This window comes from Ascaphus truei, chromosome 1 (assembly GCF_040206685.1).
Source record: "Ascaphus truei isolate aAscTru1 chromosome 1, aAscTru1.hap1, whole genome shotgun sequence".
In the NCBI taxonomy this organism is placed as follows: Eukaryota; Metazoa; Chordata; class Amphibia; order Anura; family Ascaphidae; genus Ascaphus; species Ascaphus truei.
Window position 1 is genome coordinate 506,725,147 of NC_134483.1, and position 72,089 is coordinate 506,797,235.

Below are 72,089 nucleotides of genomic sequence, written 5' to 3' on the forward strand. Positions count from 1 at the left end.
TACGAAAGCAGACCTCTTGTTATTCGCAACTAAAGACGACATAAAAGGTATGCTGATGGACATAAAACAGATCCTAAAAGCAGAAATAGCAGAGCTCAAAAGAGACGTTACCACTTTAGGAAGCAGAGTAAATGAGCATGAAACAGGTGCGGGAGACAGCAACAGACTCCCAAGAAAAGTGAGCAAGAAGAGACAATGCAAGAAATGTTATCCCAGATTGAAGACTTTGACAATAGAGGAAGATCCTCAAATATTCACCTTAGAGTCCCAGAGGCGATCAAGCAACAAAGTATAGAGGGATACTTGAAACTAGTGTTGGACCAGGTCCTCAATTATAAAAAAATGGGTAACCGGTACCCAGCCAAAATTAAAGGTTCTACCCGGCCGGGTACCCGGCTACCCGGTTTGGCACTTACCTGCAGGGTGGCGGCAACATCTAGGATCAGCAGCAGCAGTCCTGTGACGGTGGCAGCATCAGAGCTTTCTTCAGCCGGCGGGGGAGCTGCAGGAATCACTTCCACAGCACCGGAGCAGGTAAACAGTGTCTGTGTGAGCCGCCGAGGAACCACGTGACCAAAGCAGAAGATGGAGCGTTCCTATTGGATAGCCCCTATTGGTTCCCCGGCGGCTCACACAGACACTGTTTACCTGCTCCGGTGCTGTGGAAGTGATTCCTGCAGCTCCCCCGCCGGCTGTAGACACCTCTGATGCTGCCACCGTCACAGGACTGCTGCTGCTGATCCTAGATGTCTTCGGAAAGGTAAGTAATTAGATTATTTCCAGTTGCCCTGACATTACCCGACGACGGGTATTACCCGGCGCTGAGCCCACTTCTCAGTTGCCGGGTCCGGGTAATGTCCGGGTAGCTGGAAATGTGCCGGGTAACGCCGGGTACCGGGTAATTCCGGGTACTCAGTACACCACTACTTGAAACTATTGTTCTCACAAATCACAGTGATGCCTCTCAACCATGCATGGAACATGGAGAGGGCCCATAGAGCACTGAGACTAAAATCAGGAGTGAAAGATCCACCCAGAAACATGGTGACACGGCTGCTCAGCATCAAAGAAAAATAATCAATTGTGGACAAGGCAAGAACTATGAAAATAATTGATTTTGAAGGAACGGAGATCAGTTTTACAATGATCTTTTCTCTTGTACATTGCAGAAGCACAGGGAAATGTGAGGAGTCACAGGGACCTTACAAAAAGCTGGAATCAAATATACAGTAAGTGGGGCTTCCCAACAAGACACCTTGTTCTGCGACAAGGAAAAGAAGTTATTCTAAAACCGGGAGAAGATTTTACCAACCTCTTCAAGACAGTAAATATTCCAGCTCCAAGATAATGGAATGAGAACTCACAGTGAAGTGACCAACCAGACATGCACTCACAACATCTACTGCGCCGACAACACTGGGAAATGGTCGCATGCAAAAAGAGGCTTATAGCCAATAGAGCACAAGCTACGGAGAAGAAAAAGTCAAGAGATCAAGCTAACACTTCATCTAAAGCATAAATATAAATAACAAAATGACAAAACTCAGGACATTCTCCCTAAGGGCAATTACATCCTTGAGACTATTGGAAGGAAGGTATTTTCACTAACTTAAAATACTATGTTTATTTTGTTATTTAGCCTTATACTGTACTAGAACATAGAACAGTTATGTAGCCTAGAATGTTATATGTCATGAACCTGTATAAACATACCAGGGGCACGGGGCACTGAAAGAGACAATGTTTTTTTTTTTTGGCCACCAAGCCACGAGGTAGCACTATTAAAAGTGACCTTTGGGTACATGGGAAATCACTCTGAGGAAGAATTACCTTGCTAAGTCTTATGTACTATTGAAACCACATAAGCCCACCCCTGTCGAAAATCAGCTGCTAGGTTGACGTTTTAGTAGAAAGAAAAAATTGCTCTGAAAAGGCGTTTAAAATCTTGACTCAATATACTGTATTAATGTACTCGTAGCTTTATTTCCATAATAAGTAGACACACACCATCGGTGCGGTTGTGTCCATGCTCCACACACATGCTTGCACCTAAAATCTGACAGCCTAACGTCTATTTTCACAGGATAAAGTCGCAGTTATCTGTCCTTGGCACTTCTTACCCATGCAGTGTGTGGTATGATTTGATTAGTATAATCACAATGGTGGTAGATATTCATTTGTTACTTTTATGAATTTGTCAGACCCACAATTTGTTATATTTAATACAGTGCTCCAACTAAGTTGTGACTTGTGTGTCACCCCTCTCTGTGATGCACAAGTGATCATTCAAGACTGTCACAGTTTCCTTTGAAAGTGACTTGTTTAAACACGTCAAGAGAGCCATAATTTAGTCCCATCCCGTGACGTAACATGCCGCCGTGACGTCATGACGTTGCGCCGCTGCAGGAAGAGGGCCGCTCTTCAAAGTAAGTTCCTTTAATATTTTTCATAGGGGGGCCCTGCTGCCAGAGTGTAGCCTTGGACTCCACAAAGCCTAAAGCCGGACTTGCGATAAAACCAGGATAGGTACTTGCATGGGAGAAGGAACTAAAAATGGAAATTCCAGAAAAGGAATGGGACAAGATATGGGCCACAACAGCAACCTCCTTTATATAAACAAATATTGTGGGAAAACACATATAAAATATTTTACAGGTGGCACAATACACCCACTAGACTAAACAGCTGTTACCCGACAGCTCTGTATTATGCTAGAGGGATTGAGGGGAAAGGGATACAATGCTCCTTATACAGTATGGTGGACCTGCCCAGCGATTAGAGAGTTCTGGACTAAAAGTACTATGTATATTTAGCAAGCTCATTGGAATCAAAATTTCCCACAACCCCAATATTGCATTACTTAACAGAGAAGGAATCCAGGGATTCAGACTGCGGAAATCCTTCGCACTACATCTGCTGAACGCGGCAAGATGTTCCATAGCAGCCAAATGGAAACAGGCTAATGTCCTGACCATAGAATGCTAGAAAAATAGAGTTTGCGAAGGAGAGGGAATGGAGAGAATCACGCATATAATTAGAGAACCCACAGACAAATACCAAGACGTTTGAAACCCTTGGTTCGATATGATGGAATTGCATCATTAACATAAGTTGTCGGGCAAAAACAGTGCATTGGGTTTTACAAGCACCCAACAGATGTCAATGATAATGATTTATATAAGGAGGAGAGAATATGAGATGATAGATATAACCACACAGGTTTCATTTGATCGCTTTAGCACTGTATGTGTATTATTCTTAACTCCTAGTTTGATTTCGGTATGTGAATATATTGTTTGAAAAATAGATAACATTTCTGAAAATACATTGAGTGAAAAAATGATTTTGAAATAAGAAAAAGAACTGAAGAAAGAAATATAATTGACAACAATGTAAACAAAAAGTATCCTGTAATAAATATAAGACAAGCATTGTGGTTGTATACATGCTTCAACGAAACATGTTTTTCCACTTGTAAAAATAAAGAATTTAAAAAACATTTGTAACGGTGTTTCACCGACCCGATGGGAGATTCCCCTATTCTCAGGTGTATGGTGCATGTTACCTGCTGGCTCACAGAATGCCCTGTGGTCCGCCGATGGTTGTGGGGACTGCAGGACAGGCTTCTGGGGTATACACCCGACATTTACTCCATGGTACACAGCGCCTCCATCTGCCACAGGCTCCAGATTTATGGAGGCGATCTCCTACGATAGAAACAGTTCCTTCTCCCCCCAGTAAGATCACACAGCAGGCAAGAGTTATATTCAATTGGAACTGATTTATTCCTGTACATTTACAGTAAGACAGCAGTCCCCTGCCCAATTCAGTCTCTGCTCTGGTCTCCAAACTTATGATGGTCCCTGGACCTTCACTACGGGTCAAGGGCCCCTCCAGCAGTCCCTGCTCTTCCCTGGCCCTCTACCAGGACCAGGGGAAAAGGTAATCACTCAACTCTTCCCCTAAGGCTGGGGCCATGTTACTGCAGACCGTATAGAGGTGTTCGCATGCTGAGCGAACACTCTGCCTTAAGGCAATGTTCGCATCCATGTTGCGTTGCGTTAGAAATCAGTTAAACTGATTTCTCAGCGCGACAGACATGCCACGTGAGCGGTTCGCCCAATGAGGGCGAACCAGCTTCGTGACATCACTGGCATGCCCCCAGACATGCCCACGGATGGTGCGCGTACCATGGCCAAAAAACGCACCCGCTTTAAGTGGGTGATGTCATGGCCGCACACACCTCCACACGGGCAAAGGCACTATGGCCTGGCCTTAGGGAAGAGGACCAGGGTCTGCCAGTGCTCAGCAGCCTTGGGTGATACCTTGTCTCTCTCAATGGTAGAGACACTATTACATTTGGGGTTGCAGCTCCATTAAGTACAGTAGGGGGAAGGTACTAGGTCTGAACCCAGGATTGGGCAGAACACAGAATTAGTCCCACCTCTTCCCCTGTCACTCAAAAGATTACCTGTGTGGGGAAAACCCATAATTGGTACTGGCAGTGCCTGCTCTTACCAGTGTGATCCAATACCAGAGTTTTAGAGCTTGTTTAACATAATGGCATGGTCAGCAGAATCAAAAGACTTTGCAAAATCTAGGAATATTGTCCATGTTCCATACCACATTGGATATTATTGCACATTTTTAAGAGGGTTGTTGTTACGGTGGTGTGATCTGGTCGGAAGCCAAATTGGAATTGACTAAAAAAAATATAGAACATTTTATATAAGGTACTTAGTTGGGAATGAATTCATTGTTCCCTGGCTTAATAACAATAGAGGTAGAATATAGATACAGTAGGTCTGTACTTTGATACAATGTATTTGTCACCACTTTTGAAGACAGGGATAACTCTAGAGGTTTTCCAGGCCTTAGTGATTTGGCCGGAAGATAAAACAGAGTTGAGCTTATTTTGGAGGCAATTTGTTTAGCAATGACAGGGGCACCAAGATGTAGAAACTTAGATTGCAATTGGTCAGGCCCACATTGATTGTTTTGCTTTAGTGTTAGGAGCATCTTTACAATCTCATCTTCCGACACTGAGCTAAATTGATCAGTATGGTGAGGAGGGGGTACTGATGTAGGAGTGCGCTCAGTCTGGGCCTCTAGATTAGGGTCACGTTTGCATCTTGATTATAAAGAAGTAGCCCACCCCACAAAGTATTTATTGAATGTGTTGGCAATGGATGAATGATCAGACAAAATTACATCCTCATTTTTGATAATGGAAAGTTCTTGATGGCTATAGGGCTCAAAAATATTATTGATGATCTTCCACAATTTTTCAGGATTTTATGTGATTTGATAAAAAATTTCAGACTAGTATTATGATTTTGCAAGTCTAGTTTTCCTTGTGCAAGTATTCTGCATGAATCTATCACTCTTGAGATCTTGTGTAGAGCCAGTCAATTGTATCTATTCCACAAGGCATCTCTACATCCAATAAGATTGGAGACAATCCAGGGGCTATAGGCTATTCAGGGTCTGGTATCAAATTGATTCTGAACTAAGGGCAGATGGCGAGGTCAACAAGAAATAGTTGAAGGTTAACATTTCAAAATGTTCTAGTGAACAGAACTTTAGGGCTAGATTTTAATAGTTTGATTTTACGTGCACAATACACAATTACATGATCGCTAAAAGTATCAAGCAATATACTGTACCAGAGGTTTGGATTCTGTTGGGACAGGAGGGTAATAGCCAATCAGTAAGTGGTTAAAGGATTTAATATTTGGTCGAGTTCAGGTAGGTTGACAAATTAGTTGAGTTAAATTTAGTGATTTGCGTTGTGCACAGATTTAGTTGTTTTCAGGGTCAAGGCAATTGAGGTAAAAGTCACCAAGAACCAATAGCTCACTACTCTTATTATAGAAGAAATATTGCCAAGAAAATTAGACACATCCTATAGGGATTGTAGTCGGGCCCTGGGGGAAGGGGTAGCAGGAGCTGCTAAATGTGAAAAATAATGATAGGCATACAGAAAGGGAGGCACATTTTGCTACTAAACTGCTTAGCAAAGTTCATCTTGCCTGTCTTGCCTCCAAATACTTTATGGGACCTATTTGAACAAGCTCCTCACCCCTACCACATGCAACACATAATCTGAGATCTGACTCCAAAAGACTGTTCATGGTCCCAAGGTTCAGCAAAGTACCCGGCCGCTCCTCCTTTGACCGTGCACCCCAAAACTGGAACAAGCAACCAGAAACTCTCATAGCTGTGACCAGTCTAAGTTCTTTCAAAACTAAAGCTGTCTCACATTTTTATCTGGCCTTAACTGTTACATATGCCTACAATATACTGTATATTATATTTAACTGTTCATGCGATGTCCTGTATATAATGTATACTCTGTTCACTTATGTAACTATGTATTTGTAACCATGTATTGTTTGTCATCATAACTCTATGCCCAGGACATACTTGAAAACGAGAAGTAACTCTCAATGAATTACTTCCTGGTAAAATATTTGTGAAAAAAATAAATACATAGTGCTGCTTAGTACTTCAGTATATATGGCCTCATGTTGACCATGTGGACAATATTAATTTGAAAGCAATTCCCTTGCAAATTTCCATTGCATTTCACGAGTGAACCCAGCCTTGCATATCAATACCATATTCTATGTGGAAAATTAAGTGCAAAAAACATGTCAACTTTCCCAGTATTGAAATAAAATAGACTGTATGTATAGAATAGTTGTGGAAAATGGGTGTGTGGTCATGGCTCAACAAGGTGGCAGCTTGAAGACCAAGCTCCTCCGAGACAAACATTATATTACATTGCTTATACTCACCCAATCTGATTGAAAGTGGTCTCCGCAGGCTGCATAAGCTGCCAATATGCCACCTTAGAGGAAAAACAAAGAGCTTTCCAAGATTTTCTAAAGTACTAACCTGAGAGAAAAGACGGGTCTGCAGTAGGAGGCTGTCACGCCATCTTCATCATGTGCGTTGTCAGACCAGGAGGAGCTCTGCCTGCGAATATGCAACATACAGTAAAGGACATTACAAGTCTGTATACTAAAAAAAGATATAAACTATCGGCTTACCCAAATCAAGCTAACTATAAAGGAAGACATTTCGGAATTTAAAAGTGACCCCTGCCGACTAGGTGGCAGGTTCTCTGATTTGGAGGAGGGAAGAGAAGCACTGCAAAGTGATCAGGACCATCTTCACCATTTAATCTGTGTACAAAGGGACCAGATCCTGGATCTCCAATACCAAACTGAGTAGTTAGATAATCGTGGTCATAGTAATTTGCAGTTCAGAGGAGTCCCGAACTCAATCTGTTTACAGAAGCTCTTTGCCTACATTAGCAAGAGTGACTTGAAATCATTCATGATGGATAGGGCGCACAGAGTGCTCAGGTCCAAACTGAGTGTGTCGGAGTCACCACGTGATGTTGTGGTAAGAATACCCTATTTCTTAGATAAGGTAAAAATAATGGCCAAGGCCTGAGAGCTGGGTAGTATAGACCTCGATGGAGATGAAATTAAGATCTTTCAGGACCTGTGTTACATAACGCTGTAGCGTAGATGGGAACTAAAGGCAATTACAGATCATTTACAGAACTACAGGGTCAAATATAAGTGGGACTTTCCATTTAGATTGATTGCCACACACTGTACCAAAAAAATACTATCTACAGAGGAAGTGGACCCACTGTGGAAGAGGCTGGAATTACCCTTGCTAGTGAGGGAACGTTGGAACCGGGTAGAGAGAAGGAGAGGGAGAAAGGTAACCTAGAAGCACTAGAGAGAGACCCAGATGAATTGCCATGGGTGAGCCCTGCCAAAATCCCAGCTTCACTTTATACGAGGTCCCTGTCTGACTTGCAGCATCCCCTTGAAGAGGGTGTTGGTTATAGAACTGACAAAGAACAACAGAACGTCACTAATGAGGAGACCTACTCTTCACATCATCAGTGGCTGCTCTGAGTATATGTTTGAGCTAAATGTGCCTAATAGCTGGGTTTTTTCCCATTCACTTTTAAGAGTTTATGTTTAACATGGTTAGGGATTGATTGGGGATTATGTTTGAATATTGTTAAATCTACATTACAGTATATACATAGATAGTGTTTTCACAATGCTAACCATTTAAGTATTTAAGTTATGTCTAGAGTTAATTAAATAATAAGTGTAATAAAAAGGGAGTAAAGATGGGGGAGGAAAAAAAATCTTTCTGACCCCTATCCCAAGGAGGTATAGAGGAAAGTGGTCTAATAAGTATAGCCGGGGTCCCCTTCTCAGCCTTGTTGTTGGGGGAGGGTACGCTGCAGTAGAGAGTACTCCGATACGGAGGCTCCGCGTCATGCAAGATGCCATGTTTTGGTTGGCACCCGTATAGACCTAACCTAGACAGAGGTTGCGCATGCGCAGGAGTGCGTGCCATAAGCCCACGAAGGAGGAGAGTGCTAATTGGAGGAAGATAGCGAGACACCGGCCCCAGCAGCCCCGCGGGTCCCCGTGATAGAGCAGAGCCAATGGGAGTTGGAAAGGAAAAGGAGGGGGGTTGCGCGCACGTTGTGTCAGATCTGGCTGGAGAGGAGACGGAGCTTCGGTATAGGGGAGGCCAACCGCCCCGGCGTAGGCTGTCTGCCCCAGGCCCAGTTAGGCCCTGAGTCCCAGTAGAGACAAGCGGAGCTAGGGACTTGCCATAGTGAGGTTCCGGATTCCCGTAGTGCCGCATTGTTCTATTTGGTGGTAGGTCTGGGCTCAGACCCCGCTAGTAAGCAACCACGTGTCCGGGTGGGATCGCCCCGGACCGCCACGTGGGTGGGAGGACGACTTCTACACTTCGCGGATCCTTTGCGAAGATTGTAGCAGTACCGGGTACCGGAGTACCCGGCAGGTAATTCTACAAGTGCACCAACGGTACCCTCATTTCATTCGGGACACAGTGGCTGCGCAGTCACACTCACACTTATAGATTTCTGACTCACTTGAGGGTGGGAGGACTTATCCCAAGGGGATTGGACACGGGGTGGGATCACCCGGTGGAGGGACACGGGAGGGTTGGCGTTCGCCGTGACACTGCTTAGAGTATCTCCTCTAGGGAGGACCGCTGATATATGTGTATGTGTACGATATTGCATGCAAGTAAAGTCAATTGGTTAAGGTATCCTGCTGTGTGGTTGTGTTTGAAGTATATACGTCCTGAGAAGACCCACTTCCCCTGTGGCGGAAGCTGTCGCAGGTGGAGGCGCTGCACCCAGTACAATTGTTGTGCGAGTACCCCAGGCTCTCCGTGGCAGAGACTTAGGCCCTGTGAGCCTACAGGTGATACAGCATATGTTAGTGCCCTGCGTTCTATAGGAAGCAGGGCTACATAAGGGATAGGGATAGATGTAGCCTCGAGAGACCTCTCAGGGGAGTTTATAGAGAGATACGCTTGCAGTGTGTTATCATGTTTAATAAAAAAAAACGATCCTGTATTGAAAAAAATGACATACAGTATACATTGAAACAAAGCATCATACAAAGATAACATATGTTTACATTATATACATGGAAAGCCGTACAATATTTTGACTCCATTTCTTTAGATTATCTATCAGATCTGTGCGGCTTGGCTTCTTGCATATTTTCTCATATTGTCTCTTTATATAAAGATTGTAAAATAAAAGGTAAATAAAAACATTTAAGCAAAATTTTAAACAAAATAATGATGGTCTCTAAGGGGTTCTACAGTCTAGGATAGGAACAAGAATGTATAGTAACCCAAGCAGACAAACATGGATAAAACACCAGTACCAGCTTTGACCCAAATCCTGAGCAGCCATAGTTTAAATTAAATTTGCACAAATATTTTTTAGCCAAGACTCTATACAGCCTCCTTCTAGATAATTCTTTAGTGCCCTTGACCCAGAACCTTGCATTTGTCCATCACTTGCTGTAAATTCAATCCATCTGTGGATTAATTCTTGTATGTTAGGCACATTTTCATAGTATACTTCCCATCTAAACATAGCGATTGATCTATTTGTTTGGGTTGCCATTTGGGAGATGGAGGGGAGCTGGGTCTAATCCAGCAGTCTATAATACACTTTTTTTGCCGAAAGAAGAATGAGATCTATCAAGGTTTGGTCTGGGGTTGGACGAGTAAATAAGGGGGTCATGACCTCAACCAAAAAAGACCTATAATCTGTACTTATCTTCCTGTTTAACAGCCTGCTCAGGAGTTGGGTGATTTTATTCCAGAAATTTCTGATCCTATATACAATGCAAAAATTGGCATTAACGCATCCACATTTAGGACAATTACTGGAGATATCTTGTCTAAAAAAAAAATGTGCTGGGCTAATATACTGTAGGCTCTGTTGAGAATCTTAAGTTGCATTTCATGCAAATGCTCTGCTGGAATTGCTCTCCTCAGTCTATTAAAAGACTGCAAAATCAGAGTCTAGTCTGGGAGGTCTGGAAATCTCCCTTCCAATTGGATATGAGGCCTTCCCAGATTCTCATGTCACCCAAATTTGTGAGAGGTTTATATAATATATATATATATATATATATATATATATATATATATATATATATATATATATATGTGTGTCGTATTTTAAATAAGGGATCTGGTTTTAAATAAGAGTCTATACATCCACATTCAAATGCCTTAGGACAGGGGAGCGCAAACGTTTGATACTGCACCCCCCTGCCTGGCCTTCCCCTGTCTCACGCCCCGTCCCCTACCTGGCAGCAGCGTCAAATGACACTCTGGGGTCACGTGACATCAGGTTACGTGACCCGCAGCGTCATTTGATGCTGCGTTGCCATGGAGACGCGTCTGAATCCCGGTAAGTTTGCGTTGCAGAGGCCTCACGCGATCCCCCGGCATTAATTTAAATGCCTTGGGAAGGAGCGTGGGACCTCTGCAACCGCCCACGCCCCCCCCCCCCCAGACAAATCTCCCGCCCCTCTGGGGGGTGTGACCACCAGTTTGCATTCCGCTGCCTTAGGCTGTTCTCTGGTGATAGAAATTATATAGTGTTTAAGTTGCATGTATGCCAAAAAGTTGCCTGCAGGAATATTTAACTCTATCAGTTTTGAACCTGAAAGAGTGATACATATTCCTTCATTTCTGCCTGTTCCTTCGGCACAAAAAATTAGACAACTACTACATGAGGCATATGCTTTTACGTAACATTTATATTTATAAGAGCATGTATGTTACAGTTTTTGACTTACAATAACAAATTGTACTTATACCTACGTAGTTGTTAAAGCTTTGTCACCATCAAAATAAGTTTGAACGCACAACATTTCAATGTAACAAAGTTGCAAAAAGAACCATGATGGACTTCTTCTCAGCAATAACTGTTGGCCATTGGCAAAAGGATCAGAATTGCATCCAAGTTCATCTTATGACATGGTGACTAGAATTTGAACAGATCTAATAGCTGTAAGACCACATTACAGCCATGATAAAACTATTACAGCATGTTATCCTTTTGTTGTTTTAATTTTTTTTAATGTTTTTATATTTTAGAGTTTAAGTGAACATTTTTTATGTTAAACCTCAGAAATGGGGTATTTGCAATATATACACGTTCATTGGTATATGAATGGTTAGCCAATCCCTCTGCCTCTCTGATTTTAGAGGAGCAGCAGTGCTGTAGTTTGCAATTCAATTATTCATCCATGCTCAATGATTGTGTACACCAATGCATTTTATTTGGTAGGTGCGGTCTAATGTCACTTTTAATTGGTGTATTTGATCCAATGACCATCATCCTGTAATAAGGGCATGAAAGAGTTAATTGACTTTTTTGGCTATAAATAGCCAGCCCTACTGCAAGAGCTCCAAATCCCCTGAGGAAGTGACACTCTAAGTAAGTGGTGCGCAAACTGGGGGCACGAGTTTTTTTTTGGGGGGGGCGGGTGGTTGCAGATGTCCTGCGCTCTTCCCCGAAGCATTTAAATTAAATGCCAGGGGACCGCACGATGCCTCTGCAACCTCTACTTACTGAGGTTCAGCTGGGTTCGGGTTGTGTGATCATGGCAACGCGGCATCAAATGACGCCGCAGAGTCATGTGACATCACGGTTGCCTTGATAACGTGTCGTCAAATGACACCGCGGGTCACATGACATCACACGACCCCATGGCATCATTTGACGCTGCACGACGTAAGTGGGGGACGCAGGAACGGAGGGAGCAAAGCAGGGGGGGCACAGCAAAATAAGTTTGCGCGCCCCTCTCTAAATCGCGAAACGCATAGGATGGAGCGTAATTCTGTCTGCAGGCATTGAGGAGGAGTCTTTCACGAGGTGGTGACATCATCGAGGGAGGTGTGTGAAGGAGTCGCAGCCGCAAGGAGAGAGACGCCAACCCCTGCTGCCAAAGTCAAGCTCCAGTAACTCAAGCTGCGGATGGCAATTGTTATTATACGACAAGATTAGGCACATTGTAAGTGTTAAATTGGTCTTGCGTTTATTATTAAAGTTGTCCCCACTGTACTACACTATGTTTATTTCATTATTCATTATTATCATTCATTATCATTATTTAGGGGTAATACTCGCTGGTGACTGGTGTGAGGGACTACATTGAGGATCGTTGCTCTACTACGCGGGATTCGTGGATTCAGTCAGACGACTGGAGGTTAAAGCACAGATTATATCCACTGCACTTGACTACTGTGCATGCTGTAAGTAGCATTTCAAACCCGTATGGGAGTTTTTTTTCTGCTGACAGTGATTACTGCACAATGGTTTGTTTTCTCTGTTTTAAATCATAGGAGAATCACCTCTGAAAGGACTTACCAGAATCCGTTTTTCCTTGTTTGGCTATGGGCTATTTCATGGACTCTTGGGAATGGTAATACAGTATCTTTTGTTAACCCTGACAGTCTATGGGGCATCGGTTCCAAAAGTCCCAGCTCATATACAGTGAACAACATTATATAACAGCAGTATTACAGTATTAATAAAAATATGCTTTAATACCTTCCTAAGTCTCTGGGTACGGGGAATAGAAAGATGTACTTTTTATTTCTATCGGCCCTTATTCCCCACACACTAACTATTGGACTTAGCTGGACTCTGAGAGTCCCTTCACAACCTTATATATGGTTGGAGCACCCATGGACCCTAATATAGGTTCTGGGCTATCTGGGCATTAACTAGGCATCCTCCTTAACCAAGCGACCCCTCTTAGGTACATGGACACCTTTCATCCCTTTGCCCCGTTTACCTTTCTGGGCTATGCTAAAGCAGAGAACCCTAGCGGTTAGTCGCGCAAGCGTTTCCAAGAGGAGATATTTCCGGGACAAAGTTCCTATATGTATCCGAGAAACAGGCATGATTCCTGGGTACATTTTTAGGGGAACTGACAACTCCGGACCCCAAATACCCTGGCACCTTCTGACAACAATTCCTCCACAACCCCCCTCCCCCCTCCTTGAAACTCATGCCCCAGCAATCCCTGCTTGCTGGCATGCCTGGAAAGGTAGAAACCCAAACATTATTTATTAACGCAAATTACAGGTTATACATTTAACGTTACTGGTTTCAAGAGCTGACTCTTCTTGAACCAAAGAAGTGCATTGTATGCACATTCATTGCAATTTCTAGTGCATTATGCACACTTAGCTCACAGATTTTTTCAGGTTGAAGTGCTTTTTTGTATGCAATTTAGGTATGTGTTGTTCATGATTAAACCATGATGCAATTACCACGATTGGGAGTTAAATCTCACACAGATGTCACTTTCCAAAGCACATGTGCGTGGATTTTAACTCCCAGCCACTATTCTGCGCTAGACCTGAATTAAAATTCTTAATCAGACATATGTTTTCCACATTATGGCATCAATAAGGAGGCTCTTAGGCCTCTCGTCCATGAAGAGACTCACAGTGCTAGTAAGCACTTTTATTTTGCATGGAACAAATGACTCAATGTTTTCTGACCCTCTCGTGTTTCCATGGTTGAGAGGATGGGCTTTAGTTCATGTGTTCATCTGTTATGAAAGCTATGCAAAACAGATGGAGTTTTTCACAGTTCCCGCACTATAAAGATAAGTACTGTTTGTGTAAATGTTAGAGGCTGTTTAAACTTTGCTTCTTTCATCTGTCATGCTTATACTTTTAAATATTTACTAGAACTTTGAATACAGATTTTCACTATGCATGTTGTCATTCGTAGAGACGTAAAAATGCAGAAATAAAGGTAATTGTGGTGCCACGCTGTGGTTTGGGAAGATAAACTCTACCACTAACCATCATCATTTCCCATGAACTCATTCAGTTTGATAGATTAACTCTTGTGTTGTCTGGTGTTTTAAATCTTTTTAGTAATTGGAATTAAGTGGCTACAGTGCCATGTTTTCATTACTCATTAGAGTACAGTATATCTATAAGTAGTCAGATAATACAGACAATTAAGAAGGTGGCAGTACCAATAATATCTTGGAAAAAACTATTGCATCCGATGTTGAATAGTACTTTATTCTTGGATACGCATAGTGAAGATGTTTTGCCCCAGAATTGCACCACTTTGCCTTTGATGGAGTCTCAGTTGGACGCACAGCTGTAGCAATGACTGTGCAGGAAAACAACACCAGATTTATCACTGAAAACAATTATCCAGGTATTAATTTAAAAAAAATACATTAGCTACCTATACCAGAGGAAAAAGGTAACGAGTGGTAAGATGCAACTACTATTTACTGCCCCAAAAAGCACATAAGGTGCCACCATTAGAAGGGTTGAAATGTAAATCCGCATAATGGACAGAAGTAACTGAAACCACCTGAGTTAGTGTTTCACTTCACAATAGGTGTCTTCCTTATTTAACTATTTGTAAGTGCTTATTATTAGTTATTAGGAAGCTGAATTAATTCTTTTTTTTTTTAATTAATATATGTCCTTTGGAGCTTATATCCACAGTATTGAATATGCAAGTACATTACCATTATCTTGGCTAGCATGATATTGAATAATGTTCATTCTCTTTTAGGCCTATCTTCAATGTTGAATAGGGACAATAATCCTGGAACCTGTCCAATGTTGTAATGAAATTATTGTCCTCCTTTTATTCTCTTGTTACCTTTTTCAGCCCACTTTATGTTATATTTATTTATGGATCACTACAAAAAAATAAACACTTTACATACTGTATAGTATTTTTGTTTTCTTAATAGGTTGCACAAATATCAGGGGAATTAAAATCATGTTTGTTATAACACAGCACACAAACAGTAATAATGTTACAGTCATGATGTTTTGGTCCCCAGGAGGAACTTCTTCAGAGTTATCTAGCTACGTTTGGTGAACACCGGGCAAAACCAGAGAGGTGGGTATGTTTGGGTTCCAGTGAGGTTGAAGGAGTGGCTTTGGGAATTTATTTATTTATTTAATTTATTTATAAAAATGTTTTAAAAGGAAGTAATACATTGAGAGTTACCTCTCGTTTTCAAGTATGTCCTGGACATAGAGTTAAGATGACAAAGAATACATGGTTACAAATACAGTTACATAAGTGAAATTATATACAAGACATTGCATGCACAATTAGAAATTAATATATATTATAGGCGTATGTAACAGTGAATAAAGACACTGGGGTTTATTCTAGCAGCTCCAAACTTGTCATTCCTAAACCGTGTGGTTTAAAATGATATGAAATGTGGGGAAAATCCCAATTGTCTATTGCAAACTGCTTGTTCTAAAACGCATCTAAAAAAAAGTGACAATTTGCCTGGTTTGTTCTTGCTTTAGAAGCAGAATGACCTGAGAATGTGCTAACTCAATCCCCAGTCTGATGTATGGGCTTTGCTCTGTCAGCCAAACCCACGTTTGAGGCTGTAGATGTAACTCACAATACCAATCTCACCACTTTTTAGGTGGCGGTAAAACAAAAAGTGAGTTTTTAGAAAGGATTGCGTAACGGAGCTACGAGAATAGCAGTTGTGGCAAATATGTGATTTGGATCCTGTTTTGACAAACCGATCGGATAGGTAGAGCAAGAGTGAAACTGCGTCTACAAAAGCCGTTTAGACGTGGTTTGAACATGCGATAAGGGCTTACCGAAAAGCAAGGCAGGCAAATCCACTTCTAAAGTGCACCTCAGTAGCAGGTTGCGACACTTCGGAGCTACAGGAATAGGCCCCACTGACCCTGTAAACAATGACATTGAGTTTGAAGCAGGGGAGCCTGGTTCAAATCTCAGTGTCAGCTCTTAATGACCTTGGACAAGTCACTTTATCTCCCTCTGTCACCAAGATCATAGATTGTAAGCTCTTCTGGGCAGGAAGGTGTCTGTAAAAGGCTTTTGATACTGTTGATCATGCTATCCTGCTTAACAAACTTGAAAGCTCTGGAATAGGGAAGCATGCTTAAAACTGGTTTCAGTCCAACCTATCAGGTAGATCCCAACATGTGTCCATCTCAGGCTCTAACTCCAACCCCTTGGATATCACTTGTGGTGTCCTGCAAGGCTCTGTTCTGGGGCCCCTACTCTTCTCAGTGTTCATCAATGATCTTCCCACTGCTTGTAAGTAAGCCTCAATACACATGTATGCAGATGACACAATCCTATATGCACACAGTCATAGCCTCTCTGACCTTCAACACATTCTTAAGTCTAACTTTTTGAGACTCGAAAACTGGATTTCCCAAAACAAACTGTTTTTAAACACTGACAAGACTGTAACAATGTTATTGGGGACCAAGACTAAATTTGTAAACCTTCCAGTGACAGAGCTCCAGATCAGAACCAACGCTAACATCACCCTAACTCCTGTTACTAGTTTTAAATACCTGGGCATATGGTTTGACTCCCACTTAACATTCGGGAAGCACATTGATACCCTGACATCCAAAACCTATGCCAAACTAGGTGTACTTTACAGGAACAAATCCTCCCTAAGTCTGCTGGTTAGAAAGCGTATCGCACAACAGATGTTAATGCCAATTATCGACTATGAAGACTTAGTATATGGCTCGGCACCCCAAACCCACCTTAGCAAACTTGACACCCTCTACAATTCAATATGCCGTTTTGTTCTCCAATGCAACTACAACACACATCACTGCGAAATGCTCAAAGAACTAGATTGGTCATCACTTGAGTCTAGGCGCAAAGTTCACCTTTCCTGTCTTGCCTTCAAATACTTTCTGGGCAAGCTACCCATCTATCTGAACAAGCTCCTCACCCCTACCACACGCAGCACTTATCATCTGAGATCAGACTCCAAAAGACTGTTCATGGTCCCAAGGCTCAACAAAGTATCCGGCCGCTCTTCCTTCTCTTACCGTGCACCCCAAAACTGGAACAACCTACCGGAGACTCTCACATCCACCACCAGTTTAAGTTCTTTCAAAACTAAGTCTGTCTCACATTTTAATCTGGTCTGTAACTGTTACATAAGCCTATAATATATATTTTCATATATATATTATCTATAATGTATACCCTGTTCATTTATGTAACTGTATTTGTAACCATGTATTATTTGTCTTAACTCTATGCTCAGGACATACATGAAAACGAGAGGTAACTCTCAATGTATTACTTCCTGGTAAAACATTTTATAAATATGTAGCAGTGTCTCCTCTGACCCTCCTCACCTGCGCAGAGTAGCGGGTACCCCCGCACCATATCGGGTAGTTGAATGGGCTCCCGGTGACATCAGTGCCAGGGTGCTGCCATTTTGCGTGCTTTCGTGCATGCGCGGGAAGTCGTGCATGCGCAGTGTAGCCCCAGGAGTACCGGCGGCCATGTTGCGACTGGCGCGGGGTTCGCGCACGTGCGGTACATATGAGGAGTTGCGGCGGCCATTACCTGTAGTGCAGGGCCCCCTAGATGTTGCGCATGCGAAGGAGAGTGGCGCGGCGGCCATTAGTCTAGCGCAGGCGCAGATAGAGGTGGGCGGCCATTAGAGAGGCACCCATGCGGTCCTCATAGGGAAAAGCCACAGACTGTACTACAACTCCCAGCAGCCTCTGGGGACTGCCCTATGATTCCTGTCACATGCAGTCAGACAGCCACTGAGGCTTACAGATTCTCATGCTACATGTGGATACAATGTTGTGTGCAGCCAGGAAGAGTTAGTTGGAGCTGGGAGAAGGGAGGGGGAGGAAGTGTGTAAGGAGCAAGTGGCTTCTTACACTAGGCCAGGTTACCCCCAGGCCCCAGCTAGGCCCAACTCACCAGTAGATGTGTAGCTGCTGTGTAGGGAAGGCCCTAAGGTAGGGACTTTACCCTTTTAGCAGTAGCTTAGACAGTGAAACAGACGCTGCTGTGCGCTCTGACAAGGAGGCAGCAGTGTGACAAGTGTGTCTGGGATCAGACCTGCATCATTCAAGATAGAGACTGTGTGGTGATATCATCTGGATTGGGAGAGGACGCCATTGCTGCGGATTCAGCGTTGGACGCAGACGGGTCCTTTTCTATTGTTGCTGAACCTGGGCGCAGGAGCCCTGGGCAGGTATTTCTACAAGTGCACCAACTGTACCCTACATACCGGTTTCCTTACAGGTGCTGATCACATCTAGTGGGTGGGTTGCTGGACTATTGGGACACTTGGATATAGGTGTACGTGTAATGCCCAGTTAGGGGCCACGTTACCCAGAGGGTAAAACGGCTGTGTTGCTATATGTGATGTGATGTTATTGTTTTGCCCATATAGTAAACAGTTACATATATATATATACTTCATTGTATGTGTTTCCTATTTGTGGGTCCTGTGTCAGGGGTCATTCTATACACCTGGAATCCCTGCACAGGTGGAGGCGCTGTAAGCATACGTTCCAGGATACACCCAAGGCTCCCCGTGGCGGAAGTTCAGGCCTCCTGTGAGCCTAACAGGTATTGCACCACACTGTAACATATGTAGTATTTCCCTAGAGGGGCCAAATTGCGATTGGGGGGGGGGAGGAAACCCGGTACAAATAAATATATAAAAAATGTTTTATGTACAATGCAGCTTTCCACGCACTGTATTGGAATTGTGAAACACTTTCAGTCCCATTAGGAGAAAAGCGCTATATGAAATAAAAGTTATTATTATTTTAAATTAATTTTAAAAGTTATTATTTTGCTAGGCAACCACAAAGGAGTGAATCCACAAACGTATAGGATACATAAACAGAAGTGTGGGAAAAGTAAGATACACACTAGCAGGACATACCTAACACCCACTATAAACAAAATACCAGGAAAGTAGTGAACCATGTAAAAGCCACATCAAAGGGATACTCCTTCCTGTTGCTGGGGATAGCTCTCCTGTCCTAATCCTGGACCCAGCCATATACACTTCTTCTTTCCCCCACGCCTCCCTGCCACCTCTTCACCTGCTAATGGTGTTAACCTATCTGATTTAATACTAACTAACCTTAACACTTGCCCCACAAATCAAGCACCCCAATAGCCTGCGCTCATGGCTATTGTCCCACACCCACAGTCACTCCTACCACCCATTGTGATCAAGCCCTGCCATCTACAGCACTTATTCCCTCATCTGCTGTCTCTGTAAGTCTCCCAACATACCACTTAGATTATAAGCTCTTCGGGGCAAGGATCTCCTTTCCTATTGTCTGATTTTTCTGCACTTATTGTTGTTTGATATAGGAAATGGTGCTCAAAGGGATCACATGTGACTCTATAAAAGAAAAGTCTTCTTTTTATTTCATATAAAATTTCTTAAATTCCTGGATGTTTAATGAATGTCCAATATGCAATATATGTAGTATAACACAAAGATGGGTCTGTGTCTAGTGATGTCCACTTGACCACCCACAAAATAAAACACAGTAATATCTTCCCAATCTAGTGTCACAGTATAAAGTTCCTATAATGACAACAAAGGAACGAAGATGGGTGGTGGCGCACAGCCAGGAAAAACCTCCACAAGGGTAGGCAAAGGTAGCTAGAAAATTATATTTATTGGCACATTGAGTGGATAAAAAACACTATAACGCGTTTCACGCACGGTGGCACTTTATCAAAGAGATAATCACCTTGATAAAGTGCTTAGGCACGAAACGCGTAGGTGCGTTTCATCTAGCTTCACCATCTTGTTTGAGCTTGCAATAAATTGATCTTCATACTAGCGTGGCCCTGGATTTTTTAGCATTTATTTTTGTCCGCTTTTTGGGTTATTCCTTGCTGTGTTCTGCATCTCTCTACAGTTGCTGCACTTATTGTATTATTATAATTCCCAGAACTGTATTCTTTGTGAAACGCTGAGTACACTTTTGGCGCTATATAAATAAAGTTATACATACATACAAATAAAAGGTGAAAGGGAAAATAATGAACTAGAAGCAGATATATGAGTGGAACAGCAACTACGTAGTCAAGCAGTCATAGGATCAGATTGACAGCTTATTCCTAATAAAAGGCAGGTATAGACATAGAGGCATACATCTAAAGTACTGGAAAAAAATAAAATTGAGCTGACCAAACTACCTAGAATAAAACAAAGTCCAAAATCCAGCAGCCTGAGCAAACAGGGCTCATTCAACAGTTCAGCAAATCAGCAAAGCTTTAACCTTCGAAGCATAGTCTGTGGTCACTGGTGATTCTTGCTACTCCAACTATCTGAGAATAGGATAATCCTCTTTTCAGTGGTGGCATATGGCAGATGCTCGTGCGAAGAAGTGTGTTCTTATACATAGGTTTCTGAACAACCCTGGTCTGAAGGCCCTCACTGGTTCCCCTCCCCAGGGGACCAAAATGTCAGGCTCTAGTATTATGATGTGTTATAATAAATATCATTTTTATTCTCCAGCGCTGATCTCGACTGGAATGGTCTGAAGGACCTTTTCAGCGTATCCAAGTGAATGTGCTGCCATCTTGACTGTAACCAAATATCGATAAAGGCATGCATTGTATGCTCCCGCCTAATACAAAATGACGCTATAGCTAGAAAGTAAACGGCTCTGATAAGAGACCTAGAAAGACAGATGACATAACCAGTATTTAAAAAAAAAAGAGAGAATCAGATCCAGTCACTTGGGATGGCCCTGCAAGGGGTCTAAAGTAATGCAAAAAATATCAAGGATTGGTGCTAGGACAAAGAATACGGTCAAGGAGTAGTGATCATGAAAAAATGAAGTCAAGCACACCAAAAATAAGGAGAATTCAAGTAACAAAAAAGGTAATTTAATGACTTAAAAAAGTAATGGTAGCATCCAACGTTTCGGAGCAAACAAGCACCTTCATCAGGGATGTACCATGACTGTTTTAAGTAATTAAATGAACTTTTTTGTTACTTATTGAATTCTCCTTATTTTTGGTGTGCTTGACTTCATTTTTACACAACTGGTATTAATGCAGATAATCTACATGTTACTTGTTTCCACAAAATCTTACATGGTAATAAGCTTATAGAAGCAGAAAAATTAAACAAATAAGTAAGCTTTCTTTCAATTAACTATCCCTAACACTAAACTGCTTGGGCAAGGCACTTGTACAGACTTTGCTTTAATACCGTAAATGTTTTTATGTGCATGTAGCTCGTGTGGAGTTTAACAATGCTTTGTCTTGCTGGGCTCCATATGTCCATATTTTCCCGGACAAGTGCGGCTTTTTGATAGAAGGTCGCCGTCCGGGAGAAATGTTGAAGTAACTAAAAATGTCCGGGAACGCCGACCACGCATGCACAAGTGATGAGCGCCACACCAACCACGCATGCACAAGTGATGAGCGCCACACCAACCACGCATGCACAAGTGATGAGCGCCAGACCAACCACGCATGCACAAGTGATGAGCGCCAGACCAACCACGCATGCACAAGTGATGAGCGCCAGACCAACCACGCATGCACAAGTGATGAGCGCCACGCCGGCCACACATGCACGAGTGATGAGCGCCAATCGCGCATACATGAGCGATGAGCACCGACCGTGCATGTACAAGTGCCGACTGCACATGCACAGTTGGTACTCATCGCTCGTGCATGCGCGGTCGGCTTTTGGTGTCCTCTTTTTTTTATATATGGACTTACAGTATGGTAACCGTAGTCTTGGCGTAGAGTTACCGTAGCCTGTCTACATTTGTAAATAAATCAATCAGGTTTATAGTATCCCATGGGTATTCGTTAACATTGTTATATTAGTCAATTGGACTTATTATTTTCACCTTCAACATTTTCATCATAGAGTCAAAGGCAGTGAGAAGGTGTTTGGACCTCACTTTGTATAAAAGGCTGATATAACCCTTTTACATATTTAAATGTAGTGCAAAGTGATTTATTTCCAGAAGTATTTGGTGATATGTTATTCATAGAGCACTAAGTAAACCCAAATATGTCACCTTGCAGCCGAGATGTATTTTTTGGATATAGTTTTAAAGTCAGGCAGTGGAAACATTATTTGGATGCTGAAACATCTGCAATACCAATGTATATGTGTCTGGGATTTGGAACAAGAAGTGATTTAAGTGGATGAGGAATATTCCTGAGCAATTACCCTCAATAGAAAAGCAGACTTTACTTTATTGGTTGGCTGGTGAGAAGTGTGTATTTAGCTATACCAAAGAGAAACTTCAGATGCAAATAATAAAAGGTAAAACCAATACATTTGGTTTATTAGATGGGTGAATAAAATGAAATGGCACAAAATCAAAGCAGTGGAGCTTAACTAAAAACCAGAGAGATCTAAATTTGGGGAGTACCTTGTGTACAAGATGGAACACCCACATCTGTAACTAGAATAGTTTCCCTTTTCATTTGATTTGACAGATCTTACGAACTATACAGCCTGCAATGGAAAAATAACACAAGGCTATTGAAGGCTTCTATAAACTACTTCGCTTGTTTCAAAATCTAGCGTTTGGCACTGGATTTTGGGATTGGTTAGATTCAAATAAAATGTAATAATTGTAACTCTTTCTACACTGTCAGTGCTGTTCACGTCTACAGAAAAAGAAGAGCAGTAAATCTAAACCGCAAATCGTTTCATTAGTGTTCTATAATCTTTTCAAATGTTGAAATATTAAAAGTACAATCCAAGATGCTTTATTTTAAACACACATTTTTTGTTAATGTCCCCTTTCAATAAACATTTGTAATGCTCAGCACAGTGATCTTATCCTTTCTTATTATGATGTAGCGCTATAGGGATTTCTGTTTGTGGTTATAGTATTTGATTTTTGCAGATAGGAGGCAAAAGCATAAAACCATATTGGAGAGAGAGAGAGACTTTCAATGTAGTAGTGTCTCCAGTTGTATATATATCCCCACCCCCAAAGTCCCACCAAATAAGTTATGGAGGCATGCCTGTGCTGAAGAAGGAGCACACCTATTTTTGTCCCTGTTCTGTTATGCCGTCTCCACCTTTATACATATCCAACATGTATCACTACAATGAGTACACATACCTGTAGTCCCCCTGGGTTCCTTTTAAAACAGACCACTTCCACTTCCTGGTTGACAGTTTAATGTTCCTTGTGGAGCACACCTGAGATACCTGTGAGATACGCTAATAACTACACTGGCGACACATCTTATTCTAACACTTCCCGCACGGCAGGATGCGTGCGGGAAGCGTGGTGACGCGGCTTGTCGCGGCGTCACTGTGACGTCACAGTCACGTGCGCGCCCGGCTTCCCCGGCTTCCCCGACACCCCTGGAGTTTAAAGTGAGTTAAGCGGGGATGTGGGGAAGCAGAGGGGCAGAGCAGGAGCCGGGTTCGGGGTCGGGAAGGGGGGCTAAAATGCGCACGAAGTGGAGGGGGTGCGCGGGCAACACCCGGCGGCACGCGGTCTAGACCGGGCGCTAGCTGGAGGAGATCCCGGAGTGCCGCCGGTAAAATTTAGAATAAAGTGTGTCGGCACAGTAGATTAGCTACATATGTGGGATAGAGAAGCATAACTAATAAGCTGTCTTCTGCCATGAGACACCTTCTGGTGCAGGAAGAAACCTTATAGTCCATTTATTTGAATATGCTGTAATATATTCCAGCACTAAGGGTGCCTTATGGCAAAACACTGCTTAGTGAATATGGCCCACTGTCTTTATCCTTCATCAAATTAGAAGTGCAAAATCAAGTCACAACCTCACTTTGTTATATTAGTTTCTCTCCACATCTGCTTTATCTGATTTAGTTAAAGCTTTTGTTTTATTTAATCTCACCTTTATCAGGAAGTAATACTTTGAAAGTTGCCTCTCATTTTCAAGAATGTCGTGGGCATAGAGTTATGATGACAGATACATGGTTACAAATACATAGTTACAAATATATGGGTACATTAGGTGAACAGGGTTATATATTATTTATGAAAACATTGCATTACATGATTAGGTGAACATATAAATGGGAGTAGAGGGGTGCTAAAGCTTAGCACCCTTTTGTGCATCTGACCCTGTGTTTTTAAGAGCTACAGGACGAAAGCCTTTTTGCCTTACAGCCTTATATAGTTCATTGTTGAGAATAAGCAGGGCCATTTGTAAAATAGGATGGTTAAATAGTCATTACATGTAATCAATTTAAATATTTCACTGGTCCTTAATATATGCAGCTATATTGTGGTTGATATATTGGTTATCTTGAATTCTGGTAAAACTGATGTTGTCATGTAACTGGGGCAGATAACCTGCACTGAAAACGACAGTATTAAGGACTGTGTTGCCATACGAAAACCAGTGATTCAATTCAGCCCGACTCATGTCTATACAAACTCTTAGGCCAAACAGAACTACTATTCAATTATGTGCAACATGTAAAATTGAAAACTTAAAGAAAAGCTACCTTTTTCTTAATACATTTAAAAAAAGGGGGAGATTAAGTTTGTGAGTAATAATACTTCGCTGTGAGAAAGTAAGAGGATTGGTCAATGACTTTAACCCCTCTCTTACCCATCATAATTTATCTAGGGCCTGTACTCAGTGGCAGATTTTCCAATAGGCCTGATAGGCCTGGGGTAGCAACATTTTGGGGGCAGCAAATTTCCTTTTTTTCCCCCCATATACAGAGACCATACTCTCTTCCCCACCGATGGCCGGGGCAGAGCGTGGGGCCTCTGTAAAGTTCTTACCTTCTCCTTCGTGCCGCCCTCCTCCTTCAGCATCGCGCCGTTAAATGATGCTGCGACATCACATGGTGTGTGACGTCACATGGCATTGGTTTTCCAGGGTATCGCGACGTTGCTCATGTTGCCATGGCGATGCGACACCATGTGACGTTGCAGCGTCATTTGATGCTGCAACTCTGAAGAAGGAGGAGGGCGGCACTGCAGAAGGAGCAGCACAAGGAAAGTGCCTATGAGCGGTAGATTTTTAAATCTGCCACTACCTGTACTGTATGTTTGTAGGCAGGAGTCCAGTTGACGTTGACTGGCTTTGTGGGTAAGAGAACATGGAAAGCTTGGACTAGAACCAAGACTCCACAACATGACAAATACAGGCTTCAGCCTTCCAAATGCTAGTTTCCAGTACTTCCCAGTATCAAGCAATGACTGAAACGCTGAAAAACACATTACACTACACTTTGACCATGGACTACCACTTTAAGTCACTTTTCCAAGATGTGCTAAGAATAGCTGACATTTTTTATATCACTGTGTAATCAAAACAATTCTAACATTTTATATATACATATATAAACAACATTTGCTAACATTCACAGTGCTTGTAGACTTTCATTTAAAAGACAAATGAGCATAAATTGTTATGAATCACTACATTTATTAAAATATTAAAAATAAACACTTATAAGCCCTCCAACTGGTGTAAATGTTTCGTAGCTGTTATGGCTTTCTCTTTTAAGACATCGGTTTAAAATATTTACAAGGTCACTTTCATGCATGTTTTATTACTTTCTCCCTTTGCTTACTTTTAGCTGCTATAAATATTCATGTTTGCCTACTTTACAGTCACTTCCAAAAGTAAAAAAGTCTCGCTATGCTTACTCTTTCTACAGGAAGAATGCAGGCAAGAAAAATATAATAAAAATTGGGTTTCACCCAGGTGTGTGCGCTTCACAAAAAGTGACTTTACAAGAATGCTGTCCATTGTGTAGAGATTTGTATACTGTAAGAAGTGCTCAAACATATAATTGTGAAGGTTTAGCTATAGTGTTGTAGGAAAATGTTTCAACACCCTTCCTGTATGTAGAGCCAGGGAAACATGTCATTGAATGCCTTATGGAAATGCAGAGAAAAAACATAAAGCATAAAAAGTTTCCATTAATATATTTTTTCATACCTCTCATGAATTACTTTGATGACCCTACTAAAAGCTTTAAGAAATCACGCGGTGTATACCTCGGAATACCCATGTGATAGCGCGAGATTACTTCCAACCGTACCGCCTTAAGACGCGAGTGCAGGCGAGTGCATAAAATGGCGTTTTAGTGTTCTGGCTTATAAACACCTGAAATTGACACAGTAGCACAGTACGGTACACATTACAATTCATTCATTTTATTGCATATAATTGCACACAATCCCTAAAATTCAAACAAAGCAACAGCGATAAACACGCGTGCCTGGGGCGATTGGCTGCGTTCATGCCACGTGGAGTGCAGCAGCGCACATGAAACCGGCGCTGTGATGCCTTAAAATAACAGCCGCTGCATCTATAAACCATTAAACTCACATTAGCAAACGTGATACCCTCTACTATTCAATATCCCACTTTGTCCTCCAATGCAACTACAACACACATCACTGCGAAATGCTCAAAGAACTAGATTGGTCATCACTTGAGTCTAGGCACAAAGTTCACCTTTCCTGTCTTGCCTTCAAATACTTTCTGGGCAAGCTAACTATCTATCTGAACAAGCTCCTCACCCCTACCACATGCAGCACTTATCATCTGAGATCTGACTCCAAAAGTCTGTTCATGGTCCCAAGGCTCAACAAAGTATCCGTCCGCTCCTCCTCCTACTATGCACCCCACAACTGGAACAATCTACTGGAGACTCTCACAGCCGTCACCAGTCTAAGTTCTTTCAAAACTAAAGCTGAAACACATTTTAATCTAGTCTGTAACTGTTACATAAGCCTATAACATATATTATCTTTAACTGTACATTCAATGTCTTGTATATAATGTTTTCCCTGTTCACTTAATGTAACTATGTACTTGTCATCATAACTCTATGCCCAGGACCTACTTGGAAACAAGAGATAATTCTCAATGTAATACTTCCTGAAAAAAACATTTTTATAAATTAATTAATTAAATTCTAAATATGGTTATAGTTTTCCAGACAATTACATATAGTGTATGCACAAAATGTTGTATACATGGATCACTATTTTGGAACATACATAACAAATGCTCAAAAAGAGGTCAAACGTATAGATTCACTCAGTTTTATTTGGGATGCACCATTACAAAAGATAATGGGCTATATTTACTAGGCAGCCTTCAGACATAAAACTCTTTACAATCAATAGGCTGTAAAGTGGTTCCCAGCAATGGAAGATGTCTTATCGCAGATGAATATTTAGTGAATATGGGGCAAAATGTGCACCCTATGTAAGGGTAACAAAATGTCCCGTGTTTCTCTTGTTTCATAATCAGCAAATTCAGCTAAATAAGTAACACAAGAGATAATTGATAAAATAACTATGGGAAGAGAACATCTGGTGGAGTACTGTTATTTTGAATGTTTGCAAAATGTCCCACCCAAAATCTGTTCCCATGTGCAATATCATTAAGTCAAGACATATCATTGTCCTGTAATATCACAAATAGTACTGTTATATCCCCCATGATTCAATATTATGTAAATAGTGATATTCCCAATGATTCAATACCACACGATTTTGTTCATGTCCAGTCATCCTAGATCAGTTGTATCCATAAAAGTATACAACAAAAGATAGGGATGCCCAATGCTACATCTAATTGACAAAACATATAAAGTAATAAGTATAAAGTTTAAATACTTCAATAATAATAATATTTACTTGGTTATTTAGTTTAACCCTTTGGCCAAAGCATCATAACCCTGCATACCACGTCAAGGTATAACCAAAATTAATGTAGGTCCTACACTACACTGTGAACCCTTCCTTTTGTAACGAAAACCATTGGTTTTTCAGACACAAGGTGACACAGTGTGTGCTCATTTGCATGTCATTTCCCAGAATCCCTTGATACAGTGGAAGCACTGTATGCTTGGGATAATGGTGAGAAAGAAATTAAGTAATACAATAAAATGGCTGATCCAGGTGTTATAATCAAATTATATGCAATACGTAGGATCAGCTAGTGCTCAAGCCTTGGCTGAAACTTTGAAGTGACCTTCTAGATGTGCCTGTAACCTACTTACATTTTGTAAGGGTTTTTAACCGTTTTTTTTATATCATTAAATATCAATAGCAATATTACGTATTGCACTATGGGTTTTGCACCCTTTTTTTCTTCTATTTGATAATGGTGAAAGGCAGGGTTGCAGACCTGTCTAAGACATGTGAATGTGCTCACAAGTGATCTTTTTATTTGCTATATGCAATACGGTGGAGGCTTCTTGTTGCCTTTTTCACCCACCGTAACTTAAAAACGTGTGTGTGTGTGTGTGTGTGTGCGTGCGTGCGTGCGTGCGTATACACATACATATACACATACACAGTATTATGCATGTAATGCCATTGGGTGCAATAAAGTGTGTTACATCTGTATGTATATTGTGCATATATGTTGTGTGTGTGTGTGTGTGTGTGTGTGCATATATGTATAGCATGCACTGTGTATGTAGTGTGCATGTGTTTATATACTGTTTGTTCATGCATGCTGCGTACATCTGATGTGTGTATTTGGTCTGTTATCCTGTATGTTATGTGTTTCTGTTGTGTATGTATATGGTATGTATATCCAGTGTGTCTGTTTATTGTGCGTTTACATGTGCACGAAGCTTTCTTATTGTATGGTATGTACATGTGTGTACAGTGCGTGTAGCGTGAATCTATGTTTGGTTTGTGGGCTGCCTGGTTGCTGAGCCAGTTGGTTGCTCTTGCCCACTGGGCTACAATTTGCAAGCAAGCCCCTAGCAGTGACTGCAATTTAGTTTTCATCATGAAACATTATAAAAAATGAAGTGAGATGCTTTGAAAGTCAGATGGAAGAAATGCAGCCAGGGATAAAGAGGGCTGCCAAGTACCAGTGGGAACAACATTGGCATAAACAATGCAATGCCACCTTCATGCCCGCACTCTCCAGTGTCTGCCAGGCGCAGCTTGAGTGGTTGTGGTGGGAAAGGTCCCTCCTAGTGTAGGCTGAGCATGGGAAGAGTCCAAGCTTGACTTCTCCAGCCCATATACTGTACCTCCCCCCTCTCCCAAACCCCCATACACAGCTGTTATATATAACAGTGTCTGCTGCAGCTCTTCCCCTCAGTCTGTGCTCACTCACACGCTCCATCAATCACAGAGAAAGCAGGTCTTATCCCTGATCCCTAACACCCAGCCCTGCCCTGGGAGTGAGACAGGCACAAGAATAATTGGGCTTTGCATGATTCCTATTTGAAAATCCCAATGGTTTCGGTGGGTTGGTTTTCCCTGTTATGATTATCCGAGTTTAATTTGGCTGCAGAGTGGGAAAGACGCAGCTGAGGGATGAGGCAAGCCTGAGTGAGACTGTCTGGAGAAGACCTCTTCTTCTTCTGTCCCCTGAGCAATAAGAACCTCTCCCTGCTCTGTCACCACTCTCCTGCTTCAGAGGATCCTCGCCCATTGCTCGCAGTGTGAGGCAGGATGAAGCTGGCTGCCTCCCTCTCACTCCTCCTCCTGCTCTCCCTGCTCCGGAGCCGGGGATCTGCAGACTGCCCATCCCGCTGCGATGTGTCCAGGTGCCCGAGCCCCAGCTGCCCCAGCGGGTATGTCCCTGACCGCTGCAACTGCTGCCTCACCTGCGCTGCGGGAGAGGGCGAGGGGTGCGGCCGGCAGGAGGACCCACCGTGCGGGGACAGCCTGCTGTGCCAGCCTCCGCCCGGCAGGAGAGGGGTCAAGGGGACGTGCCAGTGCAAGCACAGCTACCAAGTGTGTGCCAACGACGGGCAGACCTACGACAACCTGTGCCAGCTGAAGGTGGTGAGCCGCAAGGCACTGCAGCAGGGGATGCCCCCTTTGGTGCTGGTGCAGAAGGCGGCATGCCAATCGGGTAAGGAGGTGCATGCATGGTGTGGGACACTGGGGGCAGTTGCAGGTGACAGTGCCCATAATTAACTCTTTCGGGGCCAGTGCAACGGGATATGTAGAACTTGTTCCCAAAGTAAAATAGCTGCAGTGAGTAATGGATAATATTCCTAGGTCAACCACAAATACCTCTGTAAAATAAGCTACACAAGAACATAGAAAGGAAGAGTGTGTCTGTCTGTCTGTCTGTCTTGTAATGAATTGCTTCTGGCAGAGAGAGTTTGAGGCAAGCTTCTCAACTCATGGTAAGCCAAATCCTGAATATCCTAATATTTACTCTTCACGGTTCACATATAGTACATGTAACACACACACACACACACACACACACACACACACACACACACACACACACACACACACACACACACACACACACAGACACAGACACAGACACACACACACACACACACACACACACACACACACACACACACACACACACACACACACACACACACACACACACACACACACACACACACACACACACACACTGTATGATCCTTTTTTTGGTCTTGGGCAGCCTTGCAAAGGTGTCAAATAGCAAAAAAATGGAAGATGATCCCTAGTGGTGCTGCAAAAAACTGGGTGATTTGACTCAATAATTATATATACAGTATAGTGGCAAATGCAGAGCAATAAAGTTCATGTGTGAAAAGAGTCCAGAACCAACATAGTAGGCAATATTTGGGACGTTTCAATTATCCATCCAATGAGCCCAGTTGAGCCGCACCCCCCCCCCCCCTCCCCCTTGTGCAAGCAAGGGTCCCCTCCACTGTCCTCTCCAACAGGTGAGTGGAAGCCCTCTACCACTCTGGCTAAGGATAGATGATGTAGGTGTGTGCCGAAGTTATAGCAGTGCTCACGATACCATCCTCCTGCCAGGTGCCGTGAGCGTGTTTGAATTCCGATGAACGATGCAAAAGGAGAGGAGATGTTTGAAGAAACAGAAGAATAAAAACAGCAAAAAAAAAAAAAGATGAGGGGCTGGAGACAGTTAAAAATAGAATTATTTAATGGAAATAATCTCCAAAACAAAATAGGTGGGCGATTATGCCCATTAAATAATTCTATTTTTAACTGTCTCCAGCCCTTCATCTTTTTTTTTGCTGTGTTTATTCTTCTGTTTCTTCAAACATCTACCTCTGCAAAGCTGTCACCCTGCTTCCCCACACTTATTGTTACAAGCACTATTACTTGATGGCAACCTAATCCCTTAAGTAGCATGTTGTCCTGATAAGGTTATCACCCCTTACACACTTACTCCCCTTACAAATGTAGCCTCATTCCCTTGCATAGATATTATTTAGATACGGTAGCTATTACACTTCTGTAGGCTGTTCCCTAAGGGTAACTGACCTGGTTAGTAACTACCCTCACACATTTGTATTGTTAGTTACTGGGTTACTATATATTAAGAGCTGTCCAATGCAGTTTACCCAGATATGTTAATTTGTTATCCCTAACAAAATGAAATTCCTAGTAACACAAATTACTACCTGAATTGTAGTTCCTCAGCTCATACAGTTGATATGGACAATGACCAATTTCATGGAAAGGCTATTATAGCGCATGCCTCATGCCATCCATATCATTATTCCCCTCCCCCCAGACAAAATAATTTAAAGCAGGTTACTCTCAACTCTCATATTGGGATTGCCACTAAAGCTGGACGTTTGCCCATCCACTGTTATGAATAATTACCCTGATAGATTATATAGTGCTAGAACAAGAGGTCATGCTAAGAAGAAACCTGAGGGTGGGAGGCTCACTAGACATGAGGAAGTCCTTCTTTATGGAAAGGGTAGTGGATTTATGGAATAGCTATACATTAGGACTCCCCTAGTTTAGTCCTCCAGAGCAACCAATAGGTCAATTTTCCTTTAATTAACACTTAATTCACCCAATTAAACCATTGTTTGTCAGATGGGCCTCTGCCAGCCCATGGGTTGTTATAGCTCTAATCATCACTAAGATAACTTGCTAATTACATGTTTAATGAAAACCTAGTCTGTTGGTTGCTCTTGAGGACTGAGCCCATGTACCCCTTCCTGAAATCATGGTGTGAGAAAGCATAGTTTATCACCAGACAACTTTTATTGTCAAGGGCTTTATCTCCTGTATTGAATTGTAAGGCACACTCTGCTTCCATTGATGTTTCACATTCTAGGACATCTTGCTGCCTTATGTAACATGTAATTAACTGCATTAAGTCTATAAAGAAAAGGAAATCATGTTCAAATGAAAAACATATTCATAGTGGTTTTGAACAATTCACATTCCTAGCCCAGTGCCAGAGAACTCTATTTTTCGATTTTGCACATGTTTCACGTGGATAAAAGATGCCTCCGATACAAGTTTCCCAACAGGCTGATGTGGTAGCAATTTTAATTTTATTTTGGCAAATAAGTGCTGGTGAGGATAATAAAGATTGATAAGACAGTTCAAATGTAAGTACATTATTGGTGGACTTCAGGTGGCCCGTGGCCAGATGGACTTAATGAGTGACCCTTAACCACAGCCATCTCTCCCCGCCGGGTGCAGAGGGTGAGGTGATGTTGCTGCCGTGGATCTGAGCTTCTCCCAACTCCCTTAGGTCAGCTGTTTTGTGACAGTGTCACACTCCTCTCCTGTGCTCAACTCTAGGTTTAAGGATCAGGAGATAAGTGGGAGGGACAGCATTAATAAGTGCACTGGCATGAAGCAGTTAACTAGACGGGGAGGAAGGCATGTCTACCCTCGACTGCAACACCTGCTTCCCGTGTATCGGGAAAACAGAGAGTTACAGGTACAGGTACATGTCACCTATTCCTTCTCCCATGTGACATTGTTTCAACATATGTTACTCCATCTTTTGCCGCCTCTCAAGTGTTTTCTGTTCCCGACTTTATTTTTGCCTATAGTTTTCAGCATCTGCCCCTCTAATTTTCTTATGCTCTTGCCCAAAAGCTTCACACTTACAAAGCAGAGCACTGTAAATACAGTTGTTACAGGCACAGACCCTACCCAAACATGCTTATAATCTATGTTTTGGTGCCAGACACACAGGGAAATAAAGTAACTTTCTCAAGGCCACAAGGACCTGACACTGGGATTCAAACCAGGCTCACCATTATATGCATTCCTTCAAATACTTTAATTCAGAAACATGTTCACTCAGAATGTGATGGGGAATAGTGCATACAGATGTAGCGAGACTAGGCTTTGTCCATAGTAGAACGCACTAGCTTCCGTGCTCCTCCTCCCCGGCATCACACTTGCAAAACAAACTTGTTTGTATTGCGAAGCGCCGCTCTCCCTGTAGTGCATGTGCTAGCGTGCACGCACACACACTATGAGCTACTACCTTGCCGTCCTAGTGTTTGTTTCGGCACGAGTTACGTAGCTCGCGCCATAGCCTGCACTATGGACAAAGCACTGTCTCCAGAGCTGCGGCAGAAAAAGCTTACAGCAGTGATCCCAGAGATAGTGCTGCAGGGGTGGGGGTTGTGGGGCATGCTTCCAGATTAGATTCTCTCCCCCCCCACCCCCCGGCAGCAATAACCCTCCAGCACCAGAGCAGTTGCGGTACTTTGACTACTACATCTCAAGTGTGGCTTTATTGCCTGCACAAGACTGACACTGAATTCAACATTTTTGGACCATGCTTATGTCTTCAAGCTCTTTTTAACTTCTGGTAAAACTTGCAAGACAGTAAGTAAATCAATCATTAAAATATGGCATCACACAAATTGTGATATGATTTGAACTTCTGATTCTGTGTTCTCATGTTTTCATAAATACAAAAAAGATACATTTAGTACCAGTATTAATTATGCAATAGCTCAGATAATACAGAATGGGACATTTGGTTCGGCTGTGCCATCGCGACCGGCGCCCTTTGGCTGCAGAGGGACCTGCTGCAGCCGGCCATTTCTACGATAATGCAAGTTTTAGGGTAGGTGGTTAACTTTTGGGGGTTTTGCGGTTAGGGTTAACTTTAGAGGTTTCAGCGGTTAGAGTAGGGGGTTAACTTTAGTGGTCTTGTGGTTAAGGTAGGGGTTAACTTATGCAGTCTTGCGGTTAGGGTAGGCGGTTAACTTTAGGGGTTTCAGCAGATTGGGAAGGGGGTTAACTTTAGGGGTTTCAGCAGCTTGGGAAGGGGGTTAACTTTAGGGGTTTCAGCAGCTTGGGAAGGGGGTTAACTTTAGGGGTTTCAGCAGTTTGGGTAGGGGGTTAACTTTAGGAGTTTTAGCGGCTAGGATAAGGGGCTTTAGGGTAACGGGTCAATGTTTTTTGGGTAGGGGGTTAACTTTAGGGGTTTTAGTGTTTAAGATAATGGGTTTTACGGTAATGGGTTAATGTTTTTTGGGTAGGGGTAGCATTAGTATTAGGGGTTTTAGGGTAAGGGTTAAAGCTAGGGACGCATCTTGGCCGTGAAGCAGCAGGTGACTCAGTGTCCTGGTGGCGAGGTCACTTGCAGATAAGTACCAGCAGTCACTTAGTCGCGGCGAATTCACTGCGACCAAATGTTATAGACCGCACAAAATGTACTTGGATTGATATGACTAGCTACAGAATCAGTGTTTATTCATTGCCGGAGCAAGATCAACAATGGTAGATATGATCATTCAGAACCATAATATCTGTACGAGTCAAAATTGTAGTCACCCACAGGCTTCCAAACCTCCCACCGTGCTAGTAACAATATTCCAGTAAAGCAGCATGTCCTTGATCATATCCTATTTGTTTCTAAGAACAACCCGTTTGTAGTTTTTAGGTTTCCATGGCAGCCTTGTTTCTACCAGTTGTAAAAGTGTGTTTATGCATCAGTCAACCCTATCTTCTTTGATCAGGAATGTCATGGAATTATTAGTTTCAAGCTTGTCAAATTACATCTCTTCTCATTTGTGCTTTACTTTTGTTGTAATGTGGAAGCTGTTAGGACAGTTGCATAATTATGACTTTCAACAAAAAATCTGTATTTGTTCTTTCCAAGGTCATACACTAGATATACATAAAGACGGTGCATCTTTTATCATTGACAAATACTTTTAAGAACAGAGTTGGCTAGGGTAATGCAAAGTGTCAGAGTTCATCAATTCTGTATATGAATGCAACGCATTTCAGAGGGTTTGGGTGAAGTTGTTAAATGGCGTTAACCTAATTTACCGTCACATTAAGACTAACAGTGTATCTTCAAAAGACAATAAAATACAGTGAAGTCATATTTTCTACTGTAAAGAGTATAACGTAACTAACATGGACGGTAGTGATAATGAGATGCAAAGAAGCATAACATTGCATATACACTATCCTCTATATAAGTATGTTAAGGGTAACGGAAGGACTTATTGTTATGTTATTTAAGTTATAATTATGAGAGAGAGAAAAAAACAGATACTGGGGGGAAAGAAGAAATCTTCTACAAAAGTAGGACTTCATAGCAGGTTAAAATATAAGTAAAAACAGACTGTAACGTTGCTGACTGCAAGACAGGATACGAACCCGCAGGACAGATGTAGGGAGCAGTACCCTGACCTTGGCCTGGGATCTTAGTCCTGGGATGCAGGGGTAGTCAAGTCCAATTCCGGGGTTGAGGCAGACGGCAGGCAGAGGTAGTCAAGTCCAATTCTGGGTTCGAGGCAGGAGGCAGGAGGCAGGAGGCAGGAGGCAGGCGGCAGGCGGCAGGCAGGGGTGGTCAGGTCCAGGCAGAGTCAAGCACAAGCAGGTAATCACAGAGACAAAGCCAGAGCTAATGCAGAACAAGGTACAAAGTGATTTGCACGAGCATTGATAGGGAGCAACTGCCTACTATTTAAAAGCCAGAAGCAGCTGCTGGCAACAAGGGCTAGAGAGAGCCTGACTTCCTGTCAGGAAGAAAGGAGCAGGAATTGCCAGGAAGCAATATAGCAATGGTAGCTTCAGTGAGGGTAGAGGTCACTTCCTGTCATCAGCCATTTTAGGTATCCAGGCAGATCCCTTATACATGAGATGTAAGTGGCCGGTGCATCAGAAACAAATCAGTCCCATATACATATGTGTATATATATAAGTATATCCACCTGGACCTCTGCACTGAGGTTAGTGATAAATGTATAATCCTTATTGGGGACAGGGTACCTAGTGTGCACTGACACAGTAAAATAGTACATAACATGTCCCATAACCTTAATGAGTGATTGCATAAGCCCACAAGGGTGACTCACTATTCAGCTTCATCCTCCAGTGCGGTCCTATTGCGGTTCCTTCTTGAGAGGCATGCAGGTCCACCAGCAAGGTAACAAAGAGCAGGTAAAGCAGAAAAAGGCAGCGCACTGCCAAAAAACGCAGGAGGAGGCTCACTTGTACAATAAAATGTTTATTCCATAAGGGGATCACACATCACCCCTAAACAGCTACAAAAACCACCACATCAACGCGTTTTGGGCCATGTGCCCTTTATCAAGGTGTATACAAGGTGAGCCTCCTCCTGCGTTTTTTGGCAGTGGGCTGCCTTTTTCTGCTTTATCAGATCCCTTATACAGACACAATTAGGAGCGAGGTATTTAATAGACGTGAGAAAATGAATATTATATTAGCATCACAAGCAGTATAAATCCGTCAAGTCTGGGTACTGTGGAATCTGATAAGATTCCACAATTAAACCCAATTAACACCCGGATACAAAATGACTCATTGAGTCCTACAATGTAGAATAATTCTAAATCTCCAAAACACAGCCTCCACCAGTATATAAAGGACAGGTATCAGACAATATCAAAATATAAACAGCATACTGTATTATGATGTCTGATACATAGTCTTGGGAGTCTTAATACAAATAAAAGGAATTTCTGACAACTGACGAAGATGGAGCGACGCGCGCGTGTAGCGTCACTCCCGGTAGCGAGGTTCTGGTTTAACTTCCGAGGTACAGCAGATGGATGAGTATGGGGATGCCGTACAGTCTATCTTATGAGACTATGATTCCTCATACTGTATATGAAGGGTCAAGTAATCATTATGTCGGTGGGACTGACCAGATATTTGAGAACTTAATCCCATTACACTGCTGCCTCTTTTCAGCTAACTCATTTTCTAATTCCTTGACTCTATTGGGTAAAGAGCCATTAACGGTTTTCCTTGTGGTGCAACTGAATGATATTGAAAATGAACAGATTTACTAGGTACTTTGCATCTTTTCTGCCCTGCTTGCATTACTAAGGCATTTGGGGTGTAGGTAGTGTGAACCAGTAGAAGGAATTAGAAAGCACTTATAATTATTAGAAAGGGCTATATCAATTTCTATAACTTTCCATCATTTGTCTCCGTTTCTGCATCAGCAAGTTATGAGTTTGAATAAACATATCTATCAGATCTGTGTCACATAAAAACTTGATAAAGATTAGTGTAGCTGTAATGTCACTATCTTTATATGGGGTGATTTAAATTCCAGTTTCAATTCCTTTTGATCATGGGCAAGTAACCCTGTGCTCCAAGCACCAAAAATGAGATACTTAGCTTTACGGGGCAAGGACTTGCACCTGAAAATGTCTATTTATAGAGATGTTGACACTGTAGCACTATAAATAAAAAAATAATGTGAATAAGTTTCTTATATTTTCTAGATTGTAAAAACTCACACGAGCAGGGGCCACAGTACTGTTATTTTTTTATCAGTTTGCATCCATTTGTTCTTATTTGTGTGTCCTTCTAGGTAATATAACTACTGTTCCTCTACTGTACCGCACTGTAAAATATGTTGGAGCTTTATACAAAAGCAATATGAATGATAATATTTGATACCAGTGCTTATGGACAAAATAAATCTATCACATGCTGTACATTTTGGGGGCTTAATATACAGTATACACATCCTACATCTTTAGAAAAGGAGCCAAAAACTTGCACCATCACAACCTTTCTGTAGAGGTGGAAGCCATGGGGGAAGTCGCACTAGTTGGGAATTCTGCTGTTGAGGCCCGAAATAAATAAGGGAATATACAAATTAACTGCGATTTCATTTCACTTTCTTAAAATAAATCGATATTTTAAACTGTAAATGTAATTGCATTATTGTCGGGGAACACATATCTTTTGAATGCTTCAACATACGTTTCAGAGTAAGAATTCTCAAATTCCTTTTTTGGGGGGATTATCACATTTTGTACACTCTAGAGGGAAAAAGGTCATATGAGGTTATGGCTATGTATGGGTTTATGAGACAGTCAAAGACATTTTTAGCCAAGAGGAAACTCAAGAACTGTAATTAAAGAAAGCCTGTCTGTGTCTTAGAACATTTGAACAAGGAATTTTCTTACTAACATACCCAATTCTTTCTGCCAGTGTAGGTCACCAACATTCCAACAGTCCAAGATTCAAATTTAACTTCATTGCGGATGTGGTAGAAAAGATTGCACCTGCAGTGGTCCACATTGAACTTTTCTTAAGGTAACTTCTTTGATAATATTGTGCACCAATGTGTTTGACAGTTCTGCATATAGGCTCAAGCTTGGAAGGTGTTCAAGGTTTGGTAGAACCTACTGCAGATGTGCGAAATATTCACACGCGTTCGTGTTCACAGAGAAACAGTTGTAACTGTTGTTAGGACTGTCTGATTTCCATGAACTGTGAAAATAAAGAATTCTTATGGCTGGTTACCCGACTAAATTATTAATAATCATGGTTTCCATCAACACTTCAGGAAAGTATGTGCGTTGTTTAAATTAACTTGTAAATCAAGTTTCCTCATTTATGTGGAAGGGTAGAGGTGCTGATTCGACAAGTGATTTACATGACAAATATAAAGCATTCAGATAACGCTTATTACTGAAATGTTGGGGTGGGAGCTGTGCAAGAAACACCTTTTATGGAGAAAAAATAAGTAATCTCAATATAAAATGAAAAAATTTAATTATGATTGGAAGTCTTCCATAGAAATGTCTTCAAGATCAAGCATTACAGTGACAGTTAATGAAACGTTAATCTCCCTTCAACGATGGTAACTTAAAACAGTTAACTGGATGCTGGCAGTGAGGGAAGATACAGAAAACATGATGAGAGACACAGCAGCATTATTAAGACTTTGGGCACTGATCAGCTGGCAGTTTTACAACACAGTACCATGGGTGTAGCTGTACGAGAGAGAAGAGTTAGGAGTAGAGAAACAGAAATTACGTACTACATGTAAAAGCAGGAAAACGTGAAAAATATGATATGTTTTTTTAAAATAAATCAGTGCTGTAATATTTGATAATACTGTCTGCATTTTTTTAAACTTCTAATACCATTTTTAATGATTTTTTTTAATGCACTGATCATCCTTTTGTTGCTACAGCAACCATTTAGAAAGTCATATCCACTTCCTCTTTTGAAACAGGCTCTAACACACACCTTTTTCAGCTCTACCCTTTGGTAACAAAGTATCACAAACAGATCTGTTGCTGTGTACCAAAGGCAGACTGGCTATTACTCTGAAACCTGTAAGAATAATGTGCTACATATTGTCACATGCTTTACATATAAAAATAAGAAAAAAAGAAAGGAAAAAAGAAGGGGAATGTAGCTTTAAGCTGCTTTAAGCACTGTAAAACAATGTGAATAGAGATAAGATTTCTCTTTTTATATAAAACCTTTCTTTATACGGTAACTCTTACCAGTATTGACTTGATCTCTGCCAAATAAGGCTGAGTCCTCGCTGGCGCTGAGCGGATGAGTGGGCTGAGCGGGCGGCACTTGTGGCGGTTACTTACATATATAGATATATGTAAGTCCTTGCTCACGCGATGTGCACGGCGCTCGTGCACGGGCACACACGCTCACCCGCGCTTGGCGCTTATTTAAACAAAAAAACTATACTTACCCACGCGCTCAACTACCTGCAATGCCCGCCCCCCCTCCCCCGCGTGCACGCGTACAAGCAGGACACCCGGCGCTCATGCTTGGAGTGCTCTCCAAGCATGAGCGCGCTCAGCGCCAGCGGGGACTCAGTCTAACACAGTTTCTGACATCTATTATGTCTGTTTGGAAGAACAGAATATTTCTTAAAAGGGGCATTGAGTGTTATTTATAACTCATCACTGCCATGCACCAACCGGCGAGACAGACAGATTTTATACTCCGTGGTGGTAAAATGAAGTCGTCATATGGCAGTACTGAAACGTGTCAGATTGCAGGCTTTCTAAAGCTCACATCAAGCTTTACATCATGGGAGGTCAAGTTGAAATGTATCTGTCTAATCCTACATGATGCCTATGCTGGAATTAAAAACCGCAGTTAGCAATTTTCTCAAGAGTTGGTTTGTGCCAAGATAAATTACGACTGCTTGCCATTTTCAGTAGGTCGTAAAGTTACATCATTCATATTTTTAATTGAATTGAATAAACACTGCGGCCCATAGTTACTAAACTTTGCTACTAATTGAATGCTTAGCACATTTTGGTAACTGGAAACCTATGTGCAGTATTTTATGCAGATCGCAGCTGAAAGATCATACAGTTTGCAGGGACTTACATATATCTATATATGATATGTTTTCAAGATCTTATATTTTTGATTGTAACCGATTTTACAGCGTTGAATTCATTGGTTGCATGAAATTGCTCCTTGATGGACAATCATAATTTCATATGTTTTATTTTAATTTGATCACAGACACCCTTTATTTGTCCGTAACGTTCCATCGACAAGTGGATCGGGGTTCATCATATCTGATTTAGGCTTGATTGTGACCAACGCTCATGTGGTGTCAAGTAGGAATGCTGTGTCAGGGCAACAACACCTGAAAGTACAGCTGCACAATGGGGATTCATATGAGGCAACAATTAAAGATATTGATAAGAAATCTGACATTGCAACCATAAAGATTTTCCCAAAAGTAAGTATAAATAGCTTTTCACACGGTTTGATCCTTTTTACTTAGTTAACGACAATATAAAAATGTAACCTGGAAACTTGAATAGCACAGTCCGCGTAGTATTTCTTCTGTATACAAGTTTAACATCTCAATGCATTTGACTTGACTCTAAACTTTAAAATATTTGGTTGTAAGATTGGGCCAAAAGTTCACTGTTGTCATGGTATATTTACAGACCCATATTGCAGCTAATATCTGCATAGCAATATGATCATTAGAACTACTCATAATAATCCCGTGAGATATAAGTTTGTACAAAACTGTATATACAAATATATGTAAACTGTCATAATGGGGAAACTTAAGTCGAAATCTGGTTCAAGGGATATCATCGACAAGAATAAAATGTATGATATTTCTGAGGTCACGTTACACACTATCCACCTTTATTGCCATTTTTTGTTTCATCTAACCTCAAACCCTACCACCTCGATTCAGTGTGGTGAGAGGTCGGGAAGTGAATGAATAGAACTCCACATGATTCTCTAGGATGTTCTGTTGCTTCCTTCTCTTGACTATTCCACTTTGTGAGCACGTATTGTTCAAAGTTGTGCATTTGCAATTATTTGAAATGATATTTTGTTGTGTGACAAAAACCTTATTTTTTGCTTCCAGAAAAAACTTCCAGTTTTGCAACTAGGACACTCAGCTGATCTGCGACCTGGAGAGTTTGTGGTAGCTATTGGAAGCCCATTTGCTTTGCAGAACACTGTTACAACAGGCATTGTCAGTACCGCTCAGAGAGATGGGAAGGAACTCGGTTTGAGAGACTCTGATATGGACTATGTTCAAACAGATGCCATAATTAATGTAAGTGAAGAGTTTGTTGAATAAAGGTTGTGATTACCAGTATGTTAGTTCTCCATAAATATTGCAGTGTATACCCCGTCAGGACCTCACAACTCTCTTTTTTGGATTTATTGTGAGGGAATATAGTAAAGTACAGTATATTGGATATCATAAGAACAGACATGAGATCTCAAAAACTTGTGCTCAATTATACCTTTGATGAACTATCACGCCGGGTTGCTCATTAAAATTGGACCACAGCATGCAATAAATCCGCTTTCTCATAAAATAATCAATTGCAAATGATAGGACACCATTATATTTTGGTTTCAGATCTCTGAAAATCCATACAGTGCAACATTTTGTTGCGTTTCTCCTTTTGGAGGACTGTTTATTTCAGGATGCAGAGATGGTATGGAAATCAATTTATTAACATGTTTGTTGATACTCTGCAGTGATATACTTAACAGAGCTAAGCAGGAATCGAGAGAAACAGAGAATAGTTTGGATCCATACTAGAGGCTCTATGTATTAAATTACAAATTCGACGTACAGTCATTATATTTTTGCAAAAATATTTCAGCCTGGATTAAAAATATCTGTATTAAACCTCATCTGCAAAAAATAGGATAAACCGCTCACCTAGTAATTACCTAATGAATAGTTGAACATTAACTAAATGTAAGGTGCAAAGGGGGATTTTAAAAGAGTGGGTTTTTCTAAGGTTGCGGCCATGTTTTGGGAGACGGCGCGGAGGCGTGCGCGTGCGGCGCGATCACAATGCCTAAAGGCAATGACCGCAGACATGGACGCGAGGGGGTGCGTGGTGCGTGAGGAATCAGTTACATTTGATTCCATGGTACGACAGCCAGGTCACGTGATCGCTTCACCTGGTTCACCCAACAGTTCACCCAGCTCTGTGAAGTCACGGCCATGCTCCCTTACATGCCTCCACCTCGCGTCTACACTGGCCACAGATTGCTTGGGCTAAAAAGTGGGTGACGTCATGCGCACGGACGCAAGCGGGTGGTCAGCATGGACCTAGCCAAAGTTAAGAATTTTTATGGAAGTCCACATTGAATAAAAGCTAAGTTTTTTCATGTAATTTGAGGGAAATTTATGGTATCCATGCAATGTGTACATGATCTTTTCTGTTCCTTGGAGTGCATCATGATTTAGGATTTAGCTTTTTCCTATATTTGTGTATTTTTAATTATTTTTTAAACACTTTGTTACTAGACGGGTTACATGAATGTGTCTTGTTTTTCTACTGTCAGACTAAAATAACTTTCTTTTTCTTTTTTTATATAGTATGGAAACTCTGGAGGTCCCCTGGTTAATTTGGTAAGTATTACTTTTGCTTAGAAATAACAATTTCATCCTACTAATACTGAATAGGAACAGGTTCCAAGTAACGGTGCTCAATATCCACAGGGAGCATGTAATCCAATATGTCTTGAGTCATAAATATAAATATGTATAGGACAAGTTCTAAGTATAAGCGCAGTGAGACTGATATACCTGGTGTATTTGCATCTCATGTGAGGAGTTACTACAATAACTGTCCATGTATGGGAGATATAGAGCATAATACAATGAAAAAACTTCACTGGACAAACCTCTTGAGTATCACCAATATAGGTCAATTCCTCCCCAGACAATGAGTGTAGAAAAAACAGTACTCACATTTGGCAGCTTGTCCTGATGCGTGCATCACGCCAATCAATAAGCAAAGGTGAACATCCAGAGATGGGGGCGGAGCACTGCGAAAAATAGAGGCGCTAACACCATAGGAAAGTTAAAAATAAGTTTTAATGTTGTGGCATGTGGGAAACAAAGTTATTACCCCTCTATTGTTGCCCCTCTATTGTTCGCAGTGCTCCGCCGCCATCTCTGGATGTTCACCTAATACTGAATAGGCCTATGCCGGCAGGTTTCCAGGGGCCCAGGACTGAAGCTTTGACTTGGATGTTGTTGTAGCAGGGGGCTGCCAAAGTTGTTGAGTGGATTTAGGGGGATTCATTTGGGGAGGACGGTCTGCTGAGTTGCCGGGTACCTCATCTGACTGATGTTGATTAAAACCGGATCGGCGTGAAATACATCGCATCAACACTTAGTGAATCTCCCTTATATTTTTGTTTGTAAAGTTTAAGTCCTTGTCAGGCTCATCTGCTTCTTTACAAAAGTGGAATTAGCTAGAGATATTAATACAGTGTTAATACTGTAGTGCGGACGAGTATTCTAAAACAAATCTGGGGCAATCACCAACAAGACCCAGGTACTTGCTGGGCACATGCTGCAACATTTCAGTGACTGTTTTTTTTAAATGCATCATATTTGTTTAGTATTTGAAGTTATTTTGAGCCTTTTTTGCAGCCAGACGATTCACTGGGAAAGATTGCTCTGCAGACATTAGGATGCAAGTCCTAAATAATTGTGGCTTGTGGCCGACCATCATTTTTCTAAAACCAGACTGTGGTCCTTCCTATATGCCATCTGATTGCTTCACAAATAGTGATAAATGTACTGTATATTTTTCTATTAAGTTACAGTGTTTTATTTTCTCACATCTGCTGTATTTATTATTGCTGTCTGCACACTCATGCATGCAGTGAGATCTGTGTCTCTTGTATGTATATATATCTTTATTTATATAGCGCCACTTATGTACATAGCGCTTCACAGCAGTAATACACGTGACATAATAATATAACACCTTGTGGGAATAAGCGCTTCAGACATAAAAGTAACATTAGGAAAAAGGAGTTCTGAAGAGCTTAAAAAACGTTACTAATGGCAAGCTTTTAGTATTCAAAAATTGAACTCACATACTATAATGTGTAATGTGTCCCTAACGATATGCAAATCTACAGAAAACATACTATTAATTTAATAGTTTAGAAAACATGATATACCGTTAGATACAGCAGCAAACACATAAAAACTATAAGCGATCAAACATATAATTTGATTTACATAGGTACATAGTTACATGGGTACATAGTTATATAGATACATAGTTACTTTGGTACATACTGTACTGAAGTTACATAGGTACATAGTTACTTTGGAACATAGGTACATAGTTACTTTGGTACATAGTTACATAGTTAAATAGTTGATGAGTTTGAAAAAAGACATTCGTCCATCAAGTTCAACCTATGCTGAATATAGATGACAGATATTTTATTCTATATTTGTACTTACAGTATATTCATCCAGAGGAAGATAAATAGAAAACCCCAGTAAAATATCATCTAATTATATCTCATAAAGGAAAAATAAATGTCTTCCTGACCTGAATCAGATTTCTCCCTGGATCAACATCCTTCCCATGTATACTTATTTGGTATATCTCTGTATACATTTCCTTTCTAAAAAGATGTCCAGCCTTTTTTTTGAAGATTTCATTTGCTTTGGGAATAATTTTATATATATATATATATATATAGCAACTGTAAATATTACTGTATGTTCATTTGCATGTCTTAGACAGGTCTGCAACCCTGTCTTTCCCCATTGTCACCCAGCATACAGCTATATATATATATATATATATATATATATATATATATATATATATATATATATATATATATATTACCACTATTACTAATATATTACCTAATAATATTATTGACTTGAATGGGGCTTTGGTATATGGTCCCCTTTGTCGTTGTTAAATCGATCTTCAATACCAATTAGACTATCAAAATGTTTGAATTGAAGCCCAGCAACCTCTCAGTGTTATTTTCTTCATTAATTCTTCAAACTTGCAAACACATCAACACTTACAGTTACAGTAGTACCTTAAAATGTCCTGTCCCCCCTCTGTACTGCCGAGTTATGTCCTAGCGTATCTGACTGCTCCTTCTGTTTCAGTCTACTTTATTCCATACAATCTGTGTCTTTTCCACATTGACTATGCATGTACTGTATGTTTTTGTCCTTAAAACCACCAACGCCTGCTCTGAGAGCTATATTCTTTATGGAAGGTGTTCCTTTTTTGCATACCAAGCATAACGCCTTCACTTCCGCGCATTGCATACTACTCCGCTTTGCCTTTAACACAGAGGTGGGCAACTCCAGTACTCAAGGGCCACCAACAGGTCAGATTTCAGGATATCCCAGCTTCAGCACAGGTGGCTTTGACTGAGCCACCTGTGCTGAAGCAAGGATATCCTGAAAACCTGACCTGTTGGTGGCCATTAGGGACTGGAGTGGCCCACCCCTGCTTTAACCCCTTAGCTGCCAGGGATGCAAAGCTATGCGTTGCAGTCCAGCCTGGCAGCAAAGGAATGAAGCTGTTCATGGAAAGGATATGTTGGTATTTTCTACCATGTCTAAAGTTCAAGACATGTCAACTCTCAACCGACTTTGTGCGAGTCTCACTGATTTGGAGTCAGTCTCACAAATTGTATAAACATCAGCGCCTCATAGATGTCAACAGTCTCGCTGATAGAAGCCAGGATGTTTCCATTCAAATGCAATTTGATTTGGTCCAAGACTTCCTCGTCTCCACGATTTCAGCCCTTGGACATTGAAAACGATGAAAGATCTTGTGTTGTCGCTGTGTTAATTGGCTCTATGCGTTTAGTTCCAATATTCTTCTATAAGAGAAAACATTCAACATGGTCACAGAATTTGCGAAGTCCGGAAAGATTTTCTATTAGAAAAAGCTTGTTTGAACGTGCACATTGTCTGTCTTCTCCATACAGGACGGGGAGGTAATTGGAATAAATACGCTCAAAGTCGCAGCTGGGATTTCTTTTGCAATTCCGTCTGATCGCATCAAAAAGTTCATGACAGAATCACACGACAAAAAAATTCAAGGTAAAGAAAAAGACATACCGTATAACACACCGAACATGGAACGTTGCTATCTTGGGGTTCTAGTAAAATGATTGTCAAGCAGAGTGATGACAAAGCTTCACTATTTTTCTGTTCAGATTTGTATAACTTATCTAGTACAGGGGTTCTCAACTCCAGTCCTCAAGAACCCCAAAAGGTCAGCTTCAGCATAGGTGGCTCAATCGGTGGCTCGCCAACTGTGCTGAAGCAGGGATATTCTTAAAGTCTGACCTGTTGTGGGAATGCTGAGGGCTGAGTTGAGCACCACTGATCTAGAGGATACATACCTTCCAGATTCAGATTTTAGTATCTGTGACACAAAAAAATGCATCTAACAGCCTGAAGATACAATTTATGCTGAAATCACTCATTTGGATGAAGTAATAGGTGCAGATGTGGCAGACATTATTACCCGTTAATGCAAGTTAATGCAGACAACAGAATGTTAAAGACTTGTGTTTTCTCCTTAGCCATTCTTTTGAATAGCACTACTGTTAAATAATGCAAGAGTGTTAACAGGTGCAATAACGTCTGTCACACCTATGATATGGTCTCCAGAAAGGTGCACTCACGATACCAGTAAACACAACGCCACATGTGCACAGCAACAACAGTCCAGAAAATACAGAGAACCACAGATATTAGAAAAACAGCAGTGGCAGTCCACTGGTCTTCAAGTGAAAAATGTGTTTAATGAACAAAGATCAACGTTTTAGTTCACACAAGAAACTTTCTCAAGACAGAGCAGACAGATAGAATAGCTCCTTCTGCAGCTGTGCTTAAATATGCCCTAAATGTCATGGTGATTGCTCCAAATGAATAGGAATCTCCCAAGTCACGTTGATGAGGCTAAAAAAGCAATGTCCAGAATTTGGAGGCAGCTTTGTTGATGCTTTTGGGATTACGGTGCTGTGAGAAGAAATTGAGAGATGGGATAACTCTGAAATTTAAATTGACACAGTCTAAATGCTTTTGAAATTAGTAAGTGGTCAGTGGGGACCTGAGAATCACAGGTGAAGAGTTAGGCTGAGTCCCCTGTGCCGCTGAGCACGCTGACAGCGCTGTGCTTGGCGAGGTTGCTTCTGGCTATTTAAATATGGATGCCCACGTGCGTGGGCGCAGACACTCACCACGCTTGGCGCTTGTGTAAACAAAAAAAACTTTCTTTGATCCGCGCTCAGCTTGCCTGACACCCGTCGCTCATGCTTGGAGAGTTGGTGACGTCACCGTTTTCCAAGCATGAGCGCGGTCAGCGGCACAGGGGACTCAGCCTTAGGCCGCGGCCAGGCTGGGAGCAACTGCGCTCTCGCTCGAGCACCCTGCTGTGAGAGCAGGGGCAATTTTTGTCCAGCGTAGTTGAGCGCGCAGGTGGCCGTGCCGTGATGTCATATGAGCGGTTTGCCTTCATTGGCTGAACCGCGCACGTGACCAGGGCAAGCGTGACAAATTCAAAAGAATTTATCTCACCAAGCAGCTGAGCGCTCACGGGCACGTGCACGCTTCACAAACACATTGTCGCAATGTGTTTGATCGCGCTGAGCGTGAGCACGCATGCGCGCGTGCTCGCTCGCTCTCAGCCTGGACGAGCCCTTAGAAGGCAGAGACAGAGAAAGAAACGCAAGTTGACAAGAAAGCTCTGTGGCACATTAGTATACTTTCATCTGATGAAGGAATCTTTATACCGGTATGGATTTAATTAATATGTTGTTTCGGGTCTGTACATGGCTGTACAGTATAACCTCTGCATAACGATGTGGTGATGTATGACAGTGATGTTTTGGATAATCTTGGTAAATACAATTAATATGAACTATATTTTATCTGTATCTGGTTTTGCTTGACCGTTTTCTCTTTGGAGGGTACTAGTGCTGGGCCGTAAGAGATTGGGTACACCTGGCTGAGGTTTTGAACACTTCACTACATTCATTTAGGGCAGTGGCAACCTTTCTTTGACTAACCCCAACCCTCTCCCCCCATCTCTCTCACACTCCCCCCCACTCTGTTCCCCCTTAACCAATTACACTCTCTCCCTCACTTTTTACCCCTTTTCCCTCTTCCCTCTCTTTTCCCGTTACACTCTCCCCCTCTCTTCTCCCCTTATGCTCTCTTCCCCTTTACACTCTCTCCCCCTCTATTTTGCCCCTTTACACTCTTTCCACTCTCCCCCCCTATACACACTCTTTCCCCCTTCTTCCCCGTTTACGTTCTCCTCTCATCTCTTCCCCTTACTCTTTCTCTCACTTTTCTCCCCTTACTCTCTCCGCTGCTCTCTTCCCCCCTCTCAAATCACACACACAAACACACAGATTTGGGCAGCACGCCGGTCCACAGCTCCCTCCTCCTGTCAGCCGGAAGCTGAATGCGACTTCCAGTGCTGATAGGAACAGGGAGAGGCAGGATCGCAGTGACAGGCCTGGGAAATCTGGGAGAGTTTTCTTAGCTCTCACCCCTTGGTGGCCGCGGAACCCCTAATGGGTGCTCGTGGAACCCTAGTTGAAAATGACTGGTTTAGGCTATACTCTTTATATCATTTGTGAAGTGCTCCATTCTTGTCTTTTCTTTTTTTACATGAAAGGGCTCTATAAAATGGTTAGAGTTGTGACTGCAGGAAGAAAGTTCTCTGATCACAAGCTACAACGTAGTCACATGTTGTGGCTAATGTCATCAATAATCTGAAGCGTCCTTTTTTCCTTCGTGTGAAAGTCGGTCATGTATATTATTCTCAGGGTTAATGTTATGCTGACCTGTTATCAGTGTGTGGTACAGGTAGCTCATCAAGAATTTTTAGCACATACAGACTGAGACCCATATTTACTATACAGTGCCTTTTCCTACTCATAGGTGGGTTTACTCCTGTCCAATTAAACATCTCTTGTCTGCACAATAGCAGATATTTAATGTGCCCAATTGCTGGCTTTCTCGTTTACTTATTTGTCTATTTAGGCCCAGATTCACTAAAAGGTGCCAAGCTCCAGAATGCCTTAATTCCCATGTATTTGCATGGAAGTGAAGGTGTGCTAAACATTTAGGGCCTCATGCACTAAAGGTTCATAAAAAAATCAGCAAAACAAGAAAAAACACAAAGGCGCACCAAGATGAGAGATAGATATTGTATTAGCAACAAATAATAAAATTAGTAACTTACATATAAAATTTCTTTAATAATCCCCAATTCTGGTGTCTATCACAGGAGTAGGGCATCACATAGGAAGTATGAAGGGTAATCTCAGTTCTGAGAGATCAGACCCGCGCGCTGGGGCTGTCTCTGTTCACTCTCCTGTCCTCCACGTGTGGTAGCGTGGTGCGGAGTGTAGCGCGCATGTGCAGGAACCGGGGCCTTCAATAGGTGTCCTTAGGATGCCTGTCCGTTTTTGATAACATAGAAACGATCGGAAATAAGCAGGAACGGTACACTTGAGTGTGTACTGGTGGTGGGTAGTAAAACCGCCAGCCACAACAGTCGCGACGCGTTTCGTTTAACAAAGTAAACTTCTATGCCTGAAGAACTACCCACCACCAGTACACACTCAAGTGTACCGTTCCTGCTTATTTCCGATCGTTTTTATGCTATCAAAAACGGACAGGCATCCTAAGGACACCTATTGAAGGCCCCGGTTCCTGCACATGCGCGCTACACTCCGCACCACGCTACCACACGTGGAGGACAGGAGAGTGAACAGAGACAGCCCCAGCGCGTGGGTCTGATCTCTCAGAACTGAGATTACCCTTCATACTTCCTATGTGATGCCCTACTCCTGTGATAGACACCAGAATCGGGGATTATTAAAGAAATTTTATATGTAAGTTACTAATTTTATTATTTGTTGCTAATACAATATCTATCTCTCATCTTGGTGCGCCTTTGTGTTTTTTCTTGTTTTGCTGATATTGGTATCACCATCGGGGTTCCGGTGGAGACCACATTTGGAGGTGGGGGAGACACCTCATAAACACAGAAGCAGCAAGAGAACTGAGAGGGACCAACACTCCAAGTTTAAAGAGCCAGAGCGCGGACTGAACTTTTCATAAAAAAATCACCAGACCATTTAAATCACCGTTTTTATGAGCGTTGCATTCACGGTATTCAGAAAGCCTTCATTACCTGTCATAGTAAAATTCACAAAACGGGTGATTAGATGGTGATCTGATGAACGACCCTCTGAAAAGGCCTTACCCGGCGAGTTGTATCTGCTGCAGAGAGAGCTGCTCTGAGAGAGCCGTCTCTCCCTGTGCAAATATCGCCCGAAATGTATGTGTCTAAATTGTAATTTTGTTAATAGTTTAGATGAGCAGGGGGTCTCCTGAGCTGAACCGCATTGGTTTCAGCCTCAGGGACCCCCTACTTCCCGAGATACAGGCCCCGTTATGGGGTGCCGGTATCTCCTATGCATTTTATTCCCATGGTCACGTGACGTGGACATTTAAATGCATAGGAGATACCGGCACCCCATAACGGGGCCTGTATCTTAGGAATTAGGGGGTCCCTCAGGCTATCCGCTATGGTAATAAAGTTTAATGTAAATGCATTTTTATTGCACAGGATTCATGCCAGGGGTCTCTGGTGCTAATATTAATGGATATCAGCTCCAGAGATTCCCGGCATCAATCCTATGCAGGAAAAATGCATTTTTTTTCTAAGTCCCATCTCGCCGCTTCTCTGCAGGTTTCCAACACCTTTAAGCCAACTTTTTCTGGTGTGAAGATTTTGTGATAAAATCACCATTCTAGAGCGGTGATAGGCGTTCATAGCCAAATCACTGCTACTAGAATTGCACGAGTTTATGAACATGCCGAAAAGCGGTGATAAGTGGCTTATCACCGCTGCCTCTGTAAAAAATTTTATGAGCAATTTTTTTTGAGCGATTCAGCATTTTATCACCCACTTATCACCGCTTACTGAATAGCAGTAGGCATTTTGGGTGATAAGTGGCTTATGAACGCTTACTGCATAGGCCCCTTAGTGTATCTGGGCATTAATGCTTCTGCCACATTCACAATGCTGGGAATCTGACCTTTAAAAAAAGTCAACACTCATCTTTGCTCGTCAGAAGTTTCTTTTGTACTGTGTTGTGTTCCGGTATTATAAATTTACTTTAAATGGTCATTAAAAAAAAACTTTTTTGGTCATTATTTGTTTCTCCAGATGGAAAAAAACGTTTTATTGGGATAAAGATGCTGACAATTACCCCTGTGTAAGTTTAAAAGAACAATTATATTGCGTTACTGACAAATTATTTTTAATTACCTACCATATTGAAGGCTTTTTTACTATGAAAATATGTATCCAATAAGCTTGAAGTGCACGCAAAACACATGACGTAACATTAAATTGAATTACAAGTCCCTTTAAATGTGCACTCTCCTACTGTTCTACAGTAGGCGGTAATTGGGAATCAGTGATTTTCCCAGTAACACTAGTTACCCCCTGCTTTATATAGGGGTACATGAGAACTACCAATGCCAATTACAAAATCATGATTCAGACTTTTGAATTAAAAGCTGTTGGTGTAGGGGCCACAGCTCTGCATTTTTCCTTACAAAAGATCAGTCAAAAACTTTCCTGGACATCAAATGTTCTTCTTAAGGGAAGTTGCTTTGCAAAGAGGCACTCCAACTGTGAAAGCACAAATTGGACCATGCATAGTTTAATAATTCATTGAGAGGTCACAGAATAATAGTATTAAGTCTTTAAAACCAGACCTTTTTTTTATATTGAAATAAAGCTATTTTTTTTAAATAACACTCAACGCGCTGTTTAGCCATCAGACACTACACTTACAAATACAATATTGGTAAACTGATGATGATATGGTATTGTGGTTAAGTGTAGTTACAGATGTAGCAGATGTTATTGCACCTATTAACTTAATGTGTTGCATTAACCCTTATGCAATATTTACAGTGAGATTAAAAACAATGGTAATGTGTGCGTTATCCCCTAATGCATGCAATATTTATAGTGTTATTTTAACCCACGTTAATAGGGGTAATAACCCATGCTACATCATAGTTACATAGCTACATAGTAGATGAGGTTGAAAAAAGACATGCGTCCATCAAGTTCAACCTATGCTAAATTTAGATGACCGATACTTTATCCTATATCCATACTTACAGTATATTGATCCAGAGGAAGGCAAACAAAAAACCCCAGTGAAATATCATCCAATGATATCTCATAAGGGGAAAAATAAATTCCTTCCCGACTCCAAGAATTGGCAATCGGATTACTCCCTGGATCAATATCCTTCCCATGTATACTTATTTGGTATATCCCTGTATACCTTTATTTTCTAAAAAGATGTACAACCCTTTTTTTTAACAAATGTATTGTATCTGCCATCACAGTCTCCATGGGTAATGAATTCCACATTTTAACTGCCCTTACTGTAAAGAACCCTTTCCTTTGTTGCTGTGGAAATCTCCTTTCCTCCAACCTTAAGGGATGGCCCCGAGTCCTTTGTACTGCCCTTGGGATGAATAGTTCTTTTGAAAGCTCCTTGTACTGTCCCCGAATATATTTGTATATAGTTATCATATCCCCTCTTTGACACCTCTTTTCTAATGTAAATAAATCTATTTTAGCTAGCCTCTCCTCATAAATGAGATTGTCCATCCACTTTATTCATTTGGTGGCTCTTCTCTGCACTCTCTCTAGTTCCATAAGCAAAGTATATTATCTTAACCTGGAAGGCGTCTTTGAGCACAACCCTCTTCCAATCATTTGATTTCACATAGTTGGGGTTTCTGCTTTGTGACGTCCTTAACACTTGGAACACGCTACAACATTCATATTTACATTTATTTTTAGACTCGTGGAAGAACTCAAACTGAACAATCCGGATTTTCCCGATGTCACCAGTGGAATATACGTCCATGAAGTAATGCCCAATTCACCATCCCAGAGGTAAGTGGAAACCAAACAGTGACATGTACATATAATCTGATAATAAATGTGATGATAAAGTAGCTTTTTTGCTTGTGGAGATGGGAAACAGTGGTTACAGTTTTGGTTACTCGTGGTCTGGAATCATTTTTGTACCGATGTTAATTAGCAAAGACAACACTGGGAAAAGAAGCAACAAAACAGTAATATGCACACTTGGTTAAAACAGCTGCTCATTTTTTTAAATTATTAATAAACAATACACCAAAAAATAACCCGCCAGTAATATTTTTCCATTGCTGATGCATTGATCATGATAAAATAACAAATATCTATAGTGGTTCCCAGCACTCAATAAGGAAAAACAGACACAACGTCAATTACGAAATAGCAATGATATATTGAAAAAATGATACAGACTTTTCAATATATCATTGCTATTTCGTAATTGACATTGTGTCTGGTTTTCCTTATGGAGTGCTGGGAACCACTATAGATATTAGTCATAGTCTTGAGGGGGTCTGAGGTCCCTCTCTGTTCCCTTGCACCATACTATACTGTACTGTAGATTGTTTCATTCATTTAAACTCACTGGTGGAGTGCTACCTAACTCACATACTTTTTGTATGATAAAATAACAAGTTGATCATCAAGCAAATTGTGATTCACTTTTTTTTGCAGTAGCTTCAAGGATAATGTATTTTTTTTTATTATCGAAGTCTCCCATATGCAAAATATTTGGCAATGCTAGTGCAAAAACATAACCAGATTTATCAAATAAAAAGGAATTTGTTCGCTTTCAATTAAGAAGCATTTTATCTACTATATCACTAGAGGAGAGAACACAATTATTGACAAAGTATAGTAGTAAATGATATAGCGTGTGTTATCATTCATTATAGCATGGTAACTGGATTACTGGACTGTAGTGCAGTGTTTACAACTCCAGTCCTAAGTGAACCCCAACAGGTCAGGTCTTAAGGATATCCCTGCTCCAGCACAGGTGGCTCAGTCAAAATGACCGAGCCACGGATTGACCCACCTGTGCTGGAGCAGGGATATCCTTAAGACCTGACCTGTTGGGGTTCCCTGAGGACTGGAGTTGGGAAACACTGCTGTAGTGAAGTTTACCCCTAAAAGGTAGTGTAACAGGGGCAAGCCTGTTACCAACAGCTAGTACTGTTGGGGGTTGACCAGCAAGGAGTTAGTCCCTGTCTGGAGGAAGCAGGAGGATTAACGAGCCCAGCTGGGTTCATCAAGGTTTAAAAGGCAGGTGGCATGCAGCCCACAAGGTTGCCGTTCCTGTACTGCAGAGGGACACTGGATCTGACCATGTTATGCATATGGACATTTGCTGGCTGGAGCTGACACAAGAGCTCTATTTTTCGTTGCTGAGTAAAAGCCTACATTTACTTTCCCAAGCACGTGTCTCCTGTCATTACCTCTGTGTGCATCACCTACAGGTACAGTAGTAAAACCTGTAGTAAAAATGCCACCATTTATTTAATAAGTGCCCAAGTAAGAATGGAGAAGTAGAATGGTTATACGTAAACATTTAATCAATTGTATTTATGTTATGTGTTGTTTTATGTTATTGACCTTCTGGATTTTGTATGAGGAACCCATAAACTGATAGATTGAAATCTCTATAAAATATCTTGATTTCCATTAATAATATTTGAGATGTTCCCGCTACAGATGAAATGTAATAATGAGAAAGTGATGTGACTCCTGATTTTTTAATAATGGATGGCAACAAAAATATTTTGTATAATGTTTATTATAATTATATGAGGCACATCTTTTATAACGTGTTTATGTATATACGTCCGTCAAAAAGTAAAATTATTAGATATGTTAAGAAATATTTTTTTAGAAAAACTATCATACATGTAATGTAATGAAAATATATAGCAAATACAATTATCAACTACCAATTGACTTTACTTATGAATTTACTTCCCCTGGTTACATCCAGAGGACACAAATACAACGACTGTATAAAATGCTGATTATTGTTTTCTCATATATCTTCAGAGGTGGGATCAAAGATGGTGACATCATTGTAAAAGTGAATGGGCGCCCATTGATGACTTCTAGTGACCTGCATAAGGCAGTGCTGAATGAATCGCCCTTACTACTTGAAGTTCGAAGAGGAAACGATGACCTGCTATTTAACATTGAACCTGAAGTTTCCATGTAGTTAAAAAAAAATAACAATATCATCTACAAGATCAAATAGTACAGGCAGAAAAAGGTACAGAAATAACCTCGGTACTCATCATAAATGCTACTGGAAAGTTTTATATTAAAATCGAACAAAAGAACAAGAAACGAGACACAGTACAACATTAATTGAAGCTGTGTTTTTTTGTTTTTATTTGAAACTCTGGTTCCAACCTCGTAGGTGGCATTATGTTACAGCTATGAAGATTGTAACCGACCAGATGTGTTTGTAAATTCATGTTCATCTTACACCAGTTAAAACTCCAAGCCTGATGTACTAATAATTTATCTTAACATTGTATTTCGAAAACGTCAACATGAAATACCTCCTTTTCAAATGAATCAGATTGCCACTGGTGGACTAACGTGATTGCTTGAGCCCAGTGTGTACTGTAGGTAATGTATATTAAAAAAAAAACCCTGCAGGCCAGTTCAAGGAGGACCGAGGATTCATTTGTTCAGTTAGAGATATAAAGACAACTGAGGACACACCATCATGAAATCTGCTGTAGGTGTATTTCCTTAGGCGAGCAGAATAGCTGATATTTTCATTTAAGAATACATACAAAGTCCAGAGTGCAACTTCTAAATAGTGTTTGGACCTACAAATAGATATACACCATAGCATTGGACTTTAACTGTAATAGAAATAAAGGCAACAGTAATTACATAGAAACATAAAATTACAGTACAAATGTGTGTTTATGTTCTTAATTTGATTGGGCATTCATTGCGCACATACTATGAGCACAACATGAGCAGCCCTGGAGGGATCCAACTACGTCTCCAACTTGTGTAGCATGGAATATCGTGACTAGTAATGATGTTTCTTTTTGACATTTTTGGATTGCTGTATTTTATACATCCTTTTTTTTTTTAAGTGGAAACTTACTTTACTATTTTAGCTTGAGATTCATTTCATGGAAGCATCCTTCTGTTCTAAGGGCTCTTTACCAATTTACCAATTTACCAACTCTCATTCTAATCTGCAGAGTAAAATACAAATCCAGCTCATTTTCTAAATGGAAATGGAAAATACTGAGCGTGTGCATTTTGTAAACGAGTGAGATCACTTTCGGACACAGCAGCACCTGGAAGCCTAATGAGCATGTAAAAAATACAGCCTGTAAGAATTTTAAAAACTCTTAAAGCAGAATGTGTTAACATAGCTTTATACTTTTTGAAATGGACCGCTGTTTCTTACACTTTTTAAAAAAAAAAACATGTACTATTGAAAGTTAGTTAATTAAAATGACATTCTTAGCCAGGTCTAATTTTTTGCACTTTACTGCGAGTCAGTAAATTATTTTAATAAAAATACAACCCCCACTTACATAGAAACTTTGCTAAGCTGTACCTATCTTAGGGAAGTCTGAATACATTTCCAATACTTGGTGTTATGTTTCAGAATATCATTAATCAGTTTTGTCCATGATGTACTGTACTGTAGGCAGGGGCAGAACAAGTCAGCGGTGGGCCCTGGTGCAGGTTTAAAAAAGAAAAAAAGCCCCTGTCTCTTCCCGGGGCCCTACCTATGGCGCAGGCCCTTACGTGATAGCGACGAAGCCCACCCAGGCTATGATTGAAGAAGTTGGGCCTGACTTCCAGTGGGGCCTTACTTCTGTTTTAGAAACACTAGAACGACTGCTAAAATAAGTGCTGAAACCGCGTTCCAGCGCCTGGAGGATGGACCCCTAAGGGTGGTGGGCCTTGGTGCAGCTGAACTGACTGCACTTATTGTATTCCACCACTGACTCTAGTGGGCTAATGTCTGTGTTTTGCTTACAATGATTTTCAGTGTCACTTCGGTTTCCCATGTACTGTAAGCAAGAGAAAACAAATATATAATCACTGCGCTTCTCCATGTAAAGAGAATGCAGCTAGTGAAGGAATTGGCCATACAAATGTGCAAAACAGAAAGTGTAATCAGGAGAGCCATCTTTTTATATATCAAATATTGGTTGTTAGCTTCTTTTTTTCTTATATATAATTTTTTTTAAATATACACATACACACACACACACACACACACACACACACACACACACACACACACACACACACACACACACACACACACACACACACACAAAACAGTAGGCATTTTTAAGTCACACCAGAGTCTAGAAATTTTGGAATATATCAAATGATTCTTATAGAATTAATGCCTTATATGGAAACACAGATTTAAAAAAGACCTACTATAGGTGATATGCAGTTTCGTATATTAAGCAAGTGCACAAAACTATGGTTAGTCGCTACACAAATTACACTTGCTTTAGGGGAAGGCCTTTATGTAATGGTGCAAACATGTAATATAATATGTATTACTTGTACTGTATATATTTCTGCTGTAAAAAAATAAAGTTTATATATAACTCCTGTTGTCATTGATTTTATTTGGCTAGGGAAATGAAGCACATCGAGTTTGACCTGCATTTAAGGACATCAACTACCTAGTAGTAAAACATAGAAGTAGTAAAACGTTATTATTTTTACATGCACGTGATTTCACAATGTACAGTATGTAAAAATGTGCATCAATTTGAGAGTTGAAAAAGGTGGGTTTAGAGAGATTACAGGTCGAATGTGGCAATATGGTACAAAACACATACTGTTAGATTAACAAGATTGATGGGGAGTAACTGCAGTGATCTTTTATGAGTTGCAGTATAAAAATAGGTAAAACAGGTAGATAAGGCAGATCATATAGTCCTTATCTGCAGCTGCAGTATATAACTAAACGGCACAATCCAATGTAGCCAACCACAAAAATATAACCTTTTGTAAAAAATAAAAAAAAAAGGTAAGCAATCTATTTGGCTTCCTTAAATTAATCTAACCCTGCTAAAAGCAATTATTCGGCTACTTCTATTTTTGGGGGAAATTAATTATAAGTAGCATTACTTAGGGGTCAAAAAAAGATAAAGGGAAGAGGAAGGGGAATATGCGGCTGTGCAAATACTTGTGGAACACACACTGACATTGGACAAAAGGGAGCAGCGAGAGGGAATCAAACACCTCCCCAGTCTTCGCTCTACTAACGATCTAATAATGAAAAAGAAAGAATAACACCGCTCAACGGGTGAAGAATGTTCTAATAAGTAAAAAGAAATATTTTAAGAAATGTAATATGATTGTGCCCTTAATTGCCTCTAACGCTGGCAACGAGCTGTGTAATGAAGAATTCTATATTTAGAACAGGAAAATCAAAAGACCTTTGTTACAGATTCTTAGAAAAGAGCGACACTTCTGGAGCACAATCCAGGGCTATTAATTCTTAGCATTTATTTCTTCATTAAAATAGGGGATCACAATAACACACATAATAAGTGATAACATACAGATGCAGCCGCCATTCTTTGAACAAATCACGGCGCCGTTTTCGTGTGCGCTGCTGTACTCCACGTGGCATGAAAGCGGCCAATCGCCCCAGGCACTCGTGTTTATGGCGGTTGCTTAATTTGAATTTCATGGATTGTGTGCAATTAAATGCAATGAAATTAATGAATTGTTATGTGTACAGTACTGTGCTACTGTGTCAATTTCAGGTGTTTAAAAGCCAGAACACTAAAACGCCATTTTATGCAGTCACGTCTTAAGGCGGTACGGTTGTAAGAAATCCCGCGCCGCGACATGGGTATTCCAAGGTATACACCGCGTGATTTCGTAAAATTATGGCCGCTGCATCTGTACAGTACAATTGTGAAAATAGTACCTATGATAAGGGTAGTAGAACTAGATGCATAGATGAGTGAGTTGGAAATGCTCTCGAATAAAAGGTATTATGCTTAATCTGGTGTAATCCTGAGCTCACCCTTGCCAATCGGCAGGAAGTGTAGTGTAAGGGTGAGCTCAGGATTACACTAGATAGAGCATAATACCCGTCATTCAGGAAAATTTCCAACTCACTCATCTATGCCCCTAGTTCGACTACCCTTGTTATCATAGGTACTATTTTCACAATTGGATGTTATCACTTATTATGTGTGTTTCTGTGCGCCCCTATTTTAATGAAGAAAGAAATGAGATGTAATTATAACCCTGGGTCATGCTCTAGAAGTGTATCTCTTTTCTGAGAATCAGTGACTTAAGGTCATTTGATTTTCTTGTACTAAATAACTGATAATAAAACATACTTATAAGTATCAGCTTTTGATAAATATTTCACCTAAATGAACTAGTTTAGACATGTCACTGTAATTAGTTAATTTGGTCCTGGGAGGGATTTCCCCTTTAGGGTAAATAAATGGCTGATTGATACACTGGTTCCATGTCTTTATATGCCAAATGTACTATTGTCCACAAATGTGCAAAGCATTCATGCTGGCTTTTAGCTAAACTACTGTACACTGTTTATTGTCTTTCAATGTTATAGAAGTGCTGCATTGGTTATGGTGCTGATGAGCTGGAACTAGCCGGGAAATGTATGTTGGACCATATCATTTGCTCAACAGGAACCAATTACATATCATATAATTTTACAGGAAATCAGTTAGGGAAGTAAAACAGACGTCATTGCTTCATCCTGGAATGTAACTATTCTACTGATCATGTGAGCAGCAAATACAAACAATAAAACGTATGTTACATATATATAATGAAAACCTTTACTTCTAGGTTGTACCATTGTCCTTTTAGTTAAAAAGAATACACGGAGTATAGTTAGAAGAATTGTCACAGTAAATGTTGTCACAACTGTAACTTTTGTTATGAAAATGTTGTTTCGGTGCGAAAATTAATGTGCTAACCCAAATAGTGAAAGGTTCCACGCTGCCCTGTGCAGCTGTTTGTTAACACAGCTGGAGAAACAGCTGAGATTCAGACGTGAATGGGTAGGTTATCGTGAACTGGAAGACATCTGAAAGCAAAGTTTAGCCAAGAAACAAACATCACACTCACAATAACATGTTTTCATCTTATTACTAATCAGTCTGGCCTAAAGGCTCCAAGTTCAGATGCAATCAGTTACAACATGATGATGCATTTTAATTAAATCAAGTTAAGCTTTTATCTGAAATTTTCCCACAACACATTGTTTAGTTTTAGACTATGGCTTAAAGCTGCAGTTCAGTCTTTTTTTTTTTTTACATTTATTTTTTTACTTCAATAGTTTCATGTGGGCAATCTCTAATTACCTAAAGAACAGAATAGCTGCAGCTCAATTCGTTTTCCATGTATTGATAGGTCGAAATTTGGTGACATATTAAAAGCTGGCATTTGTTTATAATCTGCTTGACTGGCAGTGGAAGCTCATGAATATTCATGAGCATTCCTGCACTGACAAGTGCTAGAGGGAGGGCAGGGCTGACAAAGGGGTGTGCCAGAGCTTGTGACAGGACATGAAGGGGCAGTGCCTTAGCAAATGGCTGTTAAAATAGAATACAAGAAAATTAGTCTTTCAAAGTTGTTTTTTTAAAAACAGAAAATGCTAAAAGTATTTTTTCTTACTACAGAACTGATTTATTAAAAAAAAAAAACATGCAGGATATTGACTGAACTGCAGCTTTAATATCTTTCAAAATTCTATGTAATATAACATAGCTTTATTGTAATACACTGGGATGATGTTTTTGCAGGGAAAAATGTAGAAGATAAATGGTCAGTCTTTAAAACATTGTTAGAAAAGCACACTTAGCAGTGTATACCCTTGGGTAATAAGTATAAAAGAAATAAGTCAAAACCAATGTGGCTAAATAAACAGGTAGGGGAGGAAATGGACAAGAAGAGGAAGGTGTTTAGATTCTTTAAGTCAGAAGAGACGGAGACATCATATCAGAATTATAAAGAATATAAAGAACAAAAATTGCAAAAGGGCAATCAAATTAGCAAAAATGGACAATGAAAAAAGGATTGTGTAGGTGGACGCTCACAGAGGTATGCAAGGGAGACTGGTTATGGTGAAATTAAATAAGGCTTTTATTGCGCCTGTTTCCTTAACATCAGGAAACCTTCCAAACAAGGGGTAAACAAAGCTTCTATTCACGTGGGAGTATTTCTAGTGAAATACTACTGTATGCAGTCCACACTCCCTTTAGATAAGCATGTCTCCCAGCCCCAAACATATAGCATGAAATGAACAGATATATAAGACTTTCATTTATAAGACTTTTTATGTTTGTTGTGGTTTGGAGGGGAAATCTTCTCTGTCCCTGGTTGCTCCCTTTTCCTCAGGGTTTGTCAGCATTCAGGTTTAGAAGTTTCCCCTGTGTCTTGAAAGCAGCTCTGCTGTTTCTTCGGGCAGGGCTCAAGATAACTGTTCCCATGTCAGTCTCACAAGTTGTGTGAGATTTAGGAACAATCTCACTTCCTGTCTCAAGGGCAGGCTTTTCTAGCAACCTAATCAGGCAGGTGGTGTTTGTTAATTGACTACCAGCAGTTAACCACCACACTGCTGGATTAGAGGCATATTACCTGAACAGGGATAACTCCCCTGTTACAGATTGCAATAGAAAGTAAGGTCAACCCTAAAAAGTTCTTTAAGTATCTTGATTACAAAAAAATGAGAAAAAAAATATAGGACCCTTTCAGTGTGAGATGGGTAGGCAGATTATTGGAGATAAGGAAAAAGCAGAGGTATTAAACAAATTCTTTGCCTCTGTGTTTACCAGGGAAGAATCAAGTTCAATAGTAGTGCCGCAGGAGGAAGCCACAACCTCCATATTAATGAACAATTGGTTAACTGAGGAAGAAGTTCATAAGCAACTTGAAAAAATTAAAGTAAATAAGGCACCTGGCCCCGATGGCATACATCCAAGAGTTCTCAAGGAGTGAAGCTCATTAATAGCAAAACCATTATATTTAATATTCAAGGACTCATTTTCCACAGGCTCAGTACCACAAGATTGGAGTAAAGCAGATGTGGTGCCTATATTTAAAAAGGTAGCTAGATCACAACTGGGAAATTACAGACCTGTAAGCCTGACTTCAATAGTGGGGAAACTACTTGAAGGTTTAATACGGGATAGTATTCAGGAATACCTAATGGAAAATAAAATTATTAGTAATAGTCAGCATGGATTTATGAAGGATAGATCATGCCAAACTAATCTTATTTGTTTCTTTGTGGAGGTAAGTAGAAATTTAGACCAGGGTAATGCAGTTGATGTGGTCTACTTAGATTTTGCAAAGGCTTTTGATACAGTTTCACACAAGAGGTTGGTGTACAAAATAAAGAAAATTGGACTCAGTAATAATATATGCACCTGGATTGAAAACTGGTTAAAGGACAGACAACTGAGGGTTGTCATAAATGGAACTTTTTCAGGTTGGTCTAAAGTCGTGAGTGGAGTACCTCAGGGATCGGTACTGGGACCCCTGCTTTTTAACTTGTTTATTAATGACCTTGAGGTTGGGATCGAGAGCAAAGTCTCCATATTTGCTGATGATACTAAATTGTGTAAGGTAATAGAATCAGAGCAAGATGTAATTTCTCTTCAGAAGGACTTGGAGAGACTGGAAACACTGGCAGGTAAATGGCAGATGAGGTTTAATACAGATAAATGTAAGGTTATGCATTTGGGATGCAAGAAAAAAAAGGCGACTTACAAATTAAATGGAGATATATTGGGGGAATCCTTGATGGAGAAGGATTTAGGAGTGCTTGTAGACAGCAGGCTTAGCAATAGTGCCCAAAGTCATGCAGTAGCTGAAAAGGCAAACAATATCTTATCTTGCATAAAATGGGCAATGGATGGAAGGGAAGTAAACATAATTATGCCCCTTTACAAAGCATTAGTAAGACCACACCTTGAATATGGAGTACAATTTTGGGCGCCAATCCTAAGAAAAGACATTATGGAACTGGAGAGAGTGCAGAGAAGAGCCACCAAATTAATAAAGGGGATGGACAATCTAACTTATGAGGAGAGGCTAGCTAAATTAGATTTATTTACATTAGAAAAGAGGCGTCTAAGAGGGGAGATGATAACTATATACAAATATATTTGGGGACAATACAAGGAGCTTTCAAAAGAATTATTCATCCCACGGGCAGTACAAAGGACTCAGGGCCATCCCTTTAGGTTGGAGGAAAGGAAATTTCACCAGCAACAAAGGAAAGGGTTCTTTACAGTAAGGGCAGTTAAAATGTGGAATTCATTACCCATGGAGACTGTGATGGCAGATACAATAGATTTGTTCAAAAAAAGGTTGGACATCTTTTTAGATGGGAAAGGTATACAGGGATATACCAAATAAGTATACATGGGAAGGATATTGATCCAGGGATTAATCCGATTGCCAATTCTTGGAGTCAGGAAGGAATTTATTTTTCCCCTTATGAGATATCATTGGATGATATGACACTGGGGTTTTTTATTTGCCTTCCTCTGGATCAATAAGTAAGTATAGATATAGGATAAAGTATCTGTTATCTAAATTTAGCATAGGTTGAACTTGATGGACCTATGTCTTTTTTCAACCTCATCTACTATGTAACTATGTAACTTATTTACCATAGGATGATAAAAGAATATTACAAGTCAAAATTTGTAAATGCAGAAGTATGGCAAAATGTATGTATATCTTTATTTATATAAGGCCATTAATGTACATAGTGCATCACAGCAGTGGGGCGAAGGTCGATTTATGAGGTGTATAGTATCAGCCATAGAGCTATTCGTATGCTTTCTTAAGGAAGTGGGTTTTAAGATAGGTCTTAAAGGTGGATAGAGAGGGTGCTAGTCAGATATTGAGGGGGAAGGGCATTCCAGAGCTGTGAGGCAGTCAGTGAGAAAGGTTTAAGGCGGGAGAGGGCTTTAGACAGAAAAGGGGTAGAAAGAAGATATCCTTGAGCAGAACGCATAATATAAAAGAGAGAAAAGTTGCGCCAAAAATGGGTTATCCTACTGTTCAGTATGTGGCTTCAGTCTTTGTACAATGCAGTTCCGCAGCCTGAGTCTCTCAGAGGTGATTCACCAACCTCTGTGTAGATACTGGTAGAAAAAAAGGGGGGTCCTCTGGCGCGTTGCTCTGCTTGTGGCTCCACGACGTTTGAAGCATATAAAATAAGGGAGAGAAGAGAGGGGACCACAGTAAGGGACCAACACAGTGGTTATACACAGCTCTTTGTTTGAATAAGGGAGGGGGGGGAGTAGGGGTGGTTGGAAGATCAGTGGAGGTTGAAAGATAATGCTGAATGAGAGGAGACACACTTACATCAAAATGTCTATTATCTTGAATTGTTGTACTCTCCTCTTTCTATGACTGTATTTGTTGAGGGTGAGGAAAAGACTCCTGGTATCCTCCTTTCCAAAACCCAGCAGCATGTACGTTCAGTGCAGACTTGTTCTCTAACACACAATACTACAGCAGCGCATAGGAGGAGGCTGCTGTAGTATTGTGTGTTAGAGAACAAGTCTGCACTGAACGTACATGCTGCTGGGTTTTGGAAAGGAGGATACCAGGAGTCTTTTCCTCACCCTCAACAAATACAGTCATAGAAAGAGGAGAGTACAACAATTCAAGATAATAGACATTTTGATGTAAGTGTGTCTCCTCTCATTCAGCATTATCTTTCAACCTCCACTGATCTTCCAACCACCCCTACTCCCCCCCTCCCTTATTCAAACGAAGAGCTGTGTATAACCACTGTGTTGAGCAGAACGCAAGTGTCGGGATGGTGCATAGCGAGAAATTAGGGCTGAGATGTAAGGAGGGGCAGAAGAGTATAAATCCTTAAAAGTGAGGAAGAGAATTGAGTGTGTGATAAAGGATTTGATAGGAAGCCATGAGAGACAGATTAAGGAAAGAGTATAGTTATTCTGGCAGCAGTGTTAAGGATAGATTGTAGGGGAGACAGGTGAGAGGCAGGAAGGCCGGACAGCAGGAGGTTACAGTAGTCGAGATGGGAGAAAATGAGGGCCTGTGTCAGAGTTTTAGCAGTCGAGCAACAGAGGAAAGGGCGTATCTTTGTAATATTGTGGAGGAAAAAACGACAGGATTTAGCTACCTTTTGAATGTGAGAGGAGAATGTGGGAGAGGAGTCGAGTGTGGCACCTAAGCAGCGTGCTGGTGATACTGGGTGTATGATAGTGCAGTATATTAGTATTTTATCTAGTAGTGTTAGGACTTGCGTACAGGGTCTGCCTTGTCGTGGCTCACAAGCTTACAATGCTTTGGCGAAAGGGTTAAACTAAATGACCCTTTTTCAAGAGAATTATATAAGTATTTTACTGTGTATTTCTGTCATGTTGGATGTAGCATATGGCTTCTCTGACGTTTGTTGTATACATATGCCACGCTCAATAGCTCTCCTTTTTGACACTAATATACATATATATTTTGTGGGGGCTCAGGGGTTCCCAAAAAGAGCTTGCTGGGGTTTTGTGTGTTTTTTATTTTTCAAAGTGAGAAAGACAGAAGGGGGTTAAGTAGAGGTAGGTGGGCGATAGATGACTGCCACGTGGACAGGGAGAGGAGAAAAAAGCTTGACAGTGTGAGCCTCAAAGGAGGGAAAAGAAAGAGAGGAAGGAATAGGAAGGGTTCGGTATAGGTATTTGGATCATTATTTGACAAATTATATTACAACTCACATCTCATGTTATCCATAGGCTTATTTTTATGCCTGTGAATTCATACACATACTGCTATGTAAGTAGTTACAATATTCAATATCAAGCCAAAAGAGAAGGATACTGTTTAATAGACATAGGGGGAGTTTCATTAAAGGGTGACAGATGCGACCCCACATACCTGCCATAGATTTACTATAAATGGCTGCTGCCGGATGTTCGCCTTCAACAACATGATCGTCGCTGCGTCCGCATGATGATCGCCCCGTCCACATGACGGTCGCCGCTTCCTCATGACGGTCGCTGCCTGCACATGATGGATACCACTTCCGCATGATGGTTGTCGCTTCCACATGATGGTCGTCGCTTCCTCATGATCTATGCCGCTTCCGCATGATGATTGCCATGATCACAGCTATCCCAGGATCACAGTTATTCCCGGATTAAAACTATCACAGGATCGCAGCTATCATAGGATCGCCACTATCCCAGGATCACAGCAATCACAGTATCGCCGCTATCACAGGATCGGTGCGATCACAGGATCACCGCTATCACAGGATCGACACTATCACAGAATCACAGCTATCATAGGATCGCCACTATCACAGGATCGCCACTATCACAGAATCACAGCTATCATAGGATCGCCACTATCACAGGATCGACACTATCACAGAATCACAGCTATCACAGGATCACCGCTATCACAGGATCGACACTATCACAGAATCACAGCTATCATAGGATCGCCACTATCACAGGATCGCCACTATCACAGAATCACAGCTATCATAGGATCGCCACTATCACAGGATCACAGCAATCACAGAATCACCGCTATCACAGCAATCACAGGATCACCGCTATCACAGCAATCACAGGATCACCGCTATCACAGGATCGCCACTATCACAGAATCACAGCTATCATAGGATCGCCACTATCACAGGATCGCCACTATCACAGAATCACAGCTATCATAGGATCGCCACTATCGCAGGATCACAGCAATCACAGAATCGCCGCTATCATAGGATCGCCACTATCACAGGATCACAGCAATCACAGAATCACCGCTATCACAGCAATCACAGGATCACCGCTATCACAGGATCGCCACTATCACAGAATCACAGCTATCATAGGATCGCCACTATCACAGGATCGCCACTATCACAGAATCACAGCTATCATAGGATCGCCACTATCGCAGGATCACAGCAATCACAGAATCGCCGCTATCACAGCAATCACAGTATCGCCGCTATCACAGGATTGGCGCGATCACAGGATCACCACTATGACAGAATCACAGCTATCACAGGATTGCCACTATCACAGGATCGCCACTATCACAGAATCACCGCTATCACAGGATCACAGCTATCACAGGATCACCACTATCACAGAATCACAGCTATCACAGGATTGCCACTATCACAGGATCGCCGCTATTGCACTTAAGTGAATCTCTTTCATTGTTTTGTAAAATTATTTTGAATTACTTTCTCTAACTGTATTATTGATAAACCAAAGATTGGTTTGACTTAAAAATGTAAACTTTTACTATATTTAACTATATTTTCAATTCAAAATAATGTGACCACTATTAAAAAAAAAATTTCATGAGAAATATTACATATTACAAATGATCCATTCTCTCTAAGCTGTGCCTGGCAGCAGTAAAGATGTGATATCAAACTTGCATAGACAGTTCACATACACAAACACATACAGTACAGTATACAGTATGTCCCTTAACTCAGATATCAGCTGCCACGTCATGCAGCACGTGCAGAAATTGTTTATGTGGATAAGACAAAAGCACAAAAATTACAACATTTTAGAATCCAACTTCAACAAAAATAATGAAAAAAATAATAGTCTATGTATGAAGGCAAAATCTGTACAACTCTGGGGCCAGAGGTGTCAAATAAAACTCCATTGAAAACAATGTTTTTTTTGTTCAATGCATCTGGGGTATATTTGTTTGCCCCACAATAGCTCCACTTTTCCATTGATACAGTGATAGATTCAGCAAACTCTGAAGTGGAGTATTGCACCTTAATCTGGCGTTAACTGCCATTGACTTAAATCCCAGTTGACAATGGATCATGTCTGCTACCCTGATTTATGAGACTAAGTGATAGACCCCTAAAAATATTTGAAGTTTGTGATTAATCTGTTTGACCATTTTTAGGTTATAAAATTAAAAGAATCTTGCTTTTATTTCCATCTCTGTGTAGCCAGGTCTCCCCAGCACTCCAGCACCCCCCTCCCCTGGTGCGCGATCGCGGGTACCGCCGAGTCACAAGGCGGCCCCGCAAGACAATCGCGCGGGTGAGGAAGGTCAGGTCCCGGCTCAGGGGTTGCCGGGGACGCGTGCGGCCGGTTGCCAAGGCCGCACGCGCGTTACAGGGCTCCCTGCGCTCTCGGAGCCGGGTTGTAAGGGCGCCGCCATTGCGCTTCAAGTTGCGCATGCGCAGTAGGTCCCCGGCGGCCCGACAGACTCGCGCATGCGCAGGGCTAGCCGGGAAGGCAGGGACAGAGCAGGAGAGCTTGAGGCGGCCATTAGGCGTTCGCGCATGCGCGGGAGGAGCGCGCACGCGGCCCCAGTGGTATAGCAGCCCCCTGGGAACTACAATTCCCAGGAGGCATAGGGAGACAGGCACCAGATGCCTGATAGTGGCCAATAGGGCTGGAGGAAGCTCAGCCCGGGAAAAGAGATACATTTCCCGGGCTTTGCATGAGTCAGTTGGAGCAGCGGAGCTGAAGGGGAAGGAAGGATGCAGGGAGTAAGTGCAGCTCCTGCATCCAGATAGGTACCCACACTCCAGGTAGGCCCCAACTCCCCACCAGGTTAGTGGGTAATTTATAAGGGACGGCCTTAGATAGGGAAGGTCACCCTTAGGTGTGTGTTGGGTGCAGGTTTGGCAGTGCCACAGCGGGTAGTGCTGTGAGCACTGACAAATAGGCACCGGGTGTACAGCGGATGCTGAGTGTGTGCAGTGGGTTATTGCTGGGGTTCCAGGCTGGGGTGTATGAGTGTTGCATGTTGACGCTGCATGTAATGAGTGCAGTGTGTGTGCAGCGTGTGTTACTGTCTGCAGGCTGACTGTGAGAGCTGTGTGTCGGCTGCAGGCGCGTTAGGATTAGTGAGTTAGGAGCTAGTGGTTAGTGAGGTTTCTGGACTTGGGGTAGTAGGGGAGGGGGGTAGGTTATTAACCCAGCAGGCCCTAGGAGTTTCCCCCAAGTCACCTCAGGTTGCGGTACATCAGGGGCAGGCCCTAGGTTAGGGTTCCGGTCACGCTACTGCCCGTTAGAGAGATAGGGATTCAGCGGCGGCTGCTGTTCCCGTGATTCGGTTGCTGTTCCCGTGAAGCGGTTGGACCCACGTTGGGGTTCTGGAGAATATCACCTGGATAGGATCAGACGGATGCATCGCACGTCTGACCCTTTGAGAAGATTGTTGCAGGCCCGAGCACCGGAGTGCTCGGCAGGTAACTTTGAATCCTATGTGCACCAACAGGCCTAGTAGTTCTTAGTGACTGCGCAGTCACCCACGACCTCCGTAGGAGTACGGGACATTGGGTGGGGATTACCGGACACTGGGTGGGAACACTAGACATTGGGCAGAAGGTGATACGGTTATAGCATAAGGTTATGATGTTGTGTAATGTCTTATATGTGTGTTAGTAAAGTGTTTGTTCATTCAGTAAACCTGTTATCCATAATACTGGTGTATGTGGTTTCTGAGTGGGTTCCTATGTTAGGGTCATTCTACACTTCCCTAGAATCCTACATAGGTGGAGGCGCTGAAACAAGAAACGTTCCAGAGGAGTCACCCCAGGCTCTCATTAGCGGAGGCTCAGACCTCCTGTGAGCCTGCAGGTATATGCACCACACCGGTAACACCGCATGTTCTACTCACCCACACTATATATGCGATTGGGTGGGGTGGAATACCCGTTACATCTGATTTAGAGAAACATTTTTTGCATAAACAGTTCTAGGGATGACTCCAAGCAAAACTAACAATTGCAGTCCATTCCCATTTATATATCAACAGTTATAAACATTTCAAAAAAGATAATTTAATATAAAAGAGGACAACATGAACTGTCAGGGCATTATTGTTGACATAAATAGAAATGTAAAACTAACTTTACTGCATCTCTTATGAGAGAATTTAAATTCCACGTACTGTATTCTGGTTTTCCTCGTCACCGTACAGTACTATAATTATAATGAATAATTGTTTGTTCTTGTATAGCGCTACTAGTTTTACGTAGTGCTTTACAGAGACAGTTTCCAGGCAAAGTGAGTGTCTTTACTCACTGAGCCAGTCCTTCTCCCTACTACTACATCACATAATGTACACTCTGGTTATTTGCATGTAACAATAAACATATGTGTACATGCCAAAATGTATCATGTCAAGCACAATTCTAATTTACATGATCCATTATGAATAATTGTTAGCTTCATAGAAACATGTACTGTATGTCACGTACGGCACACCAGTGAGCACGTGACCTGCATATGGGACAAGGGTAAATACACAGCTTGCAAGCTGGCCCACTTTTCACCTCCGCAAAGGTCCCTCAAATTAACAATATCTCCTCTCAATCCATCCCAATATACCATCTGTAACGAACAGCACACAAGTGAGCATGTGACTTAGATATGCAATCAGGGTTAATACACACGGCTACTATAGCCAACTCACCTTTCCACCTCCATAAGTTACTTTCAATGGGCTAATATTAACCCCTTACTCAATTGAATCACATCTATACACTTCCACCACCCAAGAATTGTGCAAATAAAATATGTAAAATTAATATCTGGCAGGGTCTCAGGCCCATTTTTATAATAGAAAAACTATGCAGTTAACACACAAAAATCTGTTGTAGCAAAATGTGTCCGAAAATGTTAATACTCTCTCGAGAGCGTGCAACAATTCATTCAAAGCCCAAAGCATCACTTACTAAATGTTTTAATATATGTAAAATACAGTGCTTAGATGATAGAAAACATACAATTATAGTAAATGCAGGACAGTTTCTTAAAATAACAGAATAAAACAAAAATCCCTATACCTTACGTTACCTTATGTCAGAATTTTCTCCCAGAGAGGTCACTGGCGCAGAAATATGAGAAATCACGTGTTTCGTCCAAAACACACATCTGTTGAAATCTGACCTTCATAATATCTTGCTAAGTCTTTTTTTTAATGTACGATTTTTTCCCCATTGAAACAATACAAGCCTACCCCTGTCATAAATCAACTGGGAGATTGACGGTTTTACGACAGAGGAAAAAAAAACCTTCTACCAAAAAACGTTTGCGTTTTCTCTCAAAATATAAATGCACTTATAACTTCCCTTCTCTAATACCTAGACACATGTGAGTCATATCAGTAGATTCAGGCAGTCATGATGGTGCAACGAGACTAAGTATGACCATATTGCCCCTAAATTTGAGCAACAAATGGATATCTGTCCCTTATTACCTGCTAGACTTCATGTGTCTGGCCTCATTACATGTGACTTTGTGCCACGATTACACACATGTAACTCTTAGTATGTACATTAGATAACATCACACAATATTCTCATTTTTAATAAAGCCCTCCAACGAAAGCATATCCTGTGTGTCACCTCTCTCTGGAATGCGCCAGCAATTATTCATAAATGTTTAATTTTCTTTGAGGTTGACAGAGTCATCTCTGGTTAGCATTTATGCCCTTCTAAACAGCATGTGTCACTTTTAGTGGGCCATCCATGATAGGCCCCTCAATTAAGTCCTCTTTGAAGACAAGCACAGACCCAGGAAAAGT

General features: G+C 41.2%; 1 protein-coding gene across 2 annotated transcripts; it reads left to right on the forward strand.

Annotated features, from left to right (window-relative positions):
• Positions 1-29,262: 29,262 nt before the first annotated feature.
• HTRA3 (HtrA serine peptidase 3) lies at positions 29,263-58,086 on the forward strand. 2 transcript variants are annotated; one of them, XM_075569984.1, is made up of 9 exons: positions 29,263-30,064; positions 38,415-38,514; positions 40,717-40,939; positions 41,594-41,788; positions 43,079-43,111; positions 46,486-46,600; positions 51,762-51,810; positions 53,430-53,525; positions 55,542-58,086. In XM_075569984.1, the coding sequence occupies exons 1-9, from the start codon at positions 29,659-29,661 to the stop codon at positions 55,705-55,707; spliced, it is 1,383 nt and encodes a 460-aa protein (XP_075426099.1). In that variant the 5' UTR covers positions 29,263-29,658; the 3' UTR covers positions 55,708-58,086. The 2 variants fall into 2 exon arrangements, with proteins under 2 accessions (XP_075426099.1, XP_075426109.1); XM_075569994.1 differs by having other exon boundaries at positions 29,921-30,064; positions 38,410-38,514.
• The last annotated feature ends 14,003 nt before the right edge of the window (positions 58,087-72,089 follow it).

Coding starts and splice junctions, on each gene's coding strand:
- HTRA3 (XM_075569984.1), top strand. CDS start 29,659: ATGAAGCTGGCTGCCTCCCTCTCACTCCTCCTCCTGCTCTCCCTGCTC. Junction 40,940..41,593: donor CCATAAAGATTTTCCCAAAA/GTAAGTATAAAT, acceptor TTTTGCTTCCAG/AAAAAACTTCCAGTTTTGCA. Junction 53,526..55,541: donor CCCAATTCACCATCCCAGAG/GTAAGTGGAAAC, acceptor ATATATCTTCAG/AGGTGGGATCAAAGATGGTG.